This window comes from Scyliorhinus torazame, chromosome 19 (assembly GCF_047496885.1).
Source record: "Scyliorhinus torazame isolate Kashiwa2021f chromosome 19, sScyTor2.1, whole genome shotgun sequence".
NCBI classification, from domain to species: Eukaryota; Metazoa; Chordata; class Chondrichthyes; order Carcharhiniformes; family Scyliorhinidae; genus Scyliorhinus; species Scyliorhinus torazame.
The window spans coordinates 35143904-35215992 of NC_092725.1; the positions used below are offsets into that span (position 1 = coordinate 35143904).

The following is a 72089-nucleotide window of genomic DNA, read 5'->3' on the forward strand; positions in this document are numbered from 1 at the left end:
TCTGCACAGCAGAATATTTTAATATTTTATCATTTAAATAATAATCCCTTTTGCTGTTATTCCTACAAAAATGGATAACCTCACATTTGTCAACATTGTATTCCACCTGCCAGACTTTAGCCCATTCACTTAGCCTATCCAAATCCCTCTGCAAACTTCCAGTATCCTCTGCACTTTTTGCTTTACCACTCATCTTAGTGTCGTCTGCAAGCTTGGACACATTGCCCTTGGTCCCCAACTCCAAATCATCTATGTGAATTATGAACAATTGTGGGCCCAACACTGATTCCTGAGGGACACCACTGGCTACTGATTGCCAACCAGAGAAACACCCATTAATCCCCACTCTTTGCTTTCTATTAATTAACCAATCCTCTATCCATGCTACTACTTTCCGCTTAATGCCATGGATCTTTATCTTATGCAGCAACCTTTTGTGTGGCACCTTGTCAAAGACGTTCTGGAAATCCAGATATACCACATCCTTGGCTCCCCGTTATCTGCCGCACTGCCGTCTTCAAAAAATTCCACTAAATTAGTTAGGCACGACCTGCCCTTTATGAACCCATGCTGCGTTTGCCCAAGGGACAATTTCCACCCAGATGCCTCGCTATTTCTTCCTTGATGATAGATTCCAGCATCTTCCCTACTACTGAAGTTAAGCTCACTGGCCTATAATTACCCGCTTTCTGCCTACCTCCTTTTTTAAACAGTGGTGTCACGTTTGTAATTTCCAATCCGCCGGGACCACCCGAGAGTCAAGTGAATTTTGGTGAATTATCACTATTGCATTTTCAATTTCCCTAGCCATCTCTTTCAGCACTCTGGGATGAATTCCATCAGGGCCAGGAGAATTGTCTACCGTTAGCCCCATTAGCTTGCCCATCACTACCTCCTTAATGATAATAATCCTCTCAAGGTCCTCGCCTGCCAAAGCCTCATTTCTATCAGTCACTATCATGTTATTTGTGTCTTCCACTATGAAGACCGACCCAAAAAACCTGTTCAGTTCCTCAGCCATTTCATCATCTCCCATTATTAAATCTCCCTTCTCATCCTCTAAAGGACCAATATTTACCTTAGTCACTCTTTTTTGTTTTATATATTTGTAGAAATTTTAATATCTGTTTTTATATTCTGAGCAAGTTTACTCTCATAATCTATCTTACTCTTCTTTATAGCTTTTTTAGTAGCTTTCTGTTGCCCACTACAGATTTCACAGTCCTCTCGTCTCCCACTAATTTTGCCACTTTGTAAGCTTTTTCCTTCAATTTGATACTCTCCCTTATTTCCTTAGATATCCACGGTCGATTTTCCCTCTTTCTACCGTCCTTCCTTTTTGTTCGTATAAAAAATTGTTTGGAAGGTTCTCCACTGTTCCTCAACTGTTTCACCATAAAGTCTTTGCTCCCAGACTACGTTAGCTAGCTCTTCTCTCATCCCATTATAATCTCCTTTGTTTAAGCACAAAACACTCGTGTTTGATTTTACCTTCTCACCCTCCATCTGTATTTTAAATTCCACCATATTGTGATTGTTCCTTCCGAGAGGATCCCTAACTATGAGATCATGAATCAATCCTGTCTCATTACATAGGACCAGATCTAGGACCGCTTGTAGGTTCCATTACATACTGTTCGAGCACACTATCGCGGATACATTCTATAAACTCCTTCTCAAGGCTGCCTTGACCGAACTGGTTAAACCAATCGACATGTCAATTAAAATCCCCCATGATAACTGCTGTACCATTTCGACATGCATCAGTTATTTCTTTGTTTATTGCCTGCCCCACCATAATGTTACTACCTGGTGCTCTTAGAGTTCTCCGATCAGTGACTTTTTCGCCTTACTATTCCTGATTTCCTCCCAAATGGATTCAATCTTCTCATCCATAGCACCGATGTCATCCCTTACTATTGCCTGGATGTTATCCTTAAATAACAGAGCTACACCACCTCCCTTACCATCCACTCTGTCCTTCTGAATAGTTTGACACCCATGGAATTTAACTCCCTGTGCTAAACCAGCCCTATCATGTTTCACTCTGTTAAATTAAATTATATGTAAATGATGTAAATGTTCTATGTGTAACACCTTATGGGTTCAATCGAATGGGAAGATCTGGACTGACATTCAAAGGCAAACTTGTGATCAGCATAGGACATCGCCACTTTAGGAAAAGTATTAATGGGACGTCTCACAGGCAGAATGGACACCCCCCGATTACATTGGCACAATCCAGTCACACCCAGATTATGTGGTTATAAATGCAGCAAATCTTCCGAGTAAGCTTTCAGAACACTTCCACGCCAGCTTTCTGATCTAGATCCCGAGGAATTCTGAGGAAGATGGGAAGAGCGGTGCTTTCCCTGCTATGTTTCCTGCTGATGACTCAGTTCATCACTTCTGATGACATTTTCGCCAAAAGAGGACCCGAAGGTTGATGAATTTCCTCATCTTCCAGCAGCTATTGTTCAGCAGGGTGTAAACCAAATGTTTTCCTTTATTTGTCTCACTTTTATTACTTATTAATTATATTACTGCACAGGAATTGGACGTTTCTGGCAAGGGGATTAACCCTTCTTGAGCTCTAAATCCCGAGATGCAGTGGAGGGCAGTGCTTTCCCTCCAGTACGAATACCCCATACCGTGCTGTTATTGGGCCTTTATTAGGCACAGAAATCAGTGAAGGTTTTAATTCCAATCGGGCTGATGGGCGTCATGGTGAGGCGACATGTATGTGTGCATGTTCCCATACAGAGGCTGTCATTGTCCATCTATCTGGTGGAGGTGGCGCTTTGGAAAGTTGCTGTGGAAGGAGATTTGATGAGTTTCTTCAGGGAATCTTGGAGGGGCCCACGCACTGCTGCCGCCATGCGGCGGGCTTGATAGTGGGCGTCGCGGAGGGGGGGGGGGTGAGGGGTGCGGCGTGGCGTAAAGGAAGTGGATATTATGTGTTGCGGCTGCAGTGCTCATCAAACCAGACGGTTTCTCATGTGGAGCCTCTTTAATTTTGTGAGGGTCACTCACCCAGGTCATGGGACAATATTTGATCATCAGCTAAATTTTTCTTTGATAAGTACGTACTGCTTTGAGGAATAAGCAGGTGAGTTACCCGCCGTCAAATGAGAAACCTCTGGGGCGTCATTCTCCGACCCCCCGCCGGGTTGGAGAATGGCCGTTGGCCGCCGTGAATCCCGCCCCCGCCCCCACTGAAGTCTCCGCTCCCGGAGATTGGGCGGGGGCGGGAATCCGGCCGCGCCGGTTGGCGGGACCCCCCGCTGGATTCTCCGGCCCGGATGGGCCGAAGTCCCGCCCAGGAATTGCCTGTCCCGCGGCGTAAATCAAACCTGGTATTTACCGGCGGGACCAGGCGGCGTGGGCGGGCTCCGGGGTCCTGGGGGGGGGGGGCCGCGGGGCGATCTGACCCCGGGGGGTGCCCCCACGGTGGCCTGGCTCGCGATCGGGGCCCACCGATCCGCGGGCGGGCCTGTGCCATGGGGGCACTCTTTCCCTTCACCTCCGCCACGGTCTCCACCATGGCGGAGGCGGAAGTGACTCTCCCCACTGCGCATGCGCGGGAAACTGTCAGCGGCCACTGACACTCCCGCGCATGCGCCGCATTTCCGCGCCAGCTGGCGGGGCAACAAACGCCATTTCCGCCAGCTGGCGGGGCGGAAATCCCTCCGGCGTCGGCCTAGCCCCTCAATGTTGGGGCTAGGCCGCCAAAGATGCGGAGACTTCCGCACCTTTTTGCCGGCGCGATGCCCGTCTGATTTGCGCCGGCTTTGGCGCCAGTCGGCGGGCATCCCGCCGTTGGGGGAGAATTTCGCCCCTGATCTCCTCTTGTGTTCACATGATTAACCCGGCTAGTCCAAACATATTTCACCTCCCGGGATAATCTCATGTAGCTAAACTGGTGGATTCAGCGGCATTAATGCCGTTCAATCTCAAGGGCCGATATTTGGAGTCTCTCCTGTAAAAATGGAATAACATGGCATTTCACTGACAGAGAAACAAATACACATGTTTGCTCGATCCGATTAACCTGGCAGATTCCATAAAGGTGGGGGGTTATGCGACCTGCGGTTCAAGGAAACAAATTACATTAAATGGGTATCTGTCCGATAAAAATAGGAACTGAGTGAAAACGTTTTGCGTTACTTTCTCAGGCAACATGGCCGGACACTTTCCATCCTGTGAAATTCCATTCGCTGTTCATGGCACTTTGCGACTTGCAGGGTTCCCTATAATACAGAGCTGGACGTCCACACCCCGATGTTAAAGATCCATTCTGCTTGGTGAGCGGCAAGATTCTACAGAAATCGTTCGACATAATAGTTCGAACTTGACATTGCTCTGTTCCAGATCTCAGAAAGCGCGGTTATTATTTGATCCACGCTGCTAAAATCCACCTGGGCTGTACTTTACGGAGAGGGAGAGAGATGTGCAGTTTTATTCAGAGAGTTGAATATATGTGTTTCATCTTTAGTTCGAATATCACCGACAACCCCACAGTTTAAACACTCATTTCTGTCCTAATAGCTACAAGGATATTAATTAATTATTTTGCCATCTATAATTCCAGATATCTGCAGCCAGATCGGAAAGGGTATATGCAGGGATGGCAGATGTTACGTACAAAACGTGGACTTCGGAGCATGTGAACTATTGGGATCGTGCTGCATTTCAATCCTGTGAACGCTGCAGTGACTGAACTTCAATAGCCAACGCTCTCAAAATCAGGAATGAATGGATAACTTTAACCTGGGGGAAACAAAAACAGCTGGCACCATGTCTCTGCTGTCTGCATAATTTGCTGTACTCAGAAATAAAATTACATCTTTGATCACAGCCCATCCCTTATTTCCCTTTAGTATCAGGGTGCCTGAGGATAAAGTTCTTGATGTGGAATTAGGGTTAAATAATATAGAGTGTGAGAAATACCGCTCACCTTTTAATAATTTACACTTAGTCAAATTCTGAAGAAGTATTTATTATCGATCTTGCAAGAGCGGGTGCCTCCAGTAAGCAACAGCAGACACAAAGAATTCACACATCATCACTTTGTTATATACAATCCATGAAAATACAATCCGTGAGAAACAATCCGTGAGAAATACATCCCACAAACTATAGAAAGGGCAGTTCCCTTAACAGTGATCCCTTATTTGGCCTCCCCCTTGCATAGTGGTTTCTGTCAGCTCCTGGTATATCCTTGGACCGTCAGTTAAAGATAAGAATGAGGCCCCCTGCTTGCACCTGCTATCTTCCCCCTTGCTTAGCAATTTCTGTTATTGTACATCCCGTTCTTCCCCGAAGGTCAGCCTTGTACATAGTTACAACAACTCGCTCACTATAGCTTACTCAGAACTTGACATGTTAATTTTCCCATCAGGCCTCATTGTTGACATCTTAATTGTGAACCAGAGTTTATACATGTAAAAACAACACAAAATGTTCATTTCTCACAAGAGGAATTTCACGAAACATGAAGGAGGAGAAAACATCAGGGATCTCGGCGAGAGACTGGGCTTGGGAAGAGTTCACACAGTTATATCTCGGCTACTTCAAGTTATCGCCACCATCTTCTGAAGGGTAACTCGGGATGGGCAATAAATGTGGCCTATTCAGCGACGCCCACACTCCGTAAATTAATTTTAAAAAACGTTGAGTACATCTTAAAATCAGTCTTTTTCCTTGAAACAATAAATATGCCGCCCACCTAATCGTGCAAAAGGCCTGTATCAGGTTTTGCATAAACCACTGTTACTGACGCCCCCTATGCCAACCTCTCCACCAATCTGAGTAGATTTCCTCAATACCCTTCCCTTTCTCCTCTCAACTAATTTTTTTTCAAATGAAAAAGTTAGCTTCCAATTTCTGCTCATCTCATTTTAGGTTTGAAGGACCTCTTCCCCTCAATAGTTCCAAACACATGATGGTCTCTAGATTGAAGCAGAACCTGCAGATAGTGGTGTCGCCATGCACCTGCTAACCTGGTCATTATAGGCAGCAAAGGCCGCTATTTGGCAAGTTGCTTTCAAATGAGCCATACCGACTTGGTAAAATGTATCCTGTAGATGTTATATATTTAACTCATTGTCTGCCAGTGGCAGGGCGATTACATACTCTAGCTGATGGATGGTTTGCCTCCGAAGCTTCCTGGGGTGATGGCCGCCTTCGTGAGCATTTTTGAGCTGCATTCATCCAGGCAAGTGGAGAGGATTCCATTACACTGGCAAAGTCTATTTAATGCATGATGCACAGGCTTTGGATAGTCAGGAGGTAGCGCACAATTCAAAAGCAATCACCTAATTTCTTTAGTTACGTTTCGTGTCAACGGTGAGACAAGACATTCGAGGGAATATCTGTAGATGATTTCGCAGATGGCCATTGCCTACACTTGTGTAGCCCAAATGAAACGTTTTGTCGTGTCAGCCGAAGCCAGGATGTTGTAGAAGATTTGTAGAAAGCACAGCCCACTTCAATGTGGAGCTATTCCGAATTGGAATGAACACTGTGCTTTCATAAATTAACATTGTTGACTTTCTGATGGAGGGAATATTACTGAGGAAGCAGCTGTAAATGGTTGGGTCTGGGACAGTGCCCCGAGAAACATGTACATGCGTTACCAGGCTCCAAGTAAAGGCAAACGTCTGTCTGACGCTGGGTAGTGTATGTTGTAGCGCACAAAGACTCCATGAGACGAATAGAGTGAAGTCGATGAGGCTTTATTAAGCGTGTCTGTTCCCCCGCAGCTCGATAGTAAACTGGCATGCGGGGGAAGACTCCGGCTTCTTATACTCCGCCTTCAGGGCGGAGCTTGAGGTCAACGGCCAACCAGGACCCGGGATCTGTCAGCCAATGACATTAGGGCTTCCAGTCCCACATGACCCCCAATACATACTACCACATTCACCCCTTGTCAAAAATGAACCCGGCGGGGTGATGCTTCGCATGGTGGTAAGGGTTTACAGGGCTGGTCCTGGGAGGATAGAACATCCACATGGCAATACAGTATTGGACAATTTTGTCCTGTTGCAACTATTTACAGAGGGTATAGGAAAGAAAAGCAAAATGTTCTTTGAACAGTCCATCTTTGTTTTACATCAACGCCACGAGTCGGTCGGGCGGTCTGGTTGTCCGTGTCGATCGCCTCAGCCCCGGCGGTGGTGGTGGTGCTTGTACCAGTGTTGTCGCCTCCAGGAGCCGTACGGTTTCAGCTGTCGGTGCAAAGGGGAGGGGGACCGATCCTCCTGGGAAGGGGGCGGTCGCGGGGTGCGGCGGTGGCAGGAAGGGGGGCGGTTGGGTTGATGGTGTCGGGGGGGTGTGCGTGTTGCCGGCGGGCGCCAGATCCCACAGGGAGACCGTGTCCTGTCGGCCGTCGGGGTACTCCACGTAGGCGTACTGGGGGTTTGCGTGGAGGAGGTGAACCCTTTCGACCAACTGGTCCGCCTTATGTGCCCGCACATGCTTTCGGAGCAGGATGGGTCCTGGGGCCGCCAGCCAGGTCGGCAGCGACGTTCCAGAGGAGGACCTCCTAGGGAAGACAAGGAGATGCTCGTGAGGCGTTTGATTAGTGCTCGTACATAATAACGACCGGATGGAATGGAGAGCGTCCGGGAGGACCTCCTGCCACCGTGAAACTGGGAGATCCCTGGACCGTAGGGCCAGGAGGACGGCCTTCCAGACCGTGCCGTTCTCCCTTTCTACTTGCCTGTTCCCCTGGGGGTTGTAGCTGGTCGTCCTGCTTGAGGCTATGGCCTTGCTGAGCAGGAACTGGCGCAGCTCGTCACTCATGAAAGAGGACCTCCTGTCGCTGTGGACGTATACGGGGTAACCGAACAGTGTGAAGATGCTGTTCAGGACTTTAATGACAGTGGCCGCGGTCATGTCAGAGCAGGGAATGGCAAAAGGGAAGCGGGAGTATTCGTCCACTACATGAAGAAAATATGCGTTGCGGTCAGTGGAGGGGAGGGGCCCTTTGAAATCGAGACTGAGGCGTTCAAAGGGGCGGGAAGCCTTAATCAGGTGCGCTCCATCTGGCCTGAAAAAATGCGGCTTGCATTCCGCGCAGATGTGGCAGTCCCTTGTGACTGTACGGACCTCCGCTAAAGAGTATGGGAGATTGCGGGACTTGGTGAAGTGGTAAAACCGAGTGACCCACGGGTGGCAGAGGTCCTCGTGGAGGGTTTGGAGGCGGTCAATTTGTGTGTTGGCACATGTGCCGCGGGATAGGGCATCGGACGGCTCGTTCAGCTTTCTGGGACGGTACAAGATCTCATAGTTGAAGGTGGAGAGCTCGATCCTCCACCTTAAGATCTTGTCATTTTTAATTTTGCCCCGCTGTGCATTATCGAACATGAAAGCTACCGACCGTTGGTCAGTGAGGAGAGTGAATCTCCTGCCGGCCAGGTAATGCCTCCAATGTCGCACAGCTTCCACTATGGCTTGGGCTTCCTTTTCCACTGAGGAGTGGCGGATTTCTGAGGCGTGGAGGGTTCGGGAGAAAAAGGCCACGGGTCTGCCCGCTTGGTTAAGGGTGGCCGCTAGAGCTACGTCGGAGGCGTCGCTCTCGACCTGGAAGGGGAGGGACTCGTCGATGGCGCGCATCGTGGCCTTTGAGATATCCGCTTTGATGCGGCTGAAGGCCTGGCAAGCCTCTGTCGACAGAGGGAAGGTCGTGGTCTGTATTAGGGGGCAGGCCTTGTCTGCGTACTGGGCGTAGTACGAAAAGAACCCCAAGCAGCGTTTCAGGGCTTTTGGGCAGTGCGGGAGGGGAAATTCCATGAGTGCGCGCATACGTTCGGGGTCGGGGCCTATTATCCCATTGCGTACTATGTAGCCCAGAATGGCTCGCCGGTCGGTGCTAAAAACGCACTTGTCCTCGTTGTACGTGAGGTTCAAGGCTCTGGCGGTCTGGAGGAATTTCTGGAGGTTGGCGTCGTGGTCCTGCTGATCGTGGCCGCAGATTGTCGAGATACGGGAACGTGGCCCGCAACCCATGTTGATCAACCATTCGGACCATCTCCCGTTGGAAGACCGAGACCCCGTTTGTGACGCCAAAAGGGACCCGTAGGAAATGGTATAATCGCCCGTCTGCCTCGAAGGCTGTGTACTTGCGGTCACTTGGGCGGATGGGGAGCTGATGGTAGGCGGACTTGAGGTCCACGGTGGAGAAGACTTTATATTGGGCAATCCGATTGACCATGTCAGATATGCGGGGGAGAGGGTACGCGTCTAGTTGTGTGTACCTGTTGATGGTCTGGCTATAGTCAATGACCATCCTTTGTTTCTCCCCTGTCTTCACTACTACCACCTGCGCTCTCCAGGGACAATTGCTGGCCTGGATTATGCCCTCCTTTAGTAGCCGCTGGACTTCGGACCGAATGAAGGTCCGGTCCTGGGTGCTGTACCGTCTGCTCCGAGTGGCGACGGGTTTGCAATCCGGGGTGAGGTTCGCAAACAAGGACGGGGGTTGCACCTTGAGGGTAGCGAGGCCGCAAATAGTGAGTGGGGGTATGGGGCCGCCGAATTTGAACGTAAGGCTCTGTAGATTACATTGGAAATCTAATCCCAGCAAGGTGGGGGCACAGAGTTGGGGAAGGACGTTAAGTTTGTAGTTTTTGAACTCCCTCCTCTGCACCGTAAGGGTAACTATGCAGAATCCCTGGATCTGTACGGAGTGGGATCCTGCAGCTAGGCAAATCTTTTGTGCGCTGGGATAGGTGGTCAAGGAACAGCGTCTTACCGTGTCGGGGTGTATAAAGCTTTCCGTGCTCCCGGAGTCGACTAGGCATGGCGTCTCGTGGCCGTTAATTAGGACCGTTGTCGTCGTCGTCTGGAGTGTCCGGGGCCGAGCCTGATCGAGCGTAATCGAAGCGAGCCGTGGTTGTAGTAGTGGAGTGGGGTCCGTTGTTGCCGTCCAAGATGGCGTCGGGGATGGACAAAATGGCCACCCCATACATCGCACGTGGCTGGGGGGTCACAAGATGGCGGCGGGGGTGGACAAAATGGCCGCCCCATGCGTCGTACAGGTCTGGGGCGGTCCAAGATGGCGGCGCCCCTCCTCCCCTCGTGGTGGTCGGGACCCAAAATGGCGGCGGCTGCGGGTCGCACATCGGCGCCCCTCCTCCCCTCGTGGTGGTCGAGACCCAAAATGGCGGCATCTGCGGGTCTCCATCTGGGGGGGCTGGGGAGCGCTAGGACCCCGAGCGCTAGGACCGCGCGGAGCTCCCTCACCGCGAGCACTAGGACCGCGAGCGCTAGGACCGCGCGGAGCTCCCTCACCGGGGACAGCGGTGGTCGGGGCCCAAGTCGGCTGCGCCGGCGGGTCAGGCATGGGGCCGCGAGCGCAAGGACCGCGAGGAGCTCCCTCACCGGGGACAGCGGTGGTCAGGGTCCAAGTAGGTGGCGCCGGCGGGTCAGGCGTGGGGCGCAGGACAGGGGTTAGGGTGGCGTTAGGGACGCGAAAAACTCCCACCTCTCCGTGGAGAGTGTTGGCCGGGACCCAAAGCGGTAGCGCCGGCGGCGGGTCATACATGGGCTGCGGGGAGGGGGGTTGGGGAGCGTAGGTAGCGTGCAGGGCTCCCAGTTCTCCCGGGACCGCGGTGGTCGGGACCCAGAGCGGCTGCGCCTGCGGGTCGTACATGGCGTGCTGGGGGGGGTTGGGACGCATAGACTGCTTGCAGGGCTCCCTGTGCTCCCGGGACGGCGGCGACCTCGTGGGACCGGCACACAACCGCATAATGGCCCTTTTTTCCACAGCTTTTGCAGATGGCTGCGTGGGCCGGACAGCGCTGTCGGGGGTGTTTCGCCTGGCCGCAGAAATAACAGCGGGCGCCCCCGGTGCGACTCGGCGTTTGGACTGCGCAAGCCTGTGGGGTGTCCGGGGGGGGAGGGGGGGTGGGGGGTTTGCCGCGACGGGTACGTACGGGGCCCAATGGCCTGCCGCGCGGTCGGGGCCGTAGGCGCGGGTATTACGCGCGGCCACGTCTAGGGAGGCTGCTAGGGCCCGTGCCTCTGAGAGTCCTAGCGACTCTTTTTCTAGAAGTCTTTGGCGGATTTGGGAGGATTGCATACCTGCCACAAAAGCGTCGCGCATTAACATGTCCGTGTGTTCGTTTGCGTTCACCGACGGGCAGCTGCAGGCTCGTCCCAAAATCAGCAGCGCGGCGTAGAACTCGTCCATCGATTCTCCGGGAGCTTGCCGTCTCGTCGCGAGCTGGTAGCGAGCGTAGATTTGGTTAACTGGGCGAACGTAGAGACTTCTGAGTGCTGTGAACGCCGTCTGGAAATCGTCGGTGTCTTCAATGAGGGTGAAAATCTCCGTGCTCACCCTCGAGTGCAGGACCTGCAGTTTTTGTTCGTCTGAGACTCGGCCGGTGGCCGTTCTGAGGTAGGCCTCGAAGCAAGTCTGCCAGTGTTTGAAGGCTGCTGCCGCGTTCACTGCGTGGGGGCTGATCCTCAGGCATTCTGGAATGATCCTGAGCTCCATAGTCCTTTTTAGGCACGCTTAATAAATTGTAGCATACAAAGACTCCATGAGACGAATAGAGTGAAGTCGATGAGGCTTTATTAAGCGTGTCTGTTCCCCCGCAGCTCGATAGTAAACTGGCCTGCGGGGGAAGACTCCGGCTTCTTATACTCCGCCTTCAGGGCGGAGCTTGAGGTCAACGGCCAACCAGGACCCGGGATCTGTCAGCCAATGACATTAGGGCTTCCAGTCCCACATGACCCACAATACATACTACCACATATGTCCATGCAGATTTCTCCTGGTCCCCGACAAACATTTCCGTCAGGCGCCAATATGCTTTTCTGAGAGCTGTTCTCAAGAATGTCTACTGGTTTTGTTTTAATATTCGAAAAATGCATTTTGGTTTACAAGGGTTCCTTTTACGTTCACAATCATTCTTTTATTCGGGGATGCAGTCACAGAGCGATATCACTCTGTTCATTTTTCTGAAATGTATGGTGTTAGAATTCACACAGAAACAACATTATAAGCATTCATCAGAATGCCCAATACTCACCATCCTGCATTAAACTGGTAAAACAAAACAGAGCACATATAGAAAGCTTTAATTCCCTGGATACCATTGGATTTAAATCGGCATGAAGCAACAAGCATAGGTTTGGCACTTTGTATTCCATTTTTGGAAATAACAAACAAGCACACGTCATTGAGTTTGCATTAAACAAAATGGATAATCATTGAAATCGAGAAATTTCAATAATTTAAGAAGCAGAAGATTCTGGAAGAAAATCAGCATGTGTGGAAACATCTGTGCAGTAATTAATTCAGAGTATTATTTTTGTTTATGTTTTCCAGCATTCACAGTACTTGACATGTATTTGACGGGACATTGTCATAGAAGCATATCATATAATTTACAGTGCTGAAGGAGGCCATGAGGCTCATCAAGTCTGCAACGGCCATGGAAAGAGCACACTACTGAAGCCCACACTTCCAACCAATCCCCATAAGCCAGTAACCCCACCAAACCATTTTGGACTCTCAGGGCAATTTAGCATGGCAATCCACCTAACCTGCACATCTTTGGACTGTTGGAGGAAACCGGAGCACCCGGAGGAAACCCACGCAGACACGGGAAAACGTGCAGACTCCGCACAGACAGTGACCCAAGCCGGGAATCGAACCTGGGACCCTGGAGCTGTGAAGCAACTGTGCTATCCACTGTGCTGCCCGTGAGATCGTTGTGGTTTGAACTCTTTATCTAACGGAGGGAGTGCCATGAACTCAAAATAAATAAACTCGGCTGTATTCTGGACCATAAGACAATTAGAATTAAGAACAAAAGTGCGCCATTCAGTACTTTGTGCCTGTTCCATTATTTCATTTATACTCATTTAACACTCACCAAGTTAACTTTACTGCCTTCTCTCCGTAACCCTGATTTGCCCTACTCATTCAAAACCTATCGACCTTGATCTTCAAGATGTACATGGACTCGGGCACCACGTCACAGTATTGTTTGCAACCGTGGTCAACCAGAATGCTTGAGGGATCTGGGCCGCCTGCAGAAATCCCCTCATCACAAGCATCAGACTTCAGTAAATTTGATTAACTCCACAAGATTAACAGATACAACAAAAAACAAAGAACATAGAACAAAAAAAAATACAGCACATAGTTCGATTCCGGCTTGGGTCACTGTCTGTGCGGAGTCTGCACATCCTCCCCGTGTGTGCGTGGGTTTCCTCCGGGTGCTCCGGTTTCCTCCCACAGTCCAAAGATGTGCAGGGTAGGTGGATTGGCCATGATAAATTACCCTTAGTGTCCAAAAATTGTCCTTAGCGTTGGGTGGGGTTACTGGGTTATGGGGATAGGGTGGAGGTGTTGACCTTGGGTGGGGTGCTCTTTCCAAGAGCCGGTGCAGACTCGATGGGCCGAATAGCCTCCCTCTACACTGTACATTCTATGACAGGAACAGGCCATTCGGCCCTCCAAGCCCGTGCCGACCATGCTGCCCGACTAAACTACAATCTTCTACACTTCCTGGGTCCGTATCCCTCTATTCCCATCCTATTCATGTATTTGTCAAGATGCCCCTTAAATGTCCCTATCGTCCCTGCTTCCACCACCTCCTCCGGCAGCGGGTTCCAGGCACCCACTACCCTCTGTGTAATAAACATGCCTCGTACATCTACTCTAAACCTTGCCGCTCGCACCTTAAACCTCTGCCCCCTAGTAATTGACCCCTCTACCCTGGGGAAAAGATCGTTGGAAGACATTGGGTGCAACAAAGCCTATGAACCGACACAACATTTGGGCTGTATCACTGGAAGTTCTCCAGATCCAGCTACGGATCTGAAAAAGATTTTCAAGTATGATTAAAGTACTGACATCGACCCGGCAGGTAAAGAGTTGTCAAGGTGTTTTTTCAGAAACAACTGGAAACACTCATGCGGCCTTATTGCCACCCGAATGGTCTAATGTCAACGATCAGTAAAAAAGCTGGAACATATTGATAACTGTTCTTCAACGTGGGCTAATTATGGAAGGGTCATTCATGTTTACTCCCTTAATTACCCTATCTTTTATACTTGCCTTTACTTGCTTTTATCTGTGGATGATTCATAGACATGTGTCTTTAAGGCTCGCAGAAGAATCCAAAAGTTACAGGAGAGATAACTCTACTAATCTGTGGCGGTCAAAACAAGAGTTGCAGACTTACCGACACCGGACAGGGATATGGGGTTGAGACTCGATTTAATTGCTTGGCTGCTGGCCAACGATTTGGCCCAAAGGCCGTTTTCTGCCTGGTAACAGGGATCAATAGTCCCATTGGAATGCTTTTCAGAGTCCCAGGGAGCTTCAGTTTTGATTGTGGCAGCACAGAGGCTAGAGTGCTATGAATATCTCCAGAAAGCTTGCTGCGAGTGCTGTCTCTTTCTCCAGGCAAGCTATTTTGAGTGCTGTATTTCTGAAGCTACACTGAAACCATTACAGGCTGTGCAAACAAAGATCAGGTCCTGCTATCTCTGTCCAGGAAAGCTGTGTGTACTGCAGTCTGCAAACTACAGTGAAACAAAATGAATGATTCGACAGAGAAGACCATTACAGGCTACATACTGAGACTTGAATCTCTGAGGTTGCTTTCAAGGAAGCTGTGCATAACAATCATAATCTAAAACAAATACTCTTTTTTGAGTTGCTTATGCCTTTTATCCCTTTCCATCCCTCTTTGTGTCTGTCTTGTGGATGGGTGCAGAACCTGGGAAGTTAAGATAAAGTGGGAATTAGGTATTCATTAATCGTTAACCCGTTGTATTTGCTGCATATTTCATTATTGTTCTTGGTGTAAATAAATAACAATTGTGTTTGTGTTGACAAACCTGATGATTTTAAGTGTTGGGCAGCCAAGAGCCAATGACCACGGGTACTTTTCTCAGAATTGTTGCACAATTCATTTGTGTTGTGACTCCAGTCAAGTGGGGCTGGAACTAACTTTGCACTGAGTAGCTCCATTAGCTGTATCCATATGCTAGCGCAATTCTGAGCACAAATAAATACGTTTTTGTTTTGCTTTACGCACGTGAAGTTGGAGACAGCCTGAGTGAGATAGGCAGAGTGGTGATTAAAAGTTAGTAATTTGGAGCAGTGTGGTAATTCGGTGAAGAGTGGGAGGAGGTGCTTTTTCCCTTTTTGTTTCGTTTTCTTTCTTCTTGCTTTGCAACTGTTAATCTGCAGGGAGCGATCCAGAGATCATCCTGGGAAGGTAAATGATATAATGATCTGCCTTGCATATCTGCAGAAATAAGTGAAGGCAAGAGTTTAATAAGTTTTCTTAAAAAAAATAATTGGTGGTAGAAATGTCGGTCAGTGGGGTAAGTTTTGCACTTGTGAGATGTGAGAGATCCGTGATGCTTCCAGCATCTCGGACGACTACATCTGCAGGAAGTGTACCCAATTGCAGCTCCTTACAGACTGCATGGATAGGTTGCAGCAGCAGCTGGGTGCACTTAGGAGCATGAAGGTTGCGGAAAGCATCATACACTTACGTTTTAGTGATGTGGTGACACCCGAGGTACAGGCAGCCAGATGGGTGACCGCTAGAATGGGCAGTCAGCAGGAATCCCCGATGGTTGTCCCCCACTCTAACAAGTATAACGTTTTGGATACTGTTTGGGGGGGGGCTATCATGGGGTAAGAGCAGCAGCAGCCAGAACAGTGGCACCACGGTGGGCTCTGTTGTTAAGCAGGGTGGGACAAAGAGCACGAGAGCAAACGTTATAGGGGACTCTATGTAGGGGTACAGATATGCGCTTTTGCGTACGTGAGACTCCAGGATGGTATGCTGCCTCCCTGGCGCCAGGATCCAGGATGTCTCTGAACGGGCAGAAAGCATTTGGAAGGGACAAGTTGAACAGCCAGAGGTTGGAGTACACATAGGTACTAAAAGCATAGGCTGGAAGAACGATGGGGTCCTGCAGAAAGAGTTCAGGGAGTTAGACAGTAAGTGAAAACGCAGGACCTCTAGGGTTGTACTCTCAGGTGTACTCCCAGTGTCATGTGCAAGCGACTCTAGAAATGCAGCTGAATACTTGGCGAAACTGGTGATGTAGGAGGGATTGATATATGCAGATTTCTGGATCATTGGGATCTCTTCCAGGGCAGATGTCATATGTACAAGTAGGACGGGTTGGATTAAAACTGGACGGGCCCCAATATCCTGGCTGGGAGGTTTGCTCGAGTCACTCGGGAGGATTTAAACTAGCACGGCAGTGGGGTGGGAACCAGACCAGTAGCTTAGCTTATGTATGAACTGAAGGGGTAAGAGAGAATAAAAATAAGAAAACAACATCACCCTTCTGCTCAAACGCAGTGGTCTGAAGTGTATTTGTTTTAAGGCCAGAAGTACAGCAGGTAAGGCAGACGAACTTAGAGCACTGTTTAGTACTTGGAACAATGATCCTGTGGGTGTCACAGAAACGTGGTTAAAGGAAGAACCGGATTGACAGCTGAATGTTGGAGGATATAGATGCTTCAGGTGAGATAGAGGAGGATGTAAAAGGTGTGGGGAAGTAGCATTACTGGTTGAGGAAAACATTACAGCCGTATAGCGGGAGTACACCTCGGAGGGCTCAGACAATGAGAAAGCCTGGGTAGAGATCAGGAACAGGAAGGGAGCAATCACAATGTTAGCGGTTCAGTACAGCCCCCCCCCCCCGAACTTCCAGTGAAAGATAGAGGAGCTGATAGGTAGAGAGATTTGGAATAGGTGCAAACGTAACAGGTTTGCTGTGTTAGGGGATTTTAACTTCACCGATATTGACTGGATGTGGAGATGTCGGCGTTGGACTGGGGTAAGCACAGTAAGAAGTCTGCTTCACCTTAGCAGTGCTCCGAAAGCTAGTGATTTGAAACAAACCTGTTGGACTTTTCCCTGCTGTTGTAAGACTTCTTACTATTTTGACTGGGACTCACTTAGTACTAGGTGCTTGGATTGGGGAGAGTTTGTAGATGTATCCAGGAAGGTCTTTTGATGCAATATGTAGATAGTCCAACTCCAGAAGGGGCAGCACTGTAAGACCATAAGGCACAGAAGGAGAATTAGGCAACTCGGACCAATCCAGTCTGCTCTGCCTTTCAATCATGGCCGATATTTGTATCATCACCATTCTCCCCCGATGCCCTTATTAATCAAAAACCTATCTATCTCTGTCTTAAAGACATTCAATGATTGGCCTCCGTTGCCTTCTGCGGCAAAGAGTTCCACAGATTCCCCACCCACTGGCTGAAGAAATTCCTCCTCATCTCTGTTTTAAGAATCGCCCCTTTATTCTGAGATTGTGTCCTCTGGTTTTAGTTTTTCCTACAAGAGGAAACACCCTCTCCACGTCCACTCTATCCAGGCCTCGCAGTATCCTGTAAGTATCAATAAAATCCCCCCTCATCCTTCTAAACTCGAACAAGTACAGACCCAGAGACCTCAACCGTTCCTCATAGGACAAGCTGTTCATTCCAAGGGTCATTGTGGTGGACCTCCTCTTGACCCTTTCCATGGCCCGCACATCATACGTTAGATATGGGTCTCAAAACTGCTCACAGTACTCGAAATGGGTTCTGACCAGAGCCTTGAACAGCCTCAGAAGTACATCCTTGTTCTTGTATTCTAGCCTTCTTGACAAGAATCCTAACATTGCATTTGCCTTCCTAACTGCCGACTGAACCTTAAGAGAATCGTGAACAAGGACTCCCAAGTCCCTTTGTGCTTCTGATTTATAAAGCATTTCCCATTTAGAAAATAGTCTATGCCTGGTTTAGCTCACTGGGCTAAATCGCTGGCTTTTAAAGCAGACCAAGGCAGGCCAGCAGCACGGTTCAATTCCTGTAACAGCCTTCCTGAACAGGCGCCGGAATGTGGCGACGAGGGGCTTTTCACAGTAACTTCATTGAAGCCTACTCGTGACAATAAGCGATTTTCATTTCATTTCATTTTCATTTCATGTCACCGTGAACCAGACAGAATAATCAATGGAAACAAATAACAAGGCAATATTGAGAGTAAGGAATTAACAAGTGAAGTAAGACTCCTTAATTTCAGAACAAATTACTTCAAATATCAGGACCATCAAATCCCCCACTGCCATGGCCATCATTTAGCTGCTGATGCATTTAGAGAGGCCATGCTCTCGATGGGAGAGAATAAAGATTGTCACCAAATTAGCTGAATATGAGATCAAATTAAAATAGTCAGTCTCATAAATACAAAAAAACAATCAGTCGACAGATAACCCCAATTAATGCTTATTGTCTCCAAATATTCCATGCCAAATTCCTCCAGTCTGTCAAAAAGCTGAACAATTATTCCAAATATACAAATGAGCAGCTATCAAAGAACAAAGAAATGTACAGCACAGGAACAGGCCCTTCGGCCCTCCAAGCCCGTGCCGACCATGCTGCCCGACTAAACTACATTCTTCTACACTTCCTGGGTCCGTCTCCCTCTATTCCCATCCTATTCATGTATTTGTCAAGATGCCCCTTAAATGTCACTATCGTCCCTGCTTCCACCACCTCCTCCGGTAGCGAGTTCCAGGCACCCACTACCCTCTGCATAAAAAACTTGCCTCGTACATCTACTCTAAACCTTGCCCCTCTCACCTTAAACCTATGCCCCCTAGTAATTGATCCCTCTACCCCGGGGAAAAGCCTCTGACTATCCACTGTGTCTATGCCCCTCATAATTTTGTAGACCTCTATCAGGTCGCCCCTCAACCTCCTTCGTTCCAGTGAGAACAAACCGAGTTTATTCAACCGCTCCTCATAGTTAATGCCCTCCATACCAGGCAACATTCTGGTAAATCTCTTCTGCACCTGCTCTAAAGCCTCCACATCCTTCTGGTAGTGTGGTGACCAGAATTGAACACTATACTCCAAGTGTGGCCTAACTAAGGTTCTATACAGCTGCAACATGACTTGCCAATTCTTATACTCAATGCCCCGGCCACTGAAGGCAAGCATGCCGTATGCCTTCTTGACTACCTTCTCCACCTGTGTTGCCCCTTTCAGTGACCTGTGGACCTGTACTCCTAGATCTCTTTGACTTTCAATACTCTTGAGGGTTCTACCATTCATTGTATATTCCCTACCTGCATTAGACCTTCCAAAATGCATGACCTCACATGTGTCTGGATTAAACTCCATCTGCCATCTCTCCGACCAAGTCTCCAAACAATCTAAATCCTGCTGTATCCTCTGACAGTCCTCATCGCTATCCGCAATTCCACCAACCTTTGTGTCATCTGCAAACTTACCAATCAGACCAGTTACATTTTCCTCCAAATCATTTATATATACTACAAAGAGCAAAGGTCCCAGCACTGATCCCTGTGGAACACCACTGGTCACAGCCCTCCAATTAGAAAAGCATCCTTCCATTAGCTTTAAACTGAGGGGTAATAGATATAGGACAGAGGTCAGAGGTAGGTTCTTTACGCAAAGAGTAGTGAGGCCGTGGAATGCCCTACCTGCTACAGTTGTGAACTCGCCAACATTGAGGGCATTTAAAATTTTATTGGATAAATATATGGATGATAATGGCATAGTGTAGGTTAGATGGCTTTTGTTTCGGTGCAACATCGTGGGCCGAAGGGCCTGTCCTGCGCTGTATCGTTCTATGTTCAATAGACGGCATGGTTACCCCAGTTATCTACCTCACTGGTAATGTCCTCAACAAAATCCACTGAATTAGTTAGGCACGACCTGGCCTTTATGAACCTATGCTGTGTCTGCCCACTGGACAATTTCTTCCAGATGCCTCACTATTTCTTGCTTGATGATAGATTCCAGCATCTTCCCTACCACCGAAGTTAAGCTCACTGGCCTATAATTACCCGCTTTCTGCGTACCTCCTTTTTTAAACAGTGGTGTCACGTTTGCTAATTTCCAATCCGCCGGGACCACCCCAGAATCTTAAGAATTTTGGTAAATTATCACTAATGCATTTGCAATTTCCCTAGCCATCTCTTTTAGCACTCTGGGAGGCATTCCATCAGTGCCAGGTGATTTGTCTAACTTTAGCCCCATTAGCTTGCCCATCACTATCTCCTGAGTGATACCAATCCTCTCAAGGTCCTCACCTGTCATAGCCAAATATCTATCAGTCACTGGCATGTTATTTGTGCCTTCCACTGTGAAGGCCTACCCAATAAACCTGTTCAGTTCCTCAGCCATTTCCTCATCTCCCATTATTAAATCTCCCTTCTCATCCTCTAAAGGACCAATATTTACCTTATTCACCCTTTTTGTTTTATATATTTGTGGAAACTTTTACTATCTGTTTTTCGAAACTGAGCAAGTTTACTCTCACAATCTATCTTACTCTTCTTCAATGCTTTTTTAGTAGCTTTCTGTTGTCCCCTAAAGATTTTCCAGTCCTCTAGTCTCCCACTAAGCTTCGCCACTTTGTATGCTTTTGCCTTCAATTTGACTCTCCCTTATTTCCTTAGATACACACGGTCGATTTTCCCTCCTTCTACCGTCCTTCCTTTTTGTTGGTATAAACCTTTGCTGAGCACTGTGAAAAATCTCTTGGAAGGAGATTACAATGGTTGAGAAAAGAACTAGCTGAAGTAGACTGGGAGCAAAGACTTTATGGTGAAACAGTTGAGGAACACTGTTCCTCAACTGTTTCACCATAAAGTCTTTGCTCCCAGTCTACTTCAGCTAGTTCTTTTCTCAACCATTGTAATCTCCTTTGTTTAAGCACAAAACACTAGTGTTTCACTTTACCTTCACGCCCTCCATCTGTATTTTAAATTCCACATATTGCGATCACTCCTTCCGAGAGGATCCCTAACTATGAGATCATAAATCAATCCTGCCTCATTACACAGGACGAGATCTAGAACCGCTTGTTCCCTTGTAGGTTCCATTGCATACTGTTCTAGGAAACTATCGTGGATACATTCTGTAAACTCCTCCTCAAGGCTGCCTTGACCGACCTTGTTGAATCAATCGACATGTCGATTAAAATCCCCCATGATAACTGCTGTACCATTTATACATGCTTATTTCTTATTATTATTTCTTTCTTTATTGCCTGCTCCAACTTAATGTTACTATTTGGTGGCCTATAGACTACTCCTATCAGTGACTTTTTTGCCTTACTATTCCTCATTTCCACCCAAATGAATTCAACCTTCTCCTCCATAGCACAATGTCATCCCTTACTATTTCCTTTAACCATGTTTCAGTAATAGCCACTAAATCATAGTCAATCACGGTGATTTGCGCCATCAGCTCATTTACCTTATTCCGAATACTATGAGCATTCAGATAAGGTACACTTATGTTGGCTTTTTTGCCTCTGTTTTGAATCTTAACACCTCGATCAGCAACCTCTCCTAAGTTATATTTCCTCTTAACTTTTCTCCTAATTTTCCTTGTCTTTGAACCAATATCTTCATGTAACAACCTGCGGTGTCGCTTACCATTAATGTTTTATTCCTTTTAGTATTACTCGGCCTATTCACTGACCTCCCCTCAGCGTCTGTACCTTGTACTGTCGCCCTTTTTGATTTTTGACTCTGGCTTACCTGCCTTACACTTTGCCCCTTACTGCCTTTTGTTTCTGTCCCTGTTTTACTCCTTTCCAACTTCCTGCATCGGTTCCCATCCCCTGCCACATTAGTTTAAACCCTTCCCAACAGCTCTAGAAAACTACCCTATAACATCAGTTGCAGTCCTGCCGAGGTGCAGACTGTCCGGTTTGTACTGGTGCCACCTCCCCCCGGAACCGGTTCCAATGCCCCAGGAATTTGAATCCCTCCCTCTTGCACCATCTCTCGAGCCACGCTTCATCCTATCTGTCCTGACATTTCTACTCTGTCTAGCTCGTGGCACTGGAAGCAATCCTGAGATTACTACCTTTGAGGTCCAACATTTTAGTTTAACTCCTAACTCCCTGAATTCAGCTTGTAGGACCTCGTCACATTTTTTACCGATATCGTTGGTGCCTCTGTGCACCAGGACAGCTGGCTGTTCAACCTCCCCGCCCCCTCCCCCCCCACCCCCTGCCAGAATGTCCTGCAGCCGCTCCGAGACATCCTTAACCCTTGCACCAGGGAGGCAACATACCATCGTGGAGTCTCGATTGCGTCCACTGAACCGCCTGTCTACTACCCTTATGATTGAGTCCCCTATCACTACAACCCTGCCATTCTTCTTCCTGCCCAGCTGCACTGCAGAGCCAGCCACAGTGCCATGAACCTGGCTGCTGCTGCCTTCCCCAGGTGAGCCATCTCCCTCAACAGAATCCAAAGCGGTATATCTGTTTTTGCACGGAGATGACCGCAGGGGACACCTGCATTGCCTTCCTACTCTTGCCCTGTCTTTTGGTCACCCATTTTCTATCTCCCTCAGTAACTTTCACCTGCGGTGTGACCAACTCGCTAAACGTACTATCCACGACGTCCTCAGCATCGCGGATGCTCCAAAGTCCATCCGCAGCTCCAGAGCCATCAAGCGGTTTAACAGAAGCTGCAACTGGACACGTTTTGCACGTGAAGGAGCCAGGGACAGTGGACGTGTCCCTGAGCTCCCACATCACACACGAGGAGCATGACACAGGCCAGGGATCTCTTGCCATGTCTTAAACCTTAGGTAAATGTATACAACTACAATTCCAAAAAACAAAAGAAAAAATAAATAAATTAGACAATGAAAAGAAAAACTACTTCCCAGTCATTTACCAGGGATAAAAAGCACCACCCCTACACCCTCCCCCCACCCCCGCCCCCCACAAGCTTGGAATTCCCACCTAGATTCAAATTCCCAAACTCACTCTTGGTTGTGTCTCACTCTGGCTGTGTCTTCTCTGGTTCACTGGGAGAACTCACTGGAATGAGTTACAAGTTGCTCTTTTTAAATTGGCCTGAGTTGACTCCCCTCCCCACCTGCTTTTAAATCAAAGTAGATTAAGATGAATGACACTTAACTGCCAACCAGTTATGTGAGTGGGTGGGGCAGCCCTTGTTAACCTACACTGCACAATTCTAGATTATTAAATTAATTTAAACTCCTGAAATTTAAAAGGAACAGTCTTACCGATTGGCTTGGATTCAATTCCCACCTAGATTCAAATTCCCAAACTCACCCTTGGTTGAAGGTATGGCGCAATCAGGGAGACAAGCTAGTTAAATATAAACTACTCCCACAGCTTGGAAATTCGAAAACTAGTAGGCACAGTCTAAAAAATAGGTCTAGACTGTTCAGGAAAAATGTTAAGAAGCAGTTTGTCACTCAGCGAGTGACAAAGTTTTGGAACTTCCTCCCACAAACAGCAGCTAAACTATATCAATTGTAATTTTGAATATGAGTTATACAGATGTTTGTTCAGCTAAGATCTTAAAGGATATGGGCCAAAAGGCCAGCATATTGAGTTAGGTCACAGAACAGCCATGACCTCATTAATGGTGAGACAGGCTCGAAGGGTTGAACAGCATACTCCTGCTCCTATCTTCCTATATCCCAAACGATCCAGAAGCAGCGAGAAATGTTGCTTTCCCTTTATGACGAGTTCGGCTTTACCCAGAGTAATGGCATGTACAGATCGAAGGCTTCTGAATGCCTGCTACTCACAGACCAATTGGCTTTGACCACTTGCATGATCCTGTAACCCAGACTCTAGGTACTTCCTGAATTGGGTTATTCTTTATTCATGGTTGTAGTGAAGATTTTTATACCCTTCAGCATCTGTAGATGTACTTCGCCCAACACATGTGTCTGGGAGAGAGTCAGTGCTGATAATCTTTCTTGCTCCCAACCAGTATCCACTATTTTTGTGACTAATTTCTTCTTTTGCAATGTTTATTGCCTCAATCCTAATCGCCAGTTTTCTCTTTTGTTACGTTGCTTTGTTCGCCGCATCCAAAACTCTGGATTAGTGGATACACGATGAGATGTTTTATTAAGAGGTGCTGCTCATGGAATCTCAGATAGAGCCCCACAAAGCTCCCACAAATACTCTGCCCATGTCACTATACATCATGTGCAGAAATGTATCCTCTGATATATAACATCCACAACATCCATCCACTATAGTTTCGAACAGGAGGAGGCAGATTGATCAAAGCTTTTATTTGCCTGAGGGGTATTAACATGATCAACATGTGGAGGATGTCTCCACCTGCCGTAGAATCTAGAACCTGAAGTCACTGTTTCAAAATACACAAAGATTAGGAGATTTCTGAGTACTTTCCCTTGTGGTGAATACCTGGAACTCCATTTCTCAAAAGGTGCAGAAGCAGAATGTTGGAATATGTTTCATGACAGAGCAAGATAGATTCCTGATTATCTAAGGGATGAAAATTAGGAGCACGGTAGTTAGCATTGTTGCCTCACAGCGCCAGGGTCCTGGGTTTGATACCCGCTTGGGTCACTGTCTGTGTGGAGTCTGCATGGTCTCCCCGTGTCTGCGTGGGTGTCCTCCGGGTGCTCCGTTTTCCACCCACAGTCCAAAGACGTGCTTGTTAGGTGAACTGAACATTCTGAATTCTCCCTCAGTGAAACCGAACAGGCGCCGGAATGTGGCGACTGGAGAATTTTGACAGTAACTTAATTGCAGTGGTAATGTAAGCCTACTTGTGACACTAATACAGATTATTATTAAATTATTATATTATAAGCACACCTCCAGACCATTCATGCAAGTCAACTGGAGAAAGATTGTCCCGAGATTGTAAATTCTATGAAACACTGATCTCTGTGGAGCACCGCTCGTCACATCCTGCCAACCAGAAAAAAGACCCATTGTTGCCAACTCTCTGCTTCCGCTTAAATAGCCAATATTCAATTCATGCTAGTATGTTATCCGACGTTAAACCATTAGTTTTTATTTTTTGCAGTAACGTTTCACATGGCATTTATCAAATACCTTTTGGAACGACAAGCACAGTACATTTACCGGTTCACTACGCACGTGACTGCTTCAGCACATTCCAATAAAGTCGTTCAACATTAGCAGCACGGTAGCATTGTTGGGCAGCACGGTAGCATTGTGGATAGCACAATTGTTTCACAGCTCCAGGGTCCCAGGTTCGATTCCGGCTTGGGTCACTGTCTGTGCGGAGCCTGCACATCCTCCCCGTGTGTGCGTGGGTTTCCTCCGGGTGCTCCGGTTTCCTCCCACAGTCCAAAGATGTGCAGGTTAGGTGGATTTGCCATGATAAATTTCCCCTAGTGTTCAAAATTGCCCTTGGTGTTGGGTGGGGTTACTGGGTTATGGGGATAGGGTGGAAGTGTGGGCTTGGGTAGGGTGCTCTTTCCAAGAGCCAGTGTAGACTCGATGGGCCGAATGACCTCCTTCTGCACTGTAAATTCTATGATTCTAACATGTTTTCCTTTCATAGAACAATCTTGACACTACCTGATTTGCCTGAAATTCTCCCAAATGCCTGCTATAACATCAGACCCCTACGCTCCAACATCAATTCCCCAGAAATATCTGATGTAGGACCAGAGCTCACGTTAATTCTTTACCTGTTGAAATGTCCTTACCTGTCCATCCTTATAATTTGTACGCTCGTTTCCTGTCGTAGTCCAGCTGATCTTCCCTAGTTACCAATCTTTCTGTCAATACTTGTTCTTCTTGGTATTCTCTACAATAATCTGAGCAAATCTGTGGAAATAACTGCTTTTTCTTAAAATTTATTACTGCCATTACCTTTTATAATTAACGACAGATGATGGACCTTCTCCTTGTGGCTTGTCTTTCTAATTGAGTTTGGCTGACCTGTGTAATTTCAATTCACAGAATCGCATAATAAAAGATAGCAGAAGGGGCCCTTTGGCCCCTCGAGTCTGCACCGATGCATGAAAAACACTTGCATTTTAACATGTGCAACTGAATCCCGGTTTATCTACCTCTGAAACACAGTTGTCAGTTGATTTCTGATAACTCTGCTTTCAGCCCTGATAACTCAATGGTCCAAATACTAATCGTTAATGTACACTGTTCTCCCTCGAACTGAATGTGCACTTCCAAGAAACTATCCTGAAAGCATGCTATGAACTTATCAACTACTACCTTTCCCCATTTAATTTTCCAATTTATTTGTAGACTAAATTCTCCATGATTATCCTGGAACCTTTCTGACAAGACCTGCTTATCTCTTCTTTTCTTATTTTTCCTGAAATTAAGAGGAAAGGTTGAGGGAGCTTTTCTCTTTGGAGCGGAGGAGGATGAGAGTCGACTTAAGGGGGATAGACAGAGTGGACTTACAGATACTATTTCATCAGGTGGATGTAGCTGTTCCAAGGTGGCATAACTATAAGGTTCAGGGTGGGAGATATAGGAGGGATGTTCGAGGTAGGTTCTTTACTCAGAGAGTGGTTAGGGTGTGGAATGGACTGCCTGCTGTGAGAGTGGAGTCGGGCACTTTAGAAAATTTCAAGCGGTCATTGGATAGGCACATGGAGCACACCAGAATGACAGGGGGTGGGATAGCTTGATCTTGGTTTCGGACAATGCTCGGTACAACATCGAGGGCCGAAGGGGCTGTTCTGCGCTGTACTGTTCTATGTTATAGTTACAATTAGGGTGCGTGCACACGACTCACGCATGCTACTTCTTGTTGTTATAATTTCCCATCTGAAATCAAAATGTATCTAAATCCTGGTTGATTGATTTTCTGACATCTCTCTTTCTACTGTTTGAATTGAGTCATTAATTATCTCCTGGTCTACATGTTCAAATGTTCTTGCCCTTCCTAAATTGGAGGGCTTTCATTTCTCTATTTCTAACAGTGAGACAAAAGCTATCGTATTCACCCCCTAAACAAACTCCTGTCCCAAACGACTGGCCTCACTCGTCTACAGTTAACATGGAATGTATATTATATACAGTCCCAGCACTGAGCACATCATCCACATTGCACATCGCTGCACTGAGGCAATATGTGTAGAGCTAAGAAATAGGAAGGATGCAGTAACATTGTTGGGACTTTGCTACAGGCCTCCCAAAAGCGAGCGTGAAGTAGAGGTACAAATATGTAGACAGGTTATCGAAAATTGTAGGAGCAATAGGGTGGTCGTGATGGGAGATTTTAACTACCCCAACATTGAATGGGATTCATGGAGTTTTGGAAGTGGAGACGGAGCAGAATTTGTAAGGAACATCCAGGAGAGTTTTTTGAGAGCAGTATGTAAATAGTCCAACTTGGGAAGCGGCCATACTGGACCTGGTATTGGAGAATGATCCCGGCCAGGTAGTTGAAGTTTCAGTCGGTGATTACTTTGGGAATAGCGATCACAATTCCGTAAGTTTTAGAATACTCATGGACAAAGTCGAGAGTGGTCCTAAAGGAAGAGTGCTATATTTGGGAAAGGCCAAGTCTAACAAAATTCGGCTTTAGATAGGGAATGTCGATTGGGAGCAGCTGTTTAAGGGTAAATCCACATTTGAAATGTGGGATTCTTTTAAGGAAAGTTTGATTAGAGTGCAGGACAGACATGTCCCTGTGAAAATGAGGGATAGAAATGGCAAGATTAGGGAACCATGGATGACGGGTGGAATTGTGAGACTAGCTAAGGTAGAAAAGAAAGCATACATAAGATCTTGGCGACTTAAAACTGATGAAGCTTTGGAGGAATATCGGGAAAGTAGGACAAATCTCAAACCCGCAATAAAGAGGGCTAAAAGGGGTCATGAAATATCTTTGGCTAACAGGGTTGAGGAAAATCCCAAAGCCTTTTATTTGTTTCTAGGGAGCAGGGGGGGAACTAGAGAAAGGATTGGCCCACTCAAAGACAAAATAGGGAATTTATGCGTGGAGTCAGAGGAAATGGGTGAGATTCTTAATGAGTACTTTGCATCGGTATTCACCAAGGAGAGGGACATGATGGATGTTGAGGCTTGGGATGGATGTTTAAATACTCGAGGTCAAGTCGGCATAAGGAAGGGGGAGGTTTTGGGTATTCTAAAAGGCATTAAGGTGGACAAGTCCCCAGGTTTGGATGGGATCTATCCCAGGTTACTGAGGGAAGCGAGGGACGAAATAGCTGGGGCCTTCACAGATATCTTTGCAGCATCCTTGAGCACGGGTGAGGTCCCAGAGGACTGGAGAATTGCTAATGTTGTCCCTTTGTTTAAGAAGGGTAGCAGGGATAATCCTGGGAATTATAGACCTGTGAGCTTAACGTCAGTGACAGGCCAACTGTTGGAGAAGATACTGAGGGATAGGATCTATTCACATTTGGAAGAAAATAGACTTATCAGTGATAGGCAGCATGGTTTTGTGCAGGGACAGTCATGTCTTACAAACCCAATAGAATTTTTTGAGGAAGTGACAAAGTTAATTGATGAGGGAATGGCTGTAGATGTAAGGTGTTTGATAAAGTTTCCCATGGCAGGTTGATGGAAAAAGTGAAATTGTATGGGGTTCAGGGTGTACTAGCTCGATGGATAAAGAACAGGCAGGGCAACAGGAGACAGAGAGTAATGGTGGAAGGGAGTGTCTCAAAATGGAGAAAGGTGACTAGTGGTGTTCCACAGGGATCCGTGCTCGGACAATTGTTATTTGTGATATACATAAATGATCTGGACGAAGGTATAGGTGGTCTGTTTAGCAAGTTTGCAGATGATACTAAGATTGGTGGAGTTGCAGATAGCGAGGAGAACTGTCAGAGAATACAGCAGATATAGATAGATTGGAGAATTGGGCAGAGAAATGACAGATGGAGTTCAATCCAGGCAAATGCGAGGTGATGCATTTTGGAAGATCTAATTCAAGAGCGGACTATACGGTCAATGGAAGAGTCCTGGAGAAAATTGATGTATAGAGAGATCTGGGCGTTCAGGTCCATTGTACCCTGAAGGTGGCAGCGCAGGTCGATAGAGTGGTCAAGAAGGCAGACAGCATGCTTGCCTTCATCAGATGGGGTATTGAGTACAAGAGCCGGCACGTCATGTTACAGTTGTATAAGGCTTTGGTTAGGCCACATTTGGAATACTGCGTGCAGTTCTGGTCGCCACAATACCAGAAGGATGTGGATGCTTTAGAGAGGTTGCAGAGGAGGTTCACCAGGTTGTTGCCTGGTATGGAGGGTGCTAGCTATGAAGAAAGGTTAAGTAGATTAGGATTGTTTTCGTTGGAAAGACAGAGGTTGAGGGGGGACCAGATTGAGGTCGACAAAATTATGAGAGGTATGGACAGGGTGAATAGCAACAAGCTTTTTCCAAGAGTGGGGGTGACAATTACAAGGGGTCACGATTTCAAGGTGAGAGGGGGTAAGTTTAAGGGAGATGTGCGTGGAAAGTTGTTTACGCAGAGGGTGGTGGGTGCCTGGAACGATAGCATCATTTAAGATGCATCTAGACAGATTTATGAACGGGCGGGGAACAGAGGGAAGTAGACCCTTGGAAAATAGAAGACAGGTTTACATAAAGGATCTTAATCGGCGCAGGCTGGGAGGGCCGAAGGGCCTTTTCCTGTGCTGTAATTTTCTTTGTTCTTTGTTCATATTTAGCACAGACTCCACACTTTATTCAATGCATCCACTGGACAGAATCTCTGCACTGAAGTAACTCATCGCATTGAATACAACCTCCAAACTAATCTTTTGTGTGCAGGTATGATGATGTGTGAATCATTCCATATTATTTTTTGCATTAAACTGTTCAGTTCAGGCATGGTCTGCTAAAGAAACAGAGTGTTCAAATAGCAATTATTAAGATGAGAAAATTGCACGTTGCAGTGTCTTTTCCAAATAGGTGGGCAATGAGATCCTAGCTCGTGTTCTAGGGCTATTTATTAATGCAAGTTTGTTGCAGTGTGTTCACGTCTATCGGACAGGATGTCAGGAGGTTACTGGACTGTTCCATGTTACAGGAACATTTCCAACAAAGCCAAAAGGTTCTGCGTCACTAGAGACTCGGAGCAGCCGTTGTGCAAATGCAGCAAGACTTGAACAATAATCTTGTTTTGTCTGATCAGTGGCAAATAGCATTATAGCCGCACAACTGGCTGACTTGCCCATCCCAATCAAGAGAGAATCTAACCATTCCCACTTCATATTTGATTGCAATGAGATTAGTCACCCACACAGTATCAATATCCTTGGCGTAGTAATCAAACTAAAGAACATAGAACATAGAAAATACAGCACAGAACAGGCCCTTCGGCCCACGATGTTGTGCCGAACCTTTGTCCTAGATTAATCATAGATTATCATTGAATTTACAGTGCAGAAGGAGGCCATTCGGCCCTTTGAGCCTGCACCGGCTCTTGGAAAGAGCACCCTACCCAAACTCAACACCTCCACCCAACACCAAGTAAATTTTCCAAAAGGGGCTGGTTTAGCACACTGGTCTAAATAGCTGGCTTTTAAAGCAGGTCAGCAGCATGGGTTCAAGTCCTGTACCAGCCTCCCTGAACAGGCGCCAGAATGTGGCGACTAGGGGCTTTTCACAGTAATTTCATTTGAAACCTACTTGTATATGGGGCTGTTTAGCACAGGGCTAAATCACTGGCTTTGAAAGCAGACCAAGGCAGGCCAGCAGCATTGTTCAATTCCCGTAACAGCCTCCCCGAACAGGCGCCGGAATGTGGCGACTAGGGGCTTGTCACAGTAACTTAATTTGAAGCCTACTTGTGACAATAAGCGATTTTCATTTCATTTCATTTCAAGTAAATATTGTGGCTGCAGAAGGCCATCAGTGGCAAGTAGCTCATCTCACAGAAACACAGAAATGATGAGCAGGAGTAGATCATTCGGGCCTTTGAGCCTGTTCCGCCATGGAGCATGGCTGACCCTGGATTTTAATCTTTAAACAAATCTCTTCATTGATTATGTTCAGTGACTTTGCTTCCACGGCCTTCTGTGGTAGAACAGTCCACAGGTTTTCTCCCATTTGAGCAAAGATATTTTTCCTCAGCTCAGTCCTAATTGGTCAACCCTGCATTCTGTGTCTCCCGGCTTTAGATTTTCCAACCAGGAAATAAACAATCTCCCTGCATTTATCTGTCCAGCCCTGTTAGAATTGTATACAAGTCAATCAGATTACAGTGAATACATGTTGAGTCAAACTAATACTTCCTCTTTTGGAAGTTCCACAAACCCCGGTATCAGCCTACTGAACCCCTACTGTCATCCTTATGGCACATATATCCTTTCTTAGGTTAGCAGACCAAAACTGCGTGCAATATTCCAGGTGTGGTTTCACCCAGGAGGTGTATCACTGCAATAATGCATCCCTACTTCTGAACTCAAATCATCATGCAACGAAGGACAACATACTATTTGCCATCCTAATTGATTGTTACACCTCCCTATCCACCTTCACTGACAAGGTGTATAAGACTGCCAGATCCCTGGGCAGCATGGTGGCACAGTTGCTTCACAGCTCCAGGGTCCCAGGTTCGATTCCCAGCTGAGGACACTGTCTGTGCGCAGTCTGTACTTTCTCCCCGTGTCTGAGTGGGTTTCCTCCGGGTGCTCCGGTTTCCGACCACATTCCAAAGATGTGCAGGTGAGGTGGATTGGCCATGCTAAATTGTCCTTAGTGTCCAAAAGGTTGGGTGGGGTTACGGGGATGGGGTGGAGGCGTGGGCTTGGGAAGGAAGGAATCGCTGAACGTAAAATTCTCAGGAGAGGAGAGAACGGAATCTGATAACAGTGGGAAAGAGTGCTAAAATACTGCATCATAAGCTGAGTAAAGTAGATGGCAAGGTTCCAAAAATGAACTGAATTGGGGAACAACAGAATGGATTGTTACAACAATCGGTTATAATCCGAAAAGCTTTGATTAGAATGTTAAAACAATGGGTCAGAATCCAAGAAACAAAGGTTGGAATGTTGCAACAATGAGCAAGGATTTTTCCTGGGCACTTCAGTGCCTTTCTAGGTACATGCATGACTATCAATGGTTGATCGGATATACACACTCCAGGTTATTCAAGCATGTTAATAACCCATCCTCACTATGATTGGTGTCCCTGGTAAGTCTTTAGAACTGAGTGATTGACATGTCTAATTATAATATACTGGAGTGAGGGGCAGGATTGGCAGCTCAACATACTGGGATATAAAATCTTCAGGCAAGACAGACGATGGTGTAGAAAAGGAGGATACATTGCACTATTAGTTAAGGAGGCAGTTACTGCATTAAGGAGTGATGATCTTGTTGCTAACTTTTGGTTGGCTCTTAAATCGTAATTTGCTCTGTTTGTTTAACCTTCGCTCGAGAATCACCAGGTATCTTTATGATAGCGCCATGAGGTTCAAGTTCAAGTAATGATCAATAACTCAACACACCAATTGGTAAGATTCAAATCAAAACACATTTATTATCCACAGTAAATCACTACTCGTGCATAAACCCTACTTTCTAGGCTATTCCTATCACTAAAAAGCCTATACTTAGCTTCGGACTGGCCCACCAGATCAGGGGAACAAATGTCCTTTCGTTCAGGTCCTGAGTCTGCAGGATTCAAAAGCTGGTATGGACTGGTAGCTAGGAGCGCCTATCTCGTAGCGAGCGTTGACTTGAGACTTATTTGGTTGGCGGCAGCTGAGACAGGTCACTCTCACGGGTTGATTCAAGTTCCTGAGTGACCCTGCCAAAGAAGGCCGATTGGTACTTGGGGTTTTTACTTTATAGTCCCCAGGGGCATCCCGCCCTTCGGGGCAGACCCCGTACCTGGTTCCAAGTGATTGGACTGCGTTCCGATCACTTGGATTGATTTCTCCAATACTGGAGCTGTTCCCTGATCGTTGGGCAGTCCCTAAATGTCCGCTGGCCTTCCTTTGTCTTGGCTCCTGCAGGCGCCGAGGAGTCTGGCTTGGATTTATTCACCTCAACTGTTGCCATTGTGCCCTGGAATCGCTCATTACTGTGCAGATGGCTGCTGGTTTCAGTGCTGTCTGGTTCCTTACAGGTTTCAATACACATGATTTCTGTATTTGCTAGTCTTTGCCTGTGTTATCTGAATTTCCCTTCAGCCTTTGTGGTTCTCCATTTTAAGTTGGGAAGTGGCCAACCCAGGTGGCTACACACCCTCCTTGTGATCCTAACTACGTTGTCTTCATTCCCTGACCCAGCGAGCACTGTTCTATGGCCTCTACACTGACCATAACTATGCAAGAAAAATTTTAACTAACAATTTCTAAGTGGCGCTATGTCAAAACAGGAACATGCATTACAAAATTTAAAAAACGGTACCTCTAACTGTCCTCAATAAACTACACTCACTCAAACATTCAATCATTCTAACTTCCTAAACAATACAAAATAAAAGCAGCATTTACATTTTTCCTGGCTTGGCAGTCAAGCACAGGGGTGTACAATATTTCCATTTCTTTATTTACCGAAGAACGCAAACGAATGTCCTTTATTATAGATCGACGGTTCGGGGTCCTGGGTATAACATGGGGGATCTTATTCTGTTTACCGGGGTGCAAGTGCGGAAGGCTCTCCTTCTCCATTTCCTCATGCGGATAGTCTGCACGATGCTGCAGAGTATCGCCAACACTAATAGGGATTCGACTACGTAGGAAAGGGAATACCACGTTATGAGCTTATCACACCATGATGGTGTGGTGTTGCCTGTTACTGGGCTCGGGGTGCTATGGGGAAGTGAATCATTAACGGCTGGAGGGGGGAGGGGGTTGGGGTCAGGGGGTTCGCGTTCGCGCGCAACCGAATACAAATTGCAATAATGAAAAACATGGATGCCGTCTTCATTGTTGACTTAGTCTTTCTCTTCTCTTCTCTTCTCTTCCTTTCCATTTTGTCTCTTTTGTTGGAGCTTCTGGGATTCTGTGGGATCAAGCATAGTTTCTGTTACTATCTTGGTTAATATCTCGTGCGTTAGTATGCCTGTCCTTCAGTACCAATTCTCCCTTTACAATGTGCCACCGTGTGTGACTCCTTCATTTAAAAAAACATTTTTTTTAAACGAATATTCAGGACAAGACACACTTAAAAATCCTGAAACAGTGCGAGCCGTCTCGCAGGCTGCGCAATTTACCATCCAAATGTTTGCGGATGTAAATAGCATAGGGATAGCAACCTAAGGGTTGCCGGAAAACAAAACAAAACTTTTTGAACCAAAAGTGCCGAAATGAGGTGCGTATGGGCTGCGACGGGTAAGAATTGGATGGAATCCCCAGGTAGGACGGCGACCAATGCCGTGTGTGCTCTACCCGAGCGTAGCTGACCAGAGGGGGGGTCCTCAGGCAGGGCGGGGACCAATGCCGTTTCTCCACTGCCTGAGCAACCGGAAAGAACGGGCAAGAAATGTAGTCATTGTGGGGGGGTTGCCGTATTGGTTCTACCTTCGAACCAGAAGAGCAGTTATAAACGGGGGTCTGGCAAGCTCTGTGGTTTCGGCCGATGAGTGTGCTGGCAAGCTCTCAAAGGTTTCTGCAGACAAATAAGGCGTGGAGCCATGGGAAAAAAAAATTCCGATCTTACAAACAACATTTAACACTAACAGTAACAAACAACATGAAACAACAAGCTGCAGGTTCCATCAGAAAGGACACTGTTTTCTCCCAAGCGGTTCCTTTTTAAAACATCATCTGGACACCTCCGTTATCAGTTGCGAACAGGGCCGCAAAGGGGTTCTCGTTTTGGGAGTCAGGCTCAAAGTCGTCATCTTCTCCCAGATGCCATACTTTTGAATGTATAAGGGCTGATAGGGCTGCATGGTGCGATTTAGGGTCCATCTCGTCGTTCCGGACGAGCCTGTATGAGTTGACGCGGTGCCAAAAGGTGGTGTCAAGTTCTGTGGGGCGGAATCGTCATTGTAGGGTGGTGGTGTTTGGTGGAGTTTGTTGAAGAACGTGATGAGGAAGGGATCACTCGAATCGTGGTCAGATTCGCTGGGTGTGGGCCCTTTTGCCTGGGGATAGCAGGGAGGCGTGCTGTGGCTATTGTCTGAGTCACAGTCGCTGTCGCTGCTGCTGCTGTCTGTGGGCGTTCCGGGGCAGAGTTTAGAGGTCGGGGATGGAGTCGAGGGCGAGTCCGTGGATGTGGTGGGCGTGTTGGGGGAGGGTAGGCTGATACGTTGGCTGTGAACGGGGCGTGGTCTGCTGCGTTGACCATGACGTGGTGTGCGTGTTTGGACTGTGGGCCATCTGCCTTAAGCTGGTTAAGATGGAACCACGCAGTCTTTCCATTGGGTACTTCATTTTATAGACGGAGGGGCTTACTTTGTCCTCAATGGAGTATGGACCTGAATATTTAGGTGACAGGAATGTGCTGGGGTTATAAATTGAGAGCATGACCTGCTGTCCTACCTCAAACTCAGTCGCATGCACTGTCTTGTCAAAAGAGGCCTTGCTCTGTTTCTTCCGTGTGCTTAATCTTACTGCGGCTGCTAGCTGAGCCGTTCTTACATTCGCAACTAGTTGTTTTACTGCGTTCTCGTGTGTGAGGGCCGTCACTTCGGGGCTCGTCAAGTCCAATCCTAAAAGAAATTCTGTGCCTTTCATAGGGCGTCCGGTCATGAGAGTGTGTGGGGTGTAGCCTGTGGAAGTTGAGACACTATTTCTCAAAAACATCAACGCAAAAGTTAGGACTGAGTCCCAATTGGTGTTGTTTTGTTGGACCATTTTTCTGAGGGATCATTTTGGGTCCGATTCATGCGCTCCACGATATCACTTGACTGGGGTGGTATGCGATGTGGAATTTTGGGGTAATGCCAAATATCGTGAGCATGTTCTTCATGACACGTCCCGTAAAATGGGAACATTGGTCGAATTCAATGCTGCGGGGGAGTCCCCATCTCGTAAAGATGTGGTGGGTCAGGATCTTGGCTGTGGTCTTTGCCGTGTTCGTTCTGGATGGGAATGCCTCTACCCATTTCGTAAAAGTGTCTATGATGACTAATACGTATTTGTAACCATTCCTGCAAGGAGGCAATGGTCCTATAAAATCGATCTGGAGGTTAGTCCAGGGGCTGTTAACGAGGCGCGTGTGACTAAGCTGAGCCTTCTTGGCATATCTGTCCGGATTGTTCTGGGCACAGAAAAGGCAATTCTGCACATAGTGCGTTACGTCTTCTTTTAAACTTGGCCACCAACAGAGCTGCCTGAGGTGGGCTGTAGTGGGATCAATTCCCTGAAGTCCATGACTGTCATGGAACAAACAAATGAGCTCATTCCTGTCCTGTTCAGGAACCACATAAAGGGTGTCTTTTGACACCACACCGTCATGTGTGGCCAGTGCATTTTTAAATCGATCATCGGGGGCTGGAAAGTGTCCTTTCAACATCTCCCTGAGATTGTTATCCTGCTTCTGGGCCTGCACTAAATCCTGAAAATTAATCTGCGAGACCTGAGCTGCATTCACTGGTGCGCTTTCGAGGGGTGTCCAAAAATATCCGTGCCTGGCACCTGCTTTTGCCAGTGCGTCGGCCTGTACATTTCCAGGAGGGGAGGAACGGTGGTGACTTTGAACTTTAACGATTCCGAATGTCCTGTTCTGTGCTTTTTCTAAAATGTGCCGGAGCAATGGGGCTGAAGAGAGGGGTTTTCCGTCTGCGGAAACAAATCCTCTTGCTTTCCACATGGGTAGGAATTATGTAAGGCTGTTGCAGACATAGAGGCTGCCTGAGTATATGTCTGCTGGGCTGGGGAAGGAATCTGGGTGATCCACAATGTACGCAATGGCTGCTAGTTCTGCCGCCTGCACGCCTAAGTGGCCTGGTAGCTTTAGTGATATTTCTTCTAGAGCGCATCTCTGCGTGTCCTCGACATATGTGCCACATCCTGTAATGTGCTTCCCTTCTAATATAGTGGAAGAACCATCTGAAATGCATATATTCTTAAAGGTTCGCACGTGTCTGTGGGCTGGGGGCTCTCGGGTGAAGTACCTTTCTTTCTGGCGGGTGTTATCGCAATCAAGGGGCCTGTGTTGCAGTGCAGTGCGATGATTTCACATTCATGGGGGTGCCTGGGTACTGAAGGTTATCGACTGAGAAAGTGTGGGTCTTGGTCCTTTTAACAGTGATGTCCCGTCCCTGCAAAAGAAGGGTCCATCTAGCTGCTCTAATTAGACTAACTGGACCATCCTTGAGTCGTCCATCAAGTAAAAGTTGGGTGGGTGTGTGTTCTGTGAGGATTGTGATGGGGTTTATTCCGGTTATGTAAGAAAAATACTGAACTGCGAGCAGGTGCCTTTCACAGGCCGAAAATCCTGCTCCACAGGATCCAAAAGTCTGGAGGCGTAAACCACGGGTCTTAACTGTTCGTGCCGTTCCTGGAGGAGCACGGCCGAAAGGGTGTGGTCTGTGCTAGCTATCTCTATAGCGCAAGGGGAAAGCGGGTCTGGAACTTGTAGTGCGGGGGCTGCAATGAGGGCTCTTTTCAAAGCATCCACAGCATCCGTATGCTGTGGAAGCCATTCCCAAGGGGCTCCTTTCTTTTCCGAGAGGGGTGCTGCCTTGCTGGCGAAACCGTCAATGTGGTTTCGGCAGTAGCCAACCAGTCCTAGAAACAACCGGACGGCTGAAACATTCTGGGGAAGGGGCAATTTGGCAATCAAGTCAATTTTTTTGTGCTCGATCTTGCGTTTACCGTGCGTGATAATTGTACCCATATATATCACTTTGTTTTCCAAAATCTGGGCCTTTTTGGGGTTTACTTTACAACCAATTTTCTGTAGGTGTTCCAGGAGTTCGGCCAGAAGCTCGTTGTGCTCTGCCTTGGTGTCTGTCTGCAGTAATAGGTCATCCACATACTGGACCAGACATTCGGGGCGGAACATTGCGATAATCCATTAGCCAGCTGTCGGTGGAAAATGGAGGGGGAGTTGTGGAATCCTTGTGGAAGACATGTCCACGTGTACTGCTGACCTTTAAAAGAGAAGGCAAATTTGTATTGGCACGCTTTTGCCAATGGAATGGACCAGAATCCGTTACTGATGTCCCAAACCGTAAAGTATTGTGAGTTGAGTCCCTGTTTGAGCATGGTCTCGGGACTTGTGGCTATCGTGGGGGCTGCTGCGGGGGTGACTTTGTTGAGTTCCCGGTAATCGATGGTCAGTCGCCATGATCCATCGGGCTTTCTCACTGGCTTAATCAGGGCCTTATTAGTAGGGGCTATTGATCGAAGTACGCCCTGCTCTAATAAGCTGTCGATCACTTTTGAGATTTCTCCCTCTGCCTCTTGGGGACATCCCTATTGCTTTTGGGGTCTAGGGTCAGGTCCTGTGATTTGAACGGAACCAGTCATCCGGCCACAGTCGTCTTTGTGGGTCGCGAATGCTGTCCTGTGCTTCTGCAGAACGGTCCTAACCTGTTGTCTGTGCAAATTGTGGTTGGATCAAACCAAAATTCACGGACTGCGCTAATCTTGTTGGCGTATTCGCCTATTGTGAGCATTGCGGGGGCTCTTGTGGATTTTGCCATTCTCCAGACACACTGGTTTACTGGATCAAAGGACAAGTTGTGGGAGTTCATAAAGTCAATTCCCAAAATGTGTTCTGCTGTGTGGGGCAGGTCGACTAAGACGATGGGGTGCTTGGTGGTGATGTTGCCGATTTGAATGGGTACAGGGGCTGTGATGTGTCCCTGCTGTGAGTGGCCTGTAAAGCCGCTGAGGGTAATGGTGGCTGTACTGGGCCACGTGTCTTTCTGGAATATGGTGCAGGAATTGATTGTGGTGCAGGACCCTCCTGTGTCCCAGAGAAATTCGATGGGCTGCCCCCGTATCGTTGCTGCAACTACTGGTCAGCCGGACCTATACCAAAGGGTGTCGCAGACCCAACTGGGGGAGCCCGAACACCGTCAGTCTGTTCCGTTCAGGTCCGTCTGGTCTGAACGGGTGCTCACACTCTGTATGGGCTCTGTCCTATTCTTATTCATAGTGCCTGCCTGCTGGGCTCTCTGTGGCTTTCCTGGGGCATTGCATTCTCGTGCAAAGTGTCCTAACTGTCCACAGTTGTAACACTCCTGTGGCTTTTGTGGGAGGATGTTCCTGCCTTCGTTCACCCACGTGGCGTTCTGGTGCGTTTTCATTGCTTGGATGTCTGCTTCTGCCTGCTGTTCCTCGGGTTTCCTAACTGCAGGTTTGTTTTGAACAGACTGCTCCCAGGTGCGGGACATTCTTTTTAAAACCCATTTCTCATTGTGGGCTTCCTCTGAGGGGTCATAATTCGTACAGGCTTTTTGTCCTGCCTCTGTGGCATGGGAGATAAGGGTGCGGGCCCATTAGCCCATACTGTCTTGGGACAAATGGGCACGTTCTAAATTTCCAAAAACTGCCGTGAAATGAATCCACAGGCGTCCAGCAAACGCTGTGGGGTGTTCTGTCTTTTTCTGCCTGCACTTATTCAGGCCTTCTACGGGGTCACCTCTGTTGTAGCCGGTCACGTCTAGGATCGCTGCGTGCATCTCTGCTAGGGTGCCTCCTCCTACATTCTGTGGGTCGGGAAGGGCTGCTACGACCGAAGGATCTAAGCTCAAAACTGTGAGCTTCACGTGCTCACGCTCGTCCAGGCCGTACATGGTCGCCTACTGCTTTACTCTAGCAAAGAAGTGGTGGGGGTCTGAGGTGGGGAGGAATGGTGTGATTTTCTCGCACCCGTCCCGTAATTGGGTCACGGTTAAGGGGGTGGTGTACAGGAATTCCGTGTCTCCTTCCGATGTGACTGTGCGGTGGGTGGTTACTGGATTCATTGGTGCCTGAATTATCTGCTCTGTGGGGGGTTGGGGCACTTTTCTCTTCTGGGGTTTTCCTTGCGCACATGTTCCCTAACATATCTATGTGCAGTCTCATTTAATTCTTCGAAATCCGGGCCGTCTTCTGTATCTAACTGGGATCCAAAGGTGCTCTGGAACCCATTCTGAATTGAAAGTAAAGATTGTAGTTCTGCAATCTGCTTCCGGCACTTATGCGTGATCTAGTGAGCTTTGTCTGTGCTCTGTGGTGGTAGTATGGAGTGCTCATAATGCTGCTTTCAGGTCGCTACACTGCCTTTGCAATGCCTCTACCTGTTTCTCTGTTTCTTCCTTACCAGGACTGCATGTTGCGTGTCCTGATAGGCCTTTTCATACTGTGTCTGGAAGCTGCTTAGGTGCGCCAGACAAGACTGGTGTGCCCACTTGGCATCATCCACCTCTCCGTACTTTGCTGCTAACTTCCTTCTTAATTCTAGGTTCTCTTTCTCTATCTCAACAGATCGACGTTACTCATTCGATGTGTCTCCTCTCTCTCTTTACGGAGCATCCGAACGATCTCCTCTGTGCCTCGCAATTGTGCCAAACAGGACACGATTACCATCGGCTTGCGAGCTTTTCCCACGCTTTCCTTATGGATTTCGCTCAGGTTCTCCCACCAAGTATGTCCAAGAGTCCCGGGACATGTTTCCTCATTTTCACAGAATTTGCTCCAAAGGGGCCATCCTTTCCCTTTGAGGTACTTTCTGATTTCCTCTTCCCAAACATGACACTGTCCTACTCTACTGCTGGTCGTTGCGACCACGAATTTTTCGGGGTTCATGAGGCTTTGCATTGCCTGCATTGCCATCTTTCCTCTCTAAATACTTCTCTTAAAATTTGGAACAAGAGGTATTAAGGCAGTTTTGTTGCAACAAAAATCAATCAGTGTTACCTTATAGCCCTGTTAGTAACGCATGCATTCACACACTTCCGAATTATGAGGATTGATCAGAACTACTTGAACACTTGTGGTTTTTCTGTTAACAATTGGATTTCTAATTCAAATTTTTCGGTTCTCCCGGAGTGGAGCGGAGTCCCGAGCCACTTCTCGATCGGGTCCCATCAGGATGTCGCCAGTAATATGTTGCTAACTTTTGGTTGGCTCTTAAATAGTAATTTGCTCTGTTTGTTTAACCTTCGCTCTAGAGTCGCCGGGTATCTTTATGATACAGCCACGAGGTTCAAGTTCAAGGAATTATCAATAACTCAACACATCAATTAGTAAGATTCAAATCAAAACACATTTATTATACACAATAAATCACTACTCATGCATAAACTCTACTTTCTAGGCTATTCCTATCACTAAAAGGCCTATACGTAGCTTCGGACTGGCCCACCAGGTCAGGGAACAAATGGCCTTTCATTCAGGTCCTGAGTCTGCAGGATTCAAAAGACGGCATCGACTGGTAGCTAGGTGCGCCTATCTCGTAGCCAGCGTTGACTTGAGACTTACTTGGTTGGCGGCAGCTTAGACAGGTCACTCTCACGGGTTGATTCAAGTTGCTGAGTGACCCTGCCAAAGAAGGCCGATTTGAACTTGGGGGTTTTACTTTATAGTCCGCAGGGGCCTCCTGCCCTTTGGGGCGGACCCCGTACCTGGTCCCAAGTGATTGGACTGCATTCCGATCACTTGGATCGATTTCTCTAATACTGGAGTTCCCTGATCGTTGGGCGGTCCCTTAATGTCCGTTGGCCTTCCTTTGTCTTGGCTCCTGCTGGCGCCGAGGAGTCTGGCTTGGCTTTATTCACCTCAACTGTTGCCATTGTGCCCTGGAATTGCTCATTACTATGCAGATGGCTGCTGGTTTCAGTGCTGCCTGGTTCCTTACAGGTTCCTTACAATACACATGATTTCTGTATTTGCTCGTCACTTGGATCGATTTTTCCAATACTGGAGTTCCCTGATCGTTGGGCGGTCCCTTAATGTCCGTTGGCCTTCCTTTGTCTTGGCTCCTGCTGGCACCAAGGAGTCTGGCTTGGCTTTATTCACCTTAACTGTTGCCATTGTGTCTTGGAATCGCTCATTACTATGCAGATGGCTGCTGGTTTCCGTGCTGCCCTGTTGTTTTGCAGGTTCCAATATACATGATTTCTGTATTTGCTCGTCTTTGCCTGTGTTGGCTGAATTTCCCTTCAGCTTTTGCGGTTCTCCATTTTAAGTCGGGAAGTGGCCAACTCAAATTAAGCTTTTTGGGTAGAGTTTCTGATTAAAAAGTGGACAGCTACGTTGCTAGGTATTTATTAGCGACCCATCGATAGTCAGCAGGAAATTGAGAAGCAAATGTGATTTCAATATGCGGAAGGATGTAAAAATATATGAGGATAATTATATTAAGTGATTTCAACTTTCCCAAAATTAATTGGGACAACCATCATGTTAAGGGCTGAGATGGAGTTGAGTTCTTAAAATTTATACAGGAGAACCTTTTAGCTCAATATGTAGAGGATCCAGAGCAGCACGGTGGCGCAATGGCTTAGCCCTGTTGCCTTACGGAGCCGAGGTCCCAGGTTCGATCCCGGCTCTGGGTCACCTTGAACCTGTGCCCCCTTGTAATTTATAATTGCACCCTTGGAGAAGCCTCTGACTATCCGCCCTGTCTGTGTACCATCTCATAATTGTGTAGACCTCTTTCAGGCATACCCTCAGCTTCCGTCTTTCCAGTGAACACATTCCTAGTTTAATCAATCGCTCCTCATAGCCAGCACCCTCAAGACCAGGCAACATCCTGGTGAACCTTCTTTGTACTCTCTTCAAAGCTTCCACATCCTTCTGATAATGTGATGACCAGAACTGCACGCAATACTCCAAATGCGGCCTAACCAAGGTTTTATAGCTGCAACATGATTTCCAAACTCCTGTACTCAATGCCCTGGCTGATGAATGCAAGCATGCCAAATGCATTCTTAATCACCTTGGCCACCTGTGTTACCACTTTTAGGGAACTGTGGATCTGCACGCCCAGATCCCTCTATATGTTAATATTTACAGTATAATTCATACCTAGATTTGATCCTCCAAAATGTATCACCTCGCATTTGTCCGGATTAAACTCCATCTGCCATTTATGAGCCCACGTCTCCAATCTATCTATATTCTGTTGTATCGTCTGACAATCCTTGGTACTATGAGCAACTCCGCCAAGCTGTGTGTCATCCAGTAAGGATGGTAAAATGCTACACATAATTCTGGGTAATGAAGCCGGACAGCCGGTTGATGAGTTGGTGGAGGAGTATTTTAGTGATAGCAACCACAAAGCGCTTAAATTTAAACTTGTTATGGACAAAGAAGTAGACTAGCTGCAAAAAAAGGTTTTGGATTGTGGGAGAGTAGAATTTAACAAAATACGGTAGGATATGGCCAAGATAGACTGGATTTGAATTTATGGGACATTGGCAGTGTTGTGTTGGGTGTTCTGGATCCGTGGAACACATGCAGGTCACCAACACTTGAAATAGTGCAACACTATTTTATTGAATCATTAACTGTTTAACATACTCTGACTGTGTTAATACGATACTAGCTTCAACTAAAGATCTTTGCCTTGTCCTAACCAGCCGATGCACTCAGCACATGGAGAATCTCTGTGTTGCAGGCTGTGAGCTCTGTCCTCCTAACTAGCTGCAACTTGAATGAGTGGGAACTCTGATGCCCGCTGTCTTTTTAGTGCGTGTGATCTAACTGGTGATTGGCTGCGGTGTTGTGTGTGTTGATTGGTCCCACTGTATGTCCATCAATGTGTGTCTGCACCATGATATACTGGTGCATATTATGACATCCCCCTTTTATAAAAAAATGTACCTGTGTGGCAATAAATAGTGTATGGTGAGAATGTCCCTGACTACGTGTGTGTGAAATATTTACAGGACTATGTACATGAGAATTAAGCTATTTACATGGGAAGGTACCTGGTGCAGAAAAACAGTATGTCACGAGAATAACGAGGTGAACACTATATACAAACCATATAAACGATTAAATGGAAGAACAGAACAAATCAGAAAGTCCATAAGTCCACAAAGTTCACAAATTAAGTATCTGAGGTGGGCGACGAATTCTGGTTGACCACCTCAAGGGTGGGTCGGGAGCCGCTGGCCGAGGAGCGGGCTGGACTGCATCAGAGTGAGGAGGATGCAGAGTGACCGGGATCTCTGCATAGTCCATCGCAGGGTCAGCAGGAGAGCGAGGCGACAGTGGAGGATCACGTAGCGAGCGCGGAACGAGACGAAGGGCACATCGATTGCGGCGCAGAATGGAGCCATACGGTAGACGAACCAGGAACGAGCGGGGGGCCGCCTGCCAAAGGACCACAGCGGTTGCAGACCAGCCACCGTCCGGAAGATGGATGCGGACACTGTCATCTGGAGCCAGAGCAGGGAGATCAGCTGCACGGGAGTCATGAGCCGCCTTGTGCCGTGCACGAGACAGCTGCATCCGTCGAAGTACCGGAACGTGGTCGAGGTCTGGGACATGAATGGATGGCACCGTCATCCTCAGCGTGTGACCCATGAGCAGCTGGGCTGGCGACAGGCCAGTGGAAAGTGGGGCGGAGCGATTGGCCAGCAAGGCGAGGTAGAAATCAGACCCAGCATCGGCAGCCTTGCAGAGGAGCAGTTTGACTATGTGGACGCCCTTCTCTGCTTTGCCATTGGATTGGGGGTACAGGGGACTGGATGTCACATGTGCAAAATTGTACCGCCTGGCAAAGTTGGACCATTCCTGGCTGGCGAAGCAGGGGCAATTGTCCGACATCCCCGTGAGTGGGATGCCGTGTCGAGCAAAGGTGTCCTTACAGGCACGGATGACTGCAGACGATGTGATGTCGTGCAACCGTATCACCTCCGGGTAATTTGAAAAGTAGTCCACAATCAGGATATAGTCTCGACCCAGCGCATGGAATAGGTCAATGCCCACCTTGGTCCAAGGTGACGTGACCAACTCATGGGGCTGCAGGGTCTCACGTGGTTGGGCCGGCTGGAAGCGCTGACTGGTGGGGCAGCACTCTGTTGGCTATGTCGTCATTAATGCCGGGCCAGTACACTGTCTCTCGGGCCCGTCGGCGGCACTTTTCCACACCAAGGTGGCCCTCGTGTAGCTGTTCCAGGACGAGCTGGCGCATGCTATGCGGGATGACAATGCGGTCCAGTTTCAGAAGAACCCCATCTACTACCGCCAGATCATCTCTGACATTATAGAACTGAGGGCATTGGCCCTTGAGCCACCCATCTGTTAGGTGGCGCATGACACGCTGTAGCAAAGGGTCAGCCGCGTCTCGCGGCGAATTTGGACGAGGCATTCATCCGTGGCAGGTAGATTGGAGGCCACATGGGCGTCAACCTGGCAGACAAATCCAGCTGGGTCACACGGAGTGCCCTGGAGAGAGCGTCGGCAATGATGAGGTCTTTGCCTGGGGTGTATACCAGCTGGACATCATATCACCGGAGCTTGAGAAGAATGCGCTGGAGGCGAGGCGTCATGTCGTTCAAGTCTTTCTGTATTATATTGACCAGCGGGCAATGGTCGGTCTCGACGGTGAATTGAGGAAACCCGTACACATAATCGTGAAACTTAACCACACCGGTCAGAAGGCCCAGGCACTCCTTTTCTATCTGCGCATAGCGCTGTTCCATGGGGTCATGGAACGTGACGCATATGCAACGGGGTCCCATGATGAAGCCTCATCATGTTGCAGGAGCACGGCCCCAATGTCGGATTGGCTGGCATCGGTCGAAATTTTGGTCTCTTTTGCTGGATCAAAGAAAGCTAAGACCGGTGCCGTGGTGAGTTTGGTTTTGAGTTCTCTCCATTCACGCTCGTGGGAAGGGAGCCATTGGAAGTCTGTCGTCTTCCTGCCCAGTTTCCTGAGAGCAGTGGTATGAGAGACGAGGTTAGGACTGACTTCCCTAAAAATTTGACCATGCCCAGAAATCGGAGGACCGCCTTCTTGTCCTCTGTCACTCTCATGGCTGTGCTAGCAGCAACTTGTTCGCATCCGGCTGCACACCAAACTGGGAGATGTGGTCCCCGACGAACTTGAGTTCCGTCTGACCAAAAGAGCGTTTGGCCCTGTTGAGGCGGAGGCCATGCTCACTTATGCGTTTGAACACACGCTGGGGGCGACTGACGTGTTCCTGCGGGGTGGTGGACCAAATGATTATGTCATCGACATAGACACGAACACCTTCAATGCCTTCCATCATTTGTTCCGTGATCCTATGGAACACTTCTGAAGCAGATATGATCCCAAACGGCCTCCTGTTGTAGCAATATCTACCAAAGGGGGTATTGAATGTACACAGTTTCCTGCTGGATTTGTCGAGCTGGATTTGCCAGAATACTTTTGAAGCGTCGAGTTTGGTGAAGAGCTTGGCGCGAGCCATCTTGCATGTGATCTCTTCGCGCTTCGGAATTGTATAATGCTCCCTCATGATATTGCGATTCAGATCCTTGGGATCAATGCAAATTCTCAATTCGCCGGAAGACTTTTTTACACAAACCATGGAACTGACCCAGTCGGTTGGTTCCGTGACTCTGGAGATCACTCCTTGGTCTTGGAGGTCCTGCAGCTGCTGCTTGAGGCGGTCCTTAAGGGGTGCTGGGACCCTGCGAGGTTCATGCACCACAGGCGTGGCGTTCTGTTTCAATAAGATCTTGTAGGTTTTTGGGAGCGTTCCCATACCTTCGAAGACGTTGTGGTGCTGGTCGATGATGGCGCCGAGTTGCGCCCTGAAGTCAGCGTCCTGAAAGGCAGAGGTGTCATCAGGAGAGAGAGAGTGAACTCTCTGAACTAGGTTCAACAGCTTGCATGCCTGCGCGCCAAGCAGGGGGGCTTTCAAGGAGCCCACCATTTCAAAAGGAAGGATGGCTTTGCGTGACCTGTGTGTCACTTCAAGTTGGCACGAGCCGCTAGCAGCAATGCCATTGCCATTATAATCCAATAGCTGGCAGGCTGATGGAGGGATGGCAGGTGTGACACGAAGGCTTTGGACCATGTCAGACCATGCAATGAGATTGGCAGAGGCACCAGTGTCCAGGCGGAATCGTATTTGGCACCGGTTGACCGTCAGGGTGGCACACCACTCATCGTCTGGATCGATGCTGTATACCGACAGCGGCTGGTGTCTTTGCTTTGGGGACAGCCTGTTTTTCGTCACGACAGCGACTCGAAAAGGAGCCTTTGGGTCCTCGGTGTCACTGGTGTGTGGGAGGTCGGAATCGGACTCGGTGACGGTGGGTTGAATTGCCCGGACATTCCTGCGAGGCTGGCTGAAGCGATATGAATTGGCAGGCTGAGCTGCTCGGCAGCAGGCAGCATAGTGGCCAAGTCTGCCACATCGTAGGCATTTTCGAGATTTGGCAGGGCATTGCCGTTTTAAATGGGCGGAGCCACAGTTGCCGCACGTCGTAGCGTCAGCGGTGCGGTCGTGCGTGGTGCACGCCTGCGCATTACGTTCTTCAACGTCGCCGTCCCCTCCTTTTGTGCGCGAAAAGCACGCAAAATGGCCACCCTCATCCAGGCTGAGGCCCTGGAATTACTCAATCACTTGGATCTGTTCTGCCTCATGGGGACCTTGCCGCGCCGTTTCAGCTGCTTGGATGTGGGAATACCAACTCGTGGTGTTTTCGTGTAAGACACAGGTCTCAATGGCGGTCGCTAGGCTGTGCTGCTTTACTTTGAGGAGCTGCTGTCGTAGAGGGTCCGACTGAACACCTAAAACCATCTGGTCGAGTATCATGGAGTCGGAGGTGCAAGACTGCGCAAGTATGCGGACGTGCGTGGGAAAGAATTGGAAAGGTTCATCCTTACCCTGCAAACGCTGTTGGAACACGGAGCGCTCAAAACTTTCATTCAACTCTATGCTGCAGTGAGTGTCAAACTTGAGGAGGACCGTCTTGAACTTAGTTTTATCTTCATCATCCACAAAGGTGAGAGAATTGAAAATGTGGATGGCATGGTCTCCGGCCGTGGAGAGGAGGAGAGCAATCTTCCTGGTATCCGAGGCGTCCTCCCTGTCTGTGGCCTCGAGGAAGAGCTGGAAGCGCTGTTTGAATATCTTCCAGTTGGCCCCTAGGTTGCCAGCAATGCGGATCGGCGGCGGCTGGCTGATGTTGTCTATGTTGCAGGATGACGGAATGCTGGCAGAAGGCAGATCACTTGCAGTGTTAAACGTTTTAATTACCATTGTATGAAGAGTCAATAGTCCTGTTCCTTTTCACCTAACACCATTTATTTCACTTCCACAGCCTCTGCACAAAACTCTTAACAACACACCACCTCCCACAAGGGCCACCTGAAGCCCCTTTACCTATCAGTGTCAATCATTGGATACTTAACATAAATGAAACAACTAATTGCAATGTCTCATAATGCATTACTTTACTCTGAACCCATTACTTAACGGTCTCCCCTTCCTTGGAGAAAAAAAATAATTAGGTGAAAACAAAATTTAAAGAAACTCAAAAACACGCACACAATATCCCCCCTTCTTTTTTTCAAATTTTTTTTGTTTTGAAAAAATAAAATCACAGAAACAGGCGCCCTTCATTAACAATATCCGAAAGTTAAATTTCTGTCACTATCTGAGATATATAAAAGGCCATATTCACCGCCTCTACAAAGCTTAACGTCTCAGCAGCCAAAGTGCTTTTGACCACTTTCCTTATTTTCTTTGTTTCCCACACAAGAGGACAACATTTACCATTGTTCCCCAAGAGGAAAATTATAAAACCTCCTGTGCTTGATTTGTATAGGACGCATCACTATAAACTATGAATTTCAAGTGCCTAAGGTCACCTAAAACCGTGAACCTCAAAACACACTCCTGCATTTTTAGTTTGGCCAAACGCTTTATTTACTCTTATTATGTCTTCAACATTGGGATCATTCATTTTTGTACTCCACTCTAAGACATCAAAACTCATGTCCGGTCTAGTCTGTCTACCTAACCAATTCAGTTGCCCAATTATACTTTGCAGTTGCTCTTTTTCCATCTTTGAAACCTTGCATCTTTTTGTGAAAACCCGGCCACAACTAATTGCGATTGGGCTGATGCTTTCCAAATAAGATTGCTGATGTAAAGGTGACCCTAACTTTGTCCGATTTCCAGTCCAATATATGTATATGCACCGGAAGCCTGACTTCCGACCTTGAATATTTTTCTCAAACCAGAGATTACAAAAGCTTCAAAATCACTAGTCCCACCCCACAAAAATTATTTGACATGCATCATAAAGATGCCAGAAAGGTTCCCTTTATAGTGCCAGTAAAACATTACCGGATCTACTTTCAACTGGTAACAGCCTAACTTTAACAAAACTGACTTTACCGAAAAATACCAGACTCTAGATGCAACATTTAAACCACATACACATTTGTTCAACTTCCAGATTACCCTTTTCTGTGTTAACTGCTTCTTTAGGAGGACGGAGAAAAATGTCTCTCTGGAGCTGATGCCCCTGCAAGAAGGCAGCTGTTATATCTATAGATTTGCATTCCCATGCCTTTGTGGCTAAATGAAGATCTTTAAAATTAACCTTTCCTGCTGAAGGTGAATCTACCCTTAAATCCTGATCTTCTAAGCTTTCTTCAAATCCCCTTGCCACAAGCCTGGCCTTTGCCTTATAAGTTCCACCCGGTAGAACCTTTTCCGTGCAAATCCATTTGTGGGACAGAGCTCTTTGGCCCTTTTCCGGTACTTCCATGAATACCCCAAATTCACTCCAACTATGCAGTTCTTGCTGTTTAGCATCTTTGATAACTTTTCATATAATTTATTGGAAGGCACCATAATCTCACGTGCTTGTGGGCTTCTACTCCTATTAGTATTCGTAGTCTTACTCATGTTCCGAGACCTTGATAAACTACGTCCCTTCTCCCGCCTGGTAACTTGTTCTATACTGCTACTGCTCGATACTTCCGATCTGCTGTGGGATGTCCTTTCAACATTCTCGACCTTTTCCTACAGACCTGTTCACTAACCGATGTACTATCTGAGTTGGCACTGCGTTCCTGTGACCTCCATTTTTGAACTTCGTGTTCCCAATCCATTGTCTTAACTCCCTCCCCTGAATGCTGTACATTCAACCAATGTTTATACTTTCAAGTGGCCTTTCCTGCTCTAATAACACTCGCATCCTTCCATTCAGGCAAGTATGTCACCTTTGTACCAACTTTTGGTAGTTGTCCTTTCGGAAAAATGGCCTGATCCCAGATCTTAAGGTCCACAGCCACAATGTTGTTAAAATCCCTGGCCAAAGGTAGGGTTACTATCGGTTGTGCTGGTGTCCTTCTGTACTTCCTACAAACTTCACAGCAATGACTAACCTGTTCTATCAGTTTAGTATAGTCTTCATCCCTTACCCCTGCATCCTTTAATACATTTTTCAGCCTCCGAGGAGACGGATGTGCAAATTGTCTATGCAGTTTTAATACAACAAGCTTTTTATCAGCGAAAGTCCCATTTTCAACTGCCATTAACACATCCTTAACCACCTACTTGAAATATTATTTTTCAGTAATGGAATACAATAGTGTCGCGACTGTGTAAATTGTAAGTCCACCGTCTTTCCAAAAACAGTTGCCTTATCCTGTTCCATATCCAGTTTCATGTGTGCTTTCTTCATCGGCGGTCTGCTCAGAAGCAAAGGTATCTCACTTGATACAACATCCGTGCTAATGAAATGATTCGCTCCGGCAATATTGCAAGGGATCATCACTCTTTTCACTAGGAGATTCACTAGGTTGATCCCAGAGTTGAGGGGATTAGATTATGACAAGAGGTTGAGTAGACTGGGACTGTACTCATTGGAGTTTAGAAGGATGCGGGGGGATCTTATTGAGACATATAAAATTATGAAGGGAATAGATAGGATAGATGCGGGCAGGTTGTTTCCACTGGTCGGGAAAAGCAGAACTAGGGGGCATAGCCTCAAAATAAGGGGAGGTAGATTTAGGATGGAGTGTAGGAGGAACTTCTTCACCCAAAGGGTTGTGAATCTCTGGAATTCCTTGCCCAGTGAAGCAGTTGAGGCTCCTTCTTTAAACGTTTTTAAGAAAAAGATAGATGCCTTTCTAAAGAATAAAGGGATTCGGGGATATGGTGTATGGGCCGGAGAGTGGAGCTGAGTCCACAAAGATCAGCCACGATATCATTGAATGGCGGAGCAGGCTCGAGGGGCCAGGTGGCCTACTCCTGTTCCTAGTTCTTATGTTCTTATGTTTTCAGCGACTTCAGAGAATTAACATCCCCAAATTGAATAGTCTTCCATGGAGAATTCCTCTATTTTCCGGAACTTATCAAATTCCGACCATGCTTCATACGCAGGTAATAAGTCATCTTTCTTGTAAATCTTATCCATATATTGTAATAGAGTCTCCAGACCTTCTTCTGAGTCTAATTCTTACAATTCCAGCTCAGAAAGCACTTTGTTTCGGATTTTACTGTCATAAGGTAGAGAAAGAGCCAATGCCATACCTTGTTTTCTCTTTCCCAAGGCAGTTACCTTAGTCCACATAACTACTGCACTTCTCCATTGGTCGTACGATTCCCTTTCAGAACATAAGGGGGGATAGTCATATCCAGCCATCTTTATCCTGGGTTCAGCCATGTATCTTTTTTTTTTCTTCTCACTCACTCCTTGGTTTGATCAGGAAAAGTTGTATCTTTCAAACCTTCACATTTGCACAGCAACCATCCTCTGCTACCATTGTTAAATGTTTTAGTTACCGTTGTATGAAGAGTCAATATTTCATTGAATTTCACAGAATTTACACTGCAGAAGGAGGCCATTTGGCCCATCGAGTCTGCACCGGCTCTTGGAAAGAGCAACCTACCCAAGGTCCACACCTCCACCCTATCCCCATAACCCAGCAACCCCACCCAACACCATGGACAATTTTGGACACTAAGGGCAATTTAGCATGGCCAATCCACCTAACCTGCACATCTTTGGACAGTGGGAGGAAACCGGAGCACCCGGAGGAAACCCACGCACACACGGGGAGGATGTGCAGACTCCGCACACACAGTGACCCAAGCCGGAATCGAACCTGAGACCCTGGAGCTGTGAAGCAACTATCCACAATGCTACCGTGCTGCCCCAATAGTCCTGTTCCTTTTCACCAGCACCATTTATTTCACTTCCACAGCCTCTGCACAAAAGCCTTAACAGCACACCACCTCCCACAAGGGCCCCTTTACATATCAATGTCAATCATTGGATACTTAAACTAAATGAGACAACTAATTGCAATGTCTCTTAATGCATTACTTAACTCTTAACCCATTACTTAACCCATAACATGCAGGTAGGTCTAAGAAGTGCTCATATCCCCCAACTCCTGGTATAACATAAGAACATAAGAACTAGGAGCAGGAGTAGGCCATCTGGCCCCTCGAGCCTGCTCCGCCATCCAATGAGATCATGGCTGATCTTTTGTGGACTCAGCTCCACTTTCCGGCCTGAACAACATAACCCTTAATCCCTTTATTCTTCAAAAAACTATCTATCTTTATCTTAAAAACATTTAATGAAGGAGCCTCTACTGCTTCATTGGGCAAGGAATTCCATAGCTTCACAACCCTTTGGGTGAAGAAGTTCATCCTAAACTCAGTCCTAAATCTACTTCCCCTTATTTTGAGGCTATGCCCCCTAGTTCTGCTTTCACCCGCCAGTGGAAACAACCTGCCCGCATCTATCCTATCTATTCCCTTCATAATCTTATATGTTTCTATAAGATCCACCCTCATCCTTCTAAATTCCAACGAGTACAGTCCCAGTCTACTCAACCTCTCCTCGTAATCCAACCCCTTCAGCTCTGGGATTAACCTAGTGAATCTCCTCTGCACACTCTCCAGTGCCAGTACGTCCTTTCTCAAGTAAGGAGACCAAAACTGAACATCTTATACAATTGCAGCATTACCTCCCTAGTCTTAAACTCCATCCCTCTAGCAATGAAGGAAAAAATTCCATTTGCCTTCTTATTCACCTGTTGCACCTGAAAACCAACTTTCAGCGACTCATGCACTAGCACACCCAGGTCTCTCTGCACAGCAGCATGTTTTAATATTTTATCATTTAAATAATAATCCCTTTTGCTGTTATTCCTACCAAAATGGATAACCAAAATGGTATCATGTTGTGTTGGGTGTTCTGGATCCGTGGAACACATACAGGTCACCAACACTTGAAATAGTGCAACACTATTTTATTGAATCATTAACTGTTTAACATACTCTGACTGTGGGTTAATACAATACTAGCTTTAACTAAAGACCTTTGCCTTGTCCTAACCAGTCGATGCACTCAGCACATGGTGAATGTCTGTGTTGCAGGCTGTGAGCTCTGTCCTCCTAGCTCGCTGCAGTTCAAATGAGCGGGAACTCTGATGCCCCCTGTCTTTACAGTGCATGTGCTCTAACTGGTGATTGGCTGCGGTGTTGTGTGTGTTGATTGGTCTCACTGTGTGTCCATCAGTGTGTGTCTGCACCATGATATACTGGTGTATATTATGACAGGCAGCAGCACTGGAGAAGAGGAGACCTCTTCTGATGATCCGGTCTTTTTTATCTGAACCATACTGGGACCAGAGGCCTGGTGGCTCCCATAACTAGGGCTTTAGATCGGGTATTAAACTCATTGGTGGGGGAGAGGGTTCAGTTTTGTTGAGAAGGGATCCATATTTCCCTGAACCTCAGGGATGATCAGATTGAAGCAATTACACTGAAGGAGAGAAAGAAATGATCGAAAGAAAAGCGAAAATGAACAAAATGCTGGAAATACTGAGCAGATCAGGTCGCAGCTGCAGACAGAGAAACATAATTAATGTTCCAGGTCAATGGCACTTGGTCAGAACTGGGATTGATTTGAGATTTCACAGTTTGTAATCACAGCAGGGAAAGGGGTTATTGGGACAAGGAGCTAATGAAGGTGAGTGAACACAGAGGTGATGGGTGGACGGGATGTGGTGTGAGATGCGAAAGGAAAGCAGAGTTTGACTTATGCTCGACTTTGTACAAGCTTGTAATGAACAGGTAGGCTAGGAAAACTTTGGAGACGAGGCTGATTTAACAAAGGCAGGGGAGGGGTTTAATGCAGCAGACAGGGTGAGGCAGAGTTGCAGCTGGATGATATTCCGGAGGTGGCATTCGGAATGGAGAGGATCTGGGGTTGGGACTCAGTTCAGGGTCAACGAGAACGGCGAGGCTGTGAACAATCTGGTTCAGTCTCAGACATTGGGGATGATTGAGTCAGTGGACAGGAAACAGAGGGTGTGACTGGAACAAAGACAATCCCCAAGATTTAAATGACAAGAGCAGTAATTCAGTGAAACATGGGTAATATAATTAATAACTCAATATGGAGACTTAGCAAGGACACCAATAGCCAGAATGGGATAGTGAATGTGCTGAAAGTATGGGGAAGAGGGAGCTCCCGGAGGAAACCCACACAGACACGGGGAGAGCGAGCAGATTCCGCACAGTCTGTGAATTGATGTCCCCACTGAGATTAATGAGATAACATTGAAAGGATTCTGCTATTTATAGAAGTGGGAATCTCTCTGGTGACACAATGAGGCTCCATGGAGGCTGACAGTAATTACACTCACTGAACAAACAAGTTCAATTAACCCCTTCCAATTCAACACCAGTAAAACAAAAAACTACGGATTTGGAAATCTGAAATAAAAACAGGAAGTGCTTGAAAAACACAACAGCTCTGGCATCACCTGTGGAGAGAGAAACAGGATTAACATTTCGATTCCAATGTGAGTCATCAGAACTGGCGAAAAGTAGAAATCTGGTGAATATTATTCTGTTGAAAAGGGATGGGTGAAGTAGGGCAAAGGAAAAGATAAGGGGACAGTTAGCCAGCAGGAGAGATTCAATAGCAAAGGTGTCATGGAAACAAGCAAAGGGTAATGGTAGTTGTAAGGAAACAAAGCATTTAGACAGATAAGGACTAATTAGGGAAAGTCAACATGGCTTTCTAAGGGGAAAGTCATCACTCATGAATTTGAGTACGTTTTTTGAAGTGGTAACCAAGAGGGTGGGTGAGGGCAGTGCGGATGACATTGTGCACATAGGCTTTAGTAAGGCCTTTGACAATGTACTGCATGGTATCTGGAGGAGGGCGTAGAAGGATGGGTGAGTAAATTTGCAGATGACACTAAACACGGTGGAGTTGTGGACAGTGCGGAAGGATGTTACAAGTTACAGAGGGGCATAGATAAGCTGCACAGCTGGGCGGAGAGGTGGCAAATGGGGTTTCTTGCAGAAAAGTGTGAGGTGATTAATTTTGGAAGGAATAACAGGAAGACAGAGTACTGGGCTAATGGTAAGATTCTTGGTAGTGTGGACGAGCAGAGAGATCTCGGTGTCCATGTACATAGATCCCTGAAAGTTGCCACCTGGGTTGAGAGGGTTGCTAAGAAGGCGTACGGTGTGTTAGCTTTTATTGGTAAAGGGATTGAGTTTCAGAGCCATGAGGTCACGTTGCAGCTGTACAAAACTCTGGTGCGGCCGAATTTGGAGTATTGCGTGCAATTCTGGTCACCACATTATAGGAAGGACGTGGAAGCATTGGAACGGGTACAGAGGAGATTTAACAGGATGTTGCCTGGTATTCAGGGAAGACCTTATGAGGGAAGGCTGAGGGACTTGAGACTGTTTTCATTCGAGAGAAGAAGGTTAAGAGGTGACTTAATTGAGGCATACAAGATGATCAGAGGATTAGATAGGGTGGACAGTGAGAGCCTTTTTCCTCGGATGGTGATGTCTAGCATGAGGGGACATAGCTTTAAATTGAGGGGAGATAGATATAGGACAGATTCAGAGGTAGGTTCTTTACTCAGAGAGGGCGTGGAATGCCCTGCCTTCAACAGTAGTGGACTCGCCAACATTAAGGGCACTTAAATGGTCATTGGATAAACATAAGGGCAGCACGGTAGCATTGTGGATAGCACAATTGCTTCACAGCTCCAGGGTCCCAGGTTCGATTCAGGCTTGGTCACTGTGCGGAGTCTGCACATCCTCCCCGTGTGTGCGTGGGTTTCCTCCGGGTGCTCCGGTTTCCTCCCACAGTCCAAAGATGTGCAGGTTAGGTGGATTGGCCATGATAAATTGCCCTTAGAGTCCAAGATTGCCATTATTGTTGGGTGGGGTTACTGGGTTATGGGGATAGGGTGGAAGTGTTGACCTTGGGTAGGATGCTCTTTCCAAGAGCCGGTGCAGACTCGATGGGCCGAATGGCCTCCTTTTGCACTGTAAATTCTATGATATGAATGATAAGGGAATAGTGTAGATGGGCTTCAGAGTGGTTACACAGGTCGGCGCACCATCGAGGGCCGAAGGGCCTTTACTGCGCTGTAATGTTCTATGTTCTATGGTCATTGTTGCATCAGGTTGAATCTCGCGGAATCCAGGGTGAGGTAGCCAATTGGATACAAAATTGGTTTGGCGATCGAAGGTAAAGTGTGCTTGTTGCGGATTGTGGAGTATTGTGTTCAGTTTTGGTCTCCTTACTTGAGAAAGGACGTACTGGCACTGGAGAGTGTGCAGAGGAGATTTACTAGGTTAATCCCAGACCTGAAGGGGTTGGATCACGAGGAGAAGTTGAGTAGACTGGGACTGTACTCGTTGGAATTTAGAAGGTTGAGGGGGGATCTTATAGAAACGTATAAAATTATGAAGGGAATAGATAGGATAGATGCGGGCAGGTTGTTTCCACTGGCGGGTGAAAGCAGAACTAGGGGGCATAGCCTCAAAATAAGGGGAAGTAGATTTAGGACTGAGTTTAGGAGGAACTTCTTCACCCAAATGGTTGTGAATCTATGGAATTCCTTGCCCAGTGAAACAGTAGAGGCTCCTTCATTAAATGTTTTTAAGATAAAGATAGATAGTTTTTTGAAGGACAGTGAGAGCCTTCTCCTGCGGATGGAAATGGCTAGCACAAGGGGACATAGCCTTAAACTGAGGGGTAATAGATATAGGACAGAGGTCAGAGGTAGGTTCTTTCCGCAAAGAGTGGTGAGGCCGTGGAATGCCCTACCTGCAACAGTAGTAAACTCGCCAACATTGAGGGCATTTAAAAGTTTATTGGATAAGCATATGGATGATAATGGCATAGTGTAGGTTAGATGGCTTTTGTTTTTTTGACTTCCCATGTCAGTGCAACATCGTGGGCCGAAGGGCCTGTACTGCACTGTATCATTCTATGTTCTAAAGGAATTAAGGGTTATGGTGTTTGGGCCAGAAAGTGGAGCTAAGACCACAAAAGATCAGCCATGATCTCACTGAATGGCGGAGCAGGCTCGAGGGGCCAGATGGCCTACTCCTGCTCCTAGTTCTTTTTATTATGATTGTTTTTTAAACTGGAGGCCTGTGACCAACAGGGTGCCTCAGGGATCGGTGCTGGGTCCACTGTTGTTTGTTTTATATATATAAATGATTTGGATGAGAATGTAGGAGGCATGGTTGGTATGGTTGCAGATGACACCAAGATTGGTGGCATAGTGGATAGTAAATGAGGTTATATAAGATTGCAACATGATCTTCACCAATTGGGCCAGTGGGCAGAAGAATGGCAGATGGAGTTTAATTTTGATAAATGTGAGGTGATCCATTTTGGTCTATCAAATCAGGGCAGGGCCCATTCAGTTAATAAAACATAGAACAGTACAGCACAGTACAGGCCCTTCAGCCCACAATGCTGTGCCGCCCATTTCTCCTAATCTAACCTAATCTACCGACAACCTAACCTATACCCTTTCAATTTACTGCTGTCCATGTGCCTGACTAAGGGTCGCTTAAATGACCCTAATGACTCTGACTCCACCATCCCTGCTGGCAGTGCATTCCACACATCCACTACCCTCTGTGTAAAGAACATACCTCTGACAACTCCCCTATATCTTCCTCCAATCACCTTAAAATTAAGTCCCCTCATGACAGCCATTTCCACCCTGGGGAAAAGTCTCTGGCTATCCACTCTACCCATGCCTCTTATCACCTTGTACACCTCTATCAAGTCACCTCTCTGCCTTCTTCGCTCCAGTGAGAAAAGCCCTAGCTCTCTCAACCTTTCTTCATACGACATACCCTCCAGTCCAGGCAGCATCCTGGTAAATCTCATCAATACCCTCTCCAAAGCATTCACATCCTTCTTATAATGAGGCGACCAGCACTGGACACAAAATTCCAAGTATGGTCTAACTATAACTTTATAAAGCTGCAGGAAAACCTTGCGGCTCTTAAACTCAATCCCCCTGTTGGTGAATGGTCGGGAGTTGGGGATAATTACAGATCAAAGAGATCTAGGAGTATATTTCATAGCTCATTGATGGAAAGGGATAAGTATACACCGCAGGGCAAGAGTTATAGCTGGGGGAAAGGCAATTATGATGCCATTAGACGTGACTTGGGGGGGATAGGTTGGAGAAGTAGGCTGCAAGTGTTGGGCACACTGGATAAGTGGAGCTTGTTCAAGGATCAGCTACTGCGTGTTCTTGATAAGTATGTACCGGTCAGGGAGGGAGGAAGGCGTAGAGCGAGGGAACCGTGGTTTACCAAAGAAGTGGAATCTCTTGTTAACAGGAAGAAGGAGGCCTATGTGAAGACGAGGTGTGAAGTTTCAGTTGGGGCGATGGATAGTTACAAGATAGCGAGGAAGGATCTAAAGAGAGAGCTAAGATGAGCAAGGAGGGAACATGAGAAGTATTTGGCAGGTAGGATCAAGGAAAACCCAAAAGCTTTATATAGGTATGTCAGGAATAAGCGAATGACTAGGGTAAGAGTAGGATCAGTCAAGGACGGGGATGGGAAGTTCTGTGTGGAGTCTGAAGAGATGGGCGAGATACTAAATGAATATTTTTTGTCAGTATTCACTCAGGAAAAAGATAATGTTGTGGAGGAGAATGCTGAGACCCAGGCTATTAGAATAGATGGCATTGAGGTACGTAGGGACGAGGTGTTGGCAATTCTGGACAGGTTGAAAATAGAAAGTCCCCGGGGCCTGATGGGATTTATCCTAGGATTCTCTGGGAGGCCAGGGAAGAGATTGCTGGACCTTTGGCTTTGATTTTTATGTCATCATTGGCTACAGGAATAGTGCCAGAGGACTGGAGGATAGCAAATGTGGTCCCTTTGTTCAAAAAGAGGAGAAGAGACAACCCCGGCAACTATAGACCGGTGAGCCTCACGTCTGTAGTGGGTAACGTCTTGGAGGGGATTATAAGAGACAAGATTTATAATCATCTAGATAGGAATAATATGATCAGGGATAGTCAGCATGACTTTGTGAAGGGTAGGTCATGCCTCACAAACCTTATGAATTCTTTGAGAAGGTGACTGAACAGGTAGACGAGGGTAGAGCAGTTGATGTGGTGTATATGGATTTCAGCAAAGCGTTTGATAAGGTTCCCCACGGTAGGCTATTGCAGAAAATATGGAGGCTGGGGATTGAGGGTGATTTAGAGATGTGGATCAGAAATTGGCTAGCTGAAAGAAGACAGAGGGTGGTGGTTGATGGGAAAGGTTCAGAATGGAGTTCAGTTACAAGTGGCGTACCACAAGGATCTGTTCTGGGGCCTTTGCTGTTTGTCATTTTTATCAATGACCTAGAGGAAGGCGCAGAAGGGTGGGTGAGTAAATTTGCAGACGACACTAAAGTCGGTGGTGTTGTCGATAGTGTCGAAGGATGTAGCAGGTTACAGAGGGACGTAGATAAGCTGCAGAGCTGGGCTGAGAGGTGGCAAATGGAGTTTAATGTAGAGAAGTGTGAGGTGATTCACTTTGGAAGGAATAACAGGAATGCGGAATATTTGGCTAATGGTAAAGTTCTTGGAAGTGTGGATGAGCAGAGGGATCTAGGTGTCCATGTATATAGATCCCTGAAAGTTGCCACCCAGGTTGATAGGTTTGTGAAGAAGGCCTATGGAATGTTGGCCTTTATTGGTAGAGGGATTGAGTTCCGGAGTCAAGAGGTCATGTTGCAGCTGTACAAAACTCTGGTATGGCCGCATTTAGAGTATTGCGTACAGTTCTGGTCACCGCATTATAGGAAGGACGTGGAGGCTTTGGAGCGGGTGCAGAGGAGATTTACCAGGATGTTGCCTGGTATGGAGGGAAAATCTTATGAGGATAGGCTGATGGACTTGAGATTGTTTTCATTGGAGAGAAGAAGGTTAAGAGGAGACTTAATAGAGGCATACAAAATGATCAGGGGGTTAGATAGGGTGGACAGTGAGACCCTTCTCCCGTGGATGGAAATGGCTGGCACGAGGGGACATAGATTTAAACTGAGGGGTAATAGATATAGGACAGAGGTCAGAGGTAGGTTCTTTACGTAAAGAGTGGTGAGGCCGTGGAATGCCCTAACTGCAACAGTAGTGAACTCGCCAACATTGTGGGCATTTAAAAGTTTATGGGATAAGCATATGGATGATAATGGCATAGTGTAGGTTAGATGGCTTTTGTTTTGGTGCAACATCGTGGGCTGAAGGGCCTGTACTGCGCTGTATCGTTCTATGTTCTATGTCCTATGAAGGTGGAGTCGCAGGGCGACAGGGTGATGAAGAAGGCATTCAGCATGCTTGGTTTTATTGGTCACGGTATTGAATACAGGAGGTGGGATGTCTTGTTGAAGTTGCACAAGACACACATGAAATATTCCGTTCAGTTCTGGCCACCCTATTATAGGAAGGGTATTGTTAAACTAGAAAGAGTGCAGAAGAGATCGACAAGGAAGCTCCCAGGACTTGATGGTCTGAATTATAAGGAGAGGCTGGATAGGCTGGGACTTTTTCCCTGGAGAGTTGCAGGCTGAGGGGGGTCTTATAGAGGTCTATAAAATAAAGAGGAGCATAGTTAAGGTGGATAGTCGACATCTTTTCTCAAAGGTAGAGGAGTTTAGAACTAGAGGGCATAGGTTTAAGGTGAGAGGAGAGATACAAAAGATTTCACAGGGGAAATTTCTTCACACCGAAGATGGTGAGCATCTGGAACTGGTTGCCAGAGGCAATGGTAGAGGCGGGTACGATTTTGTCTTTTGAAAAGCAGTTAGACAGTTCCATGAGCAGGGTGGGGAAAGAGGGAATGGGGCAAATGCGGGCAAGTGGGATTGTCTTACTGATAGTGACGCACGATTAATCACCACTGAAGCGAGATTGTAGTCCAATTGAAGGCTTTAATGAGCAAGTAGTTACCCCAGCAGCTCCGGTACAGAATGACTGCTGTGGGTGAAACACAGACTCTTATGCTCCGCCTGCTGGGCGGAACCAGCAGGCAGGTTCTACCAATCATACTACAGTATAAGGTACATCCTACCTAGGTACCGCAATACCTCTAATATAGCCTACCACATTCCCCCCTGTTTAAAAAAGAGTCCGGTTGGGTGGGGGCCTTGCTTTCACAGTGGTAGAGGTTATAGCGGTACCCTTCGGTGCCTTTACTTACAATACACATATTTACAGACAATTATTTATAAGTTCATTTTACAATGAAACTATCAGCCGGTCAGGGGCCATGGTCGTCCTCTGCGATCGCCGCAGTCCCGGCGGTGATGCTGGCGTCAGTTCGGGCCTCCGTGGCTCTGGGAGCATGTTGTTTTCAGCTTCATCGCGTCCGGATGAGGCCAGTGGGAGGACGGGTCCTCTTGGGAAGGGGGCTGCAGTGGTGTGCGCCAGTGAAAAAATGGTTGGGGTTGGGGGGGGGGGGGGGGGGTGGGGGGGGACAGGAAACCTTCACCAGCTGCGCTTTCTCTGGCCTGTAGAAGTGCGGTTTGCACTCCGCGCTGATTGGGCAGTTTCTGGTTACGGCCTTGACCTCCTCGATGGAGTAGGGCAAAGTGGAAGAACCGGGTGATGTGGAGGGCTCGGAGTCGGTCTACTTGTACACTGGCACAAGTGCTGCGCAACAGGGCATCAGGAGGCTCGTTGAGCTTCCCGGGTGATACAAGATCTCGTAATTATAGGTGGAGAGCTCGATCCTCCACCGTAAGATCTTATCATTCTTAATTTTGCCCCGCTGTGCGTAGTCAAACATGAAGGCTACTGACGTTGGTCAGTGAGGAGAGTGAATCTCCTGCCGGCCAGGTAATACCTCCAATGTCGCACAGCTTAGACGATGGCTTGGGCCTCCTTCTCGACAGAGAAATGTTGGATTTCTGAGGCGGGGAGGGTGAGTGAAAAGAAGGCCACGGGTCTGCCCGCCTGATTGAGGGTGGCAGCCAGAGCGGCGTCTGATGCGTCGCTCTCGACCTGGAAGGGGAGGGACTCATCGATTGTGTGCATCGTCGCCCTGGCGATGTGTGCTTTGATGCAACTGAAACCCTGGCGGGCCTCTGCCAATAGGGGAAAAACCGTGGACTGGATTAGTGGGCAGGCCTTGTCTGCATAATTGGGGCCCCACTGGGCGTAATAAGAAAAGAAGCCCAGGCAATGTTTCAGGGCCTTGGGGTAGTGGGGGAGGGGAAACTCCATGACGGGGCGCATGCGTTCGGGATTTGGGCCGATGACTCCATCATGCACTACGTAGCCAGGATGGCTCGGCGATCGGTGCTAAACATGTATTTGTCCTTGTTACAGGTTAAGTTGAGGATTTTTGCAGTGTGGAGGAATTTGCGGAGGTTGGTGTGGTGGGCCTGGTGGTCATGACCGCAGATGGTGACATTGTCGAGGTACGGGAAGGTGGCCCGCAGACCGTACCGGTCAACCATTCGGTCCATCTCCCGTTGGAAGACCGAGAACCCATTTGTGACACCAAAGGGAACCCTTAGAAAGTGGTAGAGCCGCCCATCTGCTTCGAATGCAGTGTACTTGTGGTCGTCCGGGTGAATGGGGAGCTGGTGGTAGGCAGATTTAAGGTCTACTGTGGAGAAAACCTTGTATTGCGCTATCTGGTTGACCATTTCAGATATGCAGGGGAGAGGGTACGTGTCGAGCTGCGTATTCCTGTTGATGGTCTGACTGTAGTCTATGACCATCCTATATTTCTCCCCGTCTTTACAACCACCACTTGAGCTCTCCAGGGGCTGTTGCTGGCCTCGATAATGCCTTCCTTTAGTAACCGTTGGACTTCTGACCTGATGAAGGTCCGGTCCTGGGCACTGTTCCATCTGCCCCTGGTGGCGACGGGTTTGCAATCGGGGGTAAGGTTTGCAAACAGGGAAGGCGGGTCGACCTTGAGGGTCGCGAAGCCGCAGACAGTGAGGGGGGTATGTGGCCATTGAATTTGAAAGTTAAACTTTGCAGGTTACACTGGAAGTCCAGTCCCAGAAGTGTGGCAGCGCAGTGATGGGGGAGGACGTAGCGTCGGAAGCTATTGAATTCCACGCCCTGGACCATGAGGTTGGCCATGCAGTACCCCCGGATCTCCACAGAGTGGGACCCAGAGGCCAGGGAGATCTTTTTTTTGTTGAATCGGGTGTACAGCGAGGGAGCAGCATCTTACCGCATTGGGATAGATTAAGCTCTCCGTGCTCCCAGAGTCGAACAAGCAGGATGTCTTGGGGTAGTGGGTTGATGAGTACGGACGTCGTAGCGGTTGAGAGCGTTCGGGGCCAAGACTGGTCCAGTGTCACTGAGGCAAGTTGTGGCAGAAGCTGAGAGATCTTGTCGGGTGATACACGGCCACCCGATTCGGGGTCCTGAGACATTATACAAGATGGCTGCCCCCATGAATCGCACATGGCCGGCTGGGAGACCTCATCAGGCGATACATGGCCAGCCGAGTCGGGGTCCTGAGATGTCATCCAAGATGGCAGCCCCCATGACTCGCACATAGCCTGTGAGGAGAGGAATGGCAGTGGGCCCGGTTCGCCTGTGAAGACAGCGGCGACCGACCAGACCTTGCATACTGCCACGAGGTGCCCCTTCGTCCCGCAGCCCTTGCAGATTGCGGATCGGGCTGGGCAGCGTTGTCGGGGGTGTTTGTTTTGCCCGCAAAAATAGCATTGGGGCCCCCCTTCCCCCCCGCGGCGTTTCCTGGCTTCCGCACTGCACAAGCTTGTGGATAATTTAGGGGTGCTTCGGAGTCGGCCGCGGGTGGGGTCCACTCTGTCCATGCAGGTACCGCGCGGTCGGCAACGTAGGCCTAGGCGTTGCGGGAGGCTACATCTAGGGAGTGCGCAAGTTTCCGTGCCTCTTTCAGCCCTAGCGTGTCGTTTTCCAGCAGTTGCTGGCGGATTTTAGAGGACAGCATGCCTGCAACAAAAGTATCCCATATTAAGAGTTCGGTGTGGTCATTGGCTGAGACTTGTGGACAGTTACAGTTTCTACCTAACACTAACAATGCGCGGTAAAAACCGTCCATTGATTCCCCTGGGATCTGCCGTCTGGTAGCTAAAAGATGCCGAGCGTATACCTGATTCACAGTTGGGACGTAGTGCTCTTTTAACAAAGTAATTGCGTCCTCGAAACCATCCATGTCTTCAAGAAGCGTGTAGATTTCTGGGCTCACCCTTGAGTGCAGGACTTGCAGTTTCTGTTACTCCGTGGGGGTAGTCGGGGCCGTCCTGATGTACCCGTTGAAACATGCCAGCCAATGTTTAAAAGTTGCTGCTGCATTTTCCGCGTGGGGGTTGATTTATAGGCACTCTGGTATGATGCGGAGAGCAGTCATTCTTCAATTCTTGATGCACAAGTAGTTACCCCTGCAGCTCTGGTACAGAATGACTGCTGTGGGTGAAACAACGACTCTTATGCTCCGCCTGCTGGGCGGAACCAGCAGGCAGGATCTACCAATCATACTAATAAGGTACATCCCACCTAGGTGCCGCAATACCCCTAATATAGCCTACCACAGATCGAAACTGGGTGGCAGGGACAAGCTGAGCCGAAGGGCCTGTTTCCATGCTGTAAATATCTATGAATCTATGACTCTGTGGTCTAGAGTAGGTATTAATAGTAGAATTAATAGCAAAATTGTTCTGATCTGTCGTAAGATAATAAATTAGAACAAGATACCGACTGTAACTTGGGGAACAATTAAAAATGGAGGAGAGGATTTATGTTGTGAAGTTGTTGGAATCCACGTTGAGTCCAGAAGGTTGCATAATGTCGACTTGGAAGATGAGGAGCTGTTCCGCCAGTTTGCATTGTGCTTTACTCGAAGATTCCAGTCGGCCGAAATGGCAGCAACAGAAAGGCAGGAGTCAGGCTTGCAGACCGAGCCGAGCTGTTCCAACAGGCAGACACCCAGTCCGCACCTAGTCTCTCCAAGACCTCTACACTGGGAGGCAGAATGGAGATGGGTGACCACTTTGCAGGACAGCTCCACTCAGTCGACAAGCCTAATCCTGACCTTTTGGTCACTTGCCATTTCCCAGTCTTGTGCCTCGTGAGACAAGATAAGAACCAAACTTTGCAATTTTGTCCAGAGCACTAAGATCCAATTGACAAAGTGATAAACTACTGCTGCCCATTTCCTATTTCTCTCTGAAACCACAGTTTCCATTTATTGTAAATGTGTCAACCTCCCTTAACCAATGAGTAAAGTAGCAATGATTGCAATAACCCATGAAATCACCTTGTTCCAGGCTTCTCAACCAGTCAGATTGAGTTGGCGTTGTGCGGACCAGCACCAGTCTCTCTCTGTCTCACAGCTTTTCCACCTTCATCACATCTGTTCTGATGATACAATGTTCCACACCTGTGCTTTTGACATATCTTCCTTTTTCCTCATCTGAGAATTCCTCAACCGAGTCCGACCCATTTCCCACACTTCTGCTCTCACTTCATCCCCTCCCTCCCAGAGCACTATAGTCCTTCCCTGTCCTCACATTTCACTCCAATTTCTGTCACCTCCTCCATGATTCCAGCACCAAACATGTCTTGCCTTCTGAATTCTGAAGGCATTGTAACCTCTCTAATATGCTGGTCCACACCTCTGTCAACTATCACACCCCATCACCTTCCTGTTATATATCTTTATTGCCGCAAAGAGAAAAGGTATGGAGGTGCCCACACTCTGGATTCTTGTAAAACATGATGAGTTTTTCAGAATGTTGCTCAATGCAATCATGAAGTTGATTTTCCCAAAGCCCGTTCAGGCACTCTGCTCACGTCACTCCACATCATGTGACGCAGAACCAGCAAGAATGTATTCCCAGTTAATCAGAGAATCCTTACAGCGCAGAAGGAGGTAATTCGGCACATCGAGGCTGCACCAAACCTTCAAATAAGCACTCTACCCATGTCCATTCCCCTCTATTCTCTAACCCCATAACTTAACCTGCACATCCCTGGAAACTAAGGGGCAATTTAGCATGGCCAATTCACCGAACCCACATATCTTTGGACTGTGGAAGGAAACCAGAGCACGCAGAGGAAACCCATGCAGACACGGGGAGAATGTACAAACTCTACAATCCCAGTTGCCCAAGGCCGGATTCGGGACCCTGGTGCTGTGACGCAGCCATGCTAACCACTGTGCCACAGGTTTATTAGTGCAATGACAACAATTGAAATTGACAGAATATATCCCTTGATATGATATTTCTATACGTATATAAAATTCAATAAGACAGGTTCTGTGGTGGATGTCTATTCCTTTTTGGTAGAATTCAGCGTTCTTGAACTCAACTAATTCCAACCTCAGAAGTGTCCTCATTCCTTTCTGTAAATGGTACTTCTTGAGTATTTATTTTGCTAACTGTCACTGTAGGCAGTGTTAAGTCATCAGAAACAGAATCTGCTCTTGTCATTGTCTCTGGGCTCCATTCCAAAGAGTAGCTCTCTAGATATTCAAAAGGCAGAAAGTACTGAGTGCTGAATTTGGTGCATTTGAGTGCGATAGTGAGAGTTTGGTGACCGAGGGAGTATAAGGCTTCATTTTAATCTAAAGTCGAGTCTTTCTTTTATTTAGTTAATTCACTTAAAATTTGCTGTTTGGTTTAGAAGAAAGTGAATTTTTAATCAGCTTTTAACAAAGCTTCAACTTGTAGACACTTGCAGCTGAAGCTTGTTAATTAGTTAATTGGATTAGCCCAGTTGTCAGAGGCTAGATTCACAGTATAAAAGTGATCCACTATAATGCAGACTTTGTTTGCACTGAGTGCTGAATTTGATGCATTTGAGTGCTACAGTGAGAGTTTGGTGACTGAGGGAGTGCTGAATTTGATGCATTTGAGTGCTATAGTGAGAGTTTGGTGACTGAGGGAGTGCTGAATTTGGTGCATTTGAGTGCGATAGTGAGAGTTTGGTGACCGAGGGAGTTAGGTGAGGAGGGAGTAAGGTGCTCATTTCATTTTGTTTCCGACATTTCTGCAAAGAGTGCAAAGAGAGCCAGGAGTTTACAGAAAGTGTAGCTGACTGGGAGCAGAGTCGGAGGGCGGAGATCTAGTTAGTCCATATGGCAGCTATATTCGGTAAGGTAAGAGGGTATTGAGGCTAGGCCAGTTGCATGCTCCTCCTGTAGGATGTGGGTGGTGAGGGATACCACCGGTGTCCCCGCTGACTATACCTGCGGGAAGTGCACCCAACTTCAGCTCCTCAAAGACCGTGTTAGGGAACTGGAGCTGAAGTTGGATGAACTTCGGATCATCCGGGAGGCAGAGGGGGTGATTGAGAAGAGTTACAGGGAGGTAACCACACCCAGGGTACAGGACAAGAATAGCTGGGTTACAGTTATGGGGAAAAAAACAAACAGGCAGACAGTGCAGGGATCCCTCGTGGCCGTTCCCCTTCAAAACAAGTATACCGTTTTGGATGCTGTTGGGGGGGTTGACCTACCGGGGGAAGGCCCTAGTGGCCAGGTCTCTGGCACTGAGTCTGGCTCTGGGGCTCAGAAGGGAAGGGGGGAGAATAGAAAAGCAATAGTTGTAGGAGATTCACTGGTTAGGGGAATAGATAGGAGATTCTGTGGTCGCGAGCGAGACTCCCGGAAGGTATGTTGCCTCCCGGGTGCCAGGGTCAAGGATGTCTCGGATCGTGTCTTCAGGATCCTTAAGGGGGTGGGTGAGCAGCCAGAAGTCGTGGTGCACGTTGGTACCAACGACATAGGTAGGAAAAGGGGTGTGGAGGTAATAAACAAGTTTAGGGAGTTAGGCTGGAAGTTAAAAGCCAGGACAGACAGAGTTGTCATCTCTGGTTTGTTGCCGGTGCCACGTGATAGCGAGGCTAGGAATAGGGAGAGAGTGCAGTTGAACACGTGGCTGCAGGAATGGTGTAGGAGGGAGGGCTTCAGGTATTTGGATAATTGGAGTGCATTCTGGGGAAGGTGGGACCTGTACAAGCAGGACGGGTTTCATCTGAACCAGAGGGGCACCAATATCCTGGGAGGGAGGTTTTCTAGTACTCTTCAGAGGGTTTAAAATAATTTGGCAGGGGAATGGGAACCGGATTTGTAGTCCAGCAACTAAGGTAGCCGATATTCAGGACGCCAAAGCGTGTCATGAGGCAGTGGGGAAGGGAACACTGACAAAGGAGAGTACTTGCAGGCACGGAGATGGGTTGAAGTGTGTATACTTCAACGCAAGAAGCATCAGGAATAAGGTGGGTGAACTTAAGGCATGGATTGGTACTTGGGACTACGTTGTGGTGGCCATCACGGAAACTTGGATGGAAGAGGGGCAGAAATGGTTGTTGGAGGTCCCTGGATATAGATGTTTCAATAAGATTAGGGAGGGTGGTACTTATGGGGGGGTGGCATTATTAATTAGAGATAGTATAACAGCTGCAGAAAGGCAGTTCGAGGAGTATCACCCTATTGAGGTAGTATGGGTTGAAGTCAGAAATAGGAAAGGAGCAGTCACTTTGTTAGGAGTTTTCTATAGGCCCCCCAATAGTAGCAGAGATGTGGAGGAACAGATTGGGAAACAGATTTTGGAAAGGTGCAGAAGTCATAGGGTAGTAGTCATGGGTGACTTTAACTTCCCAAATATTGAGTGGAAACTCTTTAGATCAAATAGTTTGGATGGGGTGGTGTTTGTGCAGTGTGTCCAGGAAGCTTTTCTAACACAGTATGTAGATTGTCCGACCAGAGGAGGGGCAATATTGGATTTAGTACTGGGTAATGAACCAGGGCAAGTGATAGATTTGTTAGTGGGGGAGCATTTTGGAGATAGTGACCACAATTCTGTGACTTTCACTTTAGTAATGGAGAGGGATAGGTACGTGCAACAGGGCAAGGTTTACAACTGGGGGAAGGGTAAATCCGATGTTGTCAGACAAGAATTGAAGTGCATAAGTTGGGAACATAGGCTGGCAGGGAAGGACACAAGTGAAATGTGGAACTTGTTCAAGGAACAGGTGCTACGTGTCCTTGATATGTCTGTCCCTGTCAGGCAGGGAAGAGATGGTCGAGTGAGGGAACCATGGTTGACAAGAGAGGTTGAATGTCTTGTTAAGAGGAAAAAGGAGACTTATGTAAGGCTGAGGAAACAAGGTTCAGACAGGGCATTGGAGGGATACAAGATAGCCAGGAGGGAAGTGAAGAAAGGGATTAGGAGAGCTAAGAGAGGGCATGAACAATCTTTGGCGGGTAGGATCAAGGAAAACCCCAAGGCCTTTTACACATATGTGAGAAATATGAGAATGACGAGAGCGAGGGTAGGTCCGATCAAGGACAGTAGCGGGAGATTGTGTATTGAGTCTGAAGAGATAGGAGAGGTCTTGAACGAGTACTTTTCTTCAATATTTACAAATGAGAGGGGCGATATTGTTGGAGAGGACAGTGTGAAACAGATTGGTAAGCTCGAGGAAAGACTTGTTAGGAAGGAAGATGTGTTGGGCATTTTGAAAAACTTGAGGATAGACAAGTCCCCCGGGCCTGATGGGATATATCCAAGGATTCTATGGGAAGCAAGAGATGAAATTGCAGAGCCGTTGGCAATGATCGTTTCGTCCTCACTGTCAACAGGGGTGGTACCAGGGGATTGGAGAGTGGCGAATGTCGTGCCCAGTTCAAAAAAGGAACTAGGGATAACCCTGGGAATTACAGGCCAGTTAGTTTTACTTCGGTGGTAGGCAAAGTAATGGAAAGGGTACTGAAGGATAGGATTTCTGAGCATCTGGAAAGACACTGCTTGATTAGGGATAGTCAGCATGGATTTGTGAGGGGTAGGTCTTGCCTTACAAATCTTATTGAATTCTTTGAGGAGGTGACCAAGCATGTGGATGAAGGTAAAGCAGTGGATGTAGTGTACATGGATTTTAGTAAGGCATTTGATAAAGTTCCCCATGGTAGGCTTATGCAGAAAGTAAGGAGGCATGGGATAGTGGGAAATTTGGCCAGTTGGATAACGAACTGGCTAACCGATAGAAGTCAGAGAGTGGTGGTGGATGGCAAATATTCAGCCTGGATCCTAGTTACCAGGGATCAGTTCTGGGTCCTCTGCTGTTTGTGATTTTCATTAATGACTTGGATGAGGGAGTTGAAGGGTGGGTCAGTAAATTTGCAGACGAAACAAAGATTGGTGGAGTTGTGGATAGTAAGGAGGGCTTTTGTCGGCTGCAAAGAGACATAGATAGGATGCAGAGCTGGGCTGAGAAGTGGCAGATGGAGTTTAACCCTGAAAAGTGTGAGGTTGTCCATTTTGGAAGGACAAATATGAATGCGGAATACAGGGTTAACGGTAGAGTTCTTGGCAATGTGGAGGAGCAGAGAGATCTTGGGGTCTATGTTCATACATCTTTAAAAGTTGCCACTCAAGTGGATAGAGCTGTGAAGAAGGCCTATGGTGTGCTCACGTTCATTAACAGAGGGATTGAATTTAAGAGCCGTGAGGTGATGATGCAGCTGTACAAAACTTTGGTAAGGCCACATTTGGAGTACTGTGTACAGTTCTGGTCGCCTCATTTTAGGAAGTATGTGGAAGCTTTGGAAAAGGTGCAAAGAAGATTTACCAGGATGTTGCCTGGAATGGAGAGTAGGTCTTACGAGGAAAGGTTGAGGGTGCTAGGCCTTTTCTCATTAGAACGGAGAAGGATGAGGGGCGACTTGATAGAGGTTTATAAGATGATCAGGGGAATAGATAGAGTAGACAGTCAGAGACTTTTTCCCCGGGTGGAACAAACCATTACAAGGGGACATAAATTTAAGGTGAAAGGTAGAAGATATAGGAGGGATATCAGCGGTAGGTTCTTTACCCAGAGAGTAGTGGGGGCATGGAATGCACTGCCTGTGGAAGTAGTTGAGTCGGAAACATTAGGTACATGGATTACGGTAAAATGATATAGTGTAGATTTATTTGTTCTTAAGGGCAGCACGGTAGCATTGTGGATAGCACAATTGCTTCACAGCTCCAGGGTCCCGGGTTCGATTCCGGCTTGGGTCACTGTCTGTGCGGAGTCTGCACGTCCTCCCCGTGTCTGCGTGGGTTTCCTCCGGGTGCTCCGGTTTCCTCCCACAGTCCAAAGATGTGCGGGTTAGGTGAATTGGCCAATGATAAATTGCTCTTAATGTCCAAATTGCCCTTGGTGTTGGGCGGAGGTGTTGAGTTTGGGTAGGGTGCTCTTTCCAAGAGCCGGTGCAGACTCAAAGGGCCGAATGGCCTCCTTCTGCACTGTAAATTCAATGATAATCTATGATTAATCTAGGACAAAGGTTCGGCACAACATCGTGGGCCGAAGGGCCTGTTCTGTGCTGTATTTTCTATGTTCTATGTACCTGATCAGCATGACGTCACCAAACTCTTTCATCATCTGCCCATACGGTGCATATCAGAACAGCCTTCGCTCGGATCATAGCTGGTACCCATTTCTCGTTAATGGTGTAATTCCTAGTTAGCACACTCTCTCCGTGGTTGACATGCCTCTTTTAGAGATTTTCACTGTCCTTTGTTAATTTGTTCTTTGTGTTTTCATATGACAATCTCTGAAGTATCAGATGGAATTATCAAATCAAACAATATTCATCATTTCCGAATGAACAACAGCATTTCGGGTGAACTTTGCGTGGTAGCATGTACAGTGCTTCGATGAGATATTAGAATTTTGTTTATTCTTCCTGATAATGTCATTGAATGATTTCATGATTGCAAAAATGTTGGGTCAATCCATTTGTTGGTGGATGATGTGGAGCTGACTCTATATGGTGTATACCGCTCCCTTTCAAGTAATCCTCAAGCTGCTTCAAAGTAAACTGCAATCCATTATCATGACAATCTGCTCCAGTGAACCAAATCATGTGAATACCTAGTATCATTTCTCAATGGTCTGCTCAGTTATTGTTGACTTAATTATCATGCCTTATGGCTAGTTTGAGTGCGTGTCTGCAATCACTAAGAACCCGTGTCCCTCCCGCGGACTAGCATAACCGATATTTATTCTCTGCCATTACTGAATCGGCTATCAGCCATTCCCTTTTTTAAAAAAATATATTTTATTGAACATTTTTTTCGATCAAAATTTTTTCCCTTTACAGATCAAACATAACAGTAAAGAAAA

At 47.3% G+C, this 72089-nt stretch overlaps 2 long non-coding RNA genes across 4 annotated transcripts; both read left to right on the plus strand.

Moving 5' to 3' along the window:
- The first annotated feature begins 2266 nt into the window (after positions 1-2266).
- On the plus strand, positions 2267-4857 carry LOC140396079 (uncharacterized). The gene is made up of 2 exons (XR_011936441.1): positions 2267-2442; positions 4592-4857. It is a non-coding gene; the product is annotated as an uncharacterized lncRNA (long non-coding RNA).
- An 11373-nt stretch (positions 4858-16230) lies between these two features.
- On the plus strand, positions 16231-51024 carry LOC140395896 (uncharacterized). 3 transcript variants are annotated; one of them, XR_011936372.1, is made up of 3 exons: positions 16231-16399; positions 29507-29609; positions 50932-51024. It is a non-coding gene; the product is annotated as an uncharacterized lncRNA (long non-coding RNA). The 3 variants fall into 3 exon arrangements; XR_011936371.1 differs by lacking the exon at positions 50932-51024 and adding an exon at positions 35479-35549; XR_011936373.1 differs by lacking the exons at positions 16231-16399; positions 50932-51024 and adding exons at positions 16434-16523; positions 35479-35549.
- Positions 51025-72089: the final 21065 nt, after the last annotated feature.